General features: G+C 39.0%; 1 protein-coding gene across 1 annotated transcript; it reads left to right on the top strand.

Annotated features, from left to right (window-relative positions):
* Positions 1 to 2,975: 2,975 nt before the first annotated feature.
* On the top strand, positions 2,976 to 56,259 carry LOC125266034 (cytosolic phospholipase A2 zeta-like). Its single transcript, XM_048186521.1, has 13 exons — positions 2,976 to 3,049; positions 3,271 to 3,379; positions 27,572 to 27,714; positions 27,840 to 28,041; positions 34,615 to 34,717; positions 34,797 to 34,937; positions 40,010 to 40,084; positions 40,524 to 40,580; positions 40,680 to 40,805; positions 49,131 to 49,274; positions 53,007 to 53,167; positions 55,855 to 56,020; positions 56,102 to 56,259. Exons 1-13 carry the CDS (start codon positions 3,024 to 3,026, stop codon positions 56,257 to 56,259), a joined length of 1,611 nt encoding a protein of 536 aa, XP_048042478.1. The 5' UTR covers positions 2,976 to 3,023.
* The last annotated feature ends 7,342 nt before the right edge of the window (positions 56,260 to 63,601 follow it).

Raw genomic sequence — 63,601 nt, 5'->3', positions numbered from 1 at the left:
ACACTCTAAAACATCAAGAGTGTGATATAGACGCACCCACTCACACACAACAAGTGCACACACACACTTACATACACACACCCTATAAATCACTGTCTGTAACACAGAGCAAAGTTTTGATAATATGTGAAATCCATTCAATAATTCAGTCATAATGCAGGAAAAGCTCACAGCAGTAAAGGAGTGACACTCTAAAACATCAAGACTGAAATAACTCCCATTCTCACGCACGCACACACACGCACACATTATACCCCTTTGGTACAATATAAAATAATATAAAAATCTTTGTTTTGAATTTTTAAAAAACTGTAGCTTCATCAAAATGGGCTGAAACTTGGTTATTTTTATGTCAATTGCTATGCGAACACAGAAAAAAAATGAGGGCATGATTCGAAAAGTCTAAGTGGTTGTAAAAAAAATAGTTACACTTGGCTCGGTCAAAAATGACCGACCATAGCAAGTGAATGGGAAATCGACAAAAACACAAAAGTTCTGAGAATTTTGTGTACAATCTACAAATCGGCCACAATTCTGAAAAAAAATTACACAACAGTAAAGGGGTGACACTCTAAAACATCAAGAGTGTAATTTAGACACCCACTCACATAGACACACACACACACACACACAATTACATACACACATCTATGAAGCACTGTCTGTAACACAAAGCAAAGTTTTGAGAATATGTGAAATCCATTCAATAATCCAGTCATAATGCAGGAAAAGCTCACAGCAGTGAAGGAGTGACACTATAAAACATCAAGACTGAAATAAACACCCATTCACACACACATTATTCACACACACTTATGAACCGTGCACTTGAAAGTACAGGCTTGTTCCCTCGCATCGTTCTGAGCATTTTTGACAAGAGCTGAGCTCTATGTCAAGAGCATAAAAAGTAAAAAGTAAAAAAATCACGTGGCATTTTTTATGAATTCTAGATCAAAAAATGGGTAACAAAATGCTTCTTTGCGTTCTCTTTCTAACACAATGTTTAGGTTAGTCTGTAATCACAATCCAAAAACTAACACTTCAAATCTTGATAAGAAATAGTCTTTGAGAATGTCTAAATATATATTCATATCCTCAACCTAAAAAAAATAGGTAAATATGTCCAAAAACAAGTAGGGAATTCACAAGCTTATCCATAGAGAGCTGTACAAGTATCTATGGTATTACACAATTTTCTTTTTATACTCTCACCAGATGGCGATAATCTGCCTTCATTTTTTATTTTTTTTAAAGGCCTAGACTCTATTTTAAAGGATAAGTTCACTTTCAAATACATTTTTCCTGATAATTTACTCACCCCCATGTCATCCAAGATGTTCATGTCCTTCTTTCTTCAGTTGAAAAGAAGGTTTTTGATGAAAACATTCCAGGATTATTCTCCTTATAATGGACTTCAATGGACTCCAAACGGTTTAAGGTCAAAATGACAGTTTCAGTGCAGCTTCAAAGGGCTTTAAACGATCCCAGACGAGGAATAAGCTTTATATATAAGCTTTATATGCTTTATATAAACAAATCGCCTTCCAAGTGCTTCTGCCAAAACCGCATTTTCTCACAATGTACTTCCTGCGCCTTCCCTATTCTACTCACAGTGTTTGTTCCATAAGTAGAATTGAAGAATAGGAAAGTGCGGTTTTGTTGGAGGCACTTGGAAGGTGATCATTTGTTTATATAAAGCATATACATTTAAATTTTTTTTTTTTTTTTTTTCCGAAAATTACCAATTGTTTTGCTAGATAAGACCCTTATTCCTCTTCAAACCAAGTTGGTCTGCAGAACACAACTGCCAGACCAGTTCTCACACAATCTTTTTATAGTTTTCCTATAGCTCTCCACCCAGGTGGGATTAATAGGCTAAATCTAAAAAAAAAAAAAAAAAAAAAAAAAAAATGTAAACTATGCATCAATATTGTTTTATCAGTTCTTCCTTTTGTTGGCTGTGATTCCAGTTTGTTTTGAAAAGTGGAACGAGAGACCCTATTAGTGGCCCCCACTCATCTTATAATATTCTTTCACAGGTTCACATATCCATATAATTAAATAAAGTTATGCGTATTTGGCGTGCTGTCCGGGGAGAGGGCTCCGAGCTCGGAATTTTGGCCCGAACCCAGAGTACTCCCCCTGGTGTGGTAAAAGTAGATAGAACTATAAGTGAGGAGATGGGGTGGAGGAGGGATGCTGATTAACTGAATGCTCTCCACCTGTGCTAATTAGGTTAATTATCTGAACTTGCTCCTCCCGAATTTTGTTAATAAAACATAATTTAATCGAAAAACGAGACACACAGCGTAGGCACATTTACCATACTGTATATCTAATGGCAGAGGCTCCAACATATGCAAGCACATTCCATTCTCAGGCCTCTACAGATAATCAGATACATGATTATAATAGGAGAATAAAAAATGCTATATATTATACTTAAATCTTTATATTCTGATTAATAAAAATCTTCCACATTTTACACAGACTACATTGGCTGACCGTCCATTATACAAGATACTTCTCATCACATTCAAAGCCCTCCATGGCTTTGTACTAGTCAGTTTACTGGTATTTGTGCCATTATTTACCACCCAAAAAAAGCATGTCTCAAACCAGACGCTAATGTGTGCTGCTCTTGGTAGATTGTGTTGGTCATTATGGAAATGATCCGGCTGAGTCTGTGTTCTTTAATTTGCGTGTCATCAGTAGATCATGTGCAGAACTTTCCACTCCCATCTACGTTTTTTTGGGATTGCGCTCTTACACTAATTTGCCCTGTTTAGTAAATCTGGCCCTTTTAAGCTGAAACACTTATTTTTAGCTTAACATCACTTTTATTTTTATTTTTATTTTTTTGGCTATTAATCTAGGTTTGTATTCACTTGTACTTGACATGTATGCTATTTGAAAAAAAATCTGATCATGTTAACATTTTAGATGCACTTTTTTTTTTTTTTTTTTTGTATTCAGGACCCTTGGTGATTTTTCAAAGTATTATCAACTCTACTCTTTTATAGATGAGTGCATCCAAACTCCAGGGAAGGTAATCCTGCTCAGATTTCTACAGTTATTGAAGCATTGCACTTCATTATATAGTACTGCTGCATTACTTACACACACCTAAAATCTATAACAAAACTGATCATTCTGAGAATAACTGTTCAAAATAAACATTAGACAAAACTGTATTCAAATCAAGACTGTATGAATTCCAAATATATTAAATAGCAGTATGTGATGATGTTCATGGTCCGTCACCAACAGTGAGGTGAGAATCGAACACTCTCTGAATAAGAATGAGGAGGAGTTTATAGACAGAAGGAGAAACACTGTTCAGCAATGCCTGCAGAACCATGGGATACACTGCAGTCAGGTAAAACATCTTACACTACATATATCTGGCTGGCTATACCTTCTTGAAATAATCTATAAAATGGTTTTGTAGCTGCTGAACATCAAATGTTTGCAAAATCAAACTGTGTGTTTCAGGATCAAGTGCCAAATATTGCATTACTGGGTTCTGGAGGAGGAGAAAGAGCCATGGTGGGTTTGCTGGGATCCCTGGTTCAACTTGAAAAAGCAGGTCTTCTGGAACTTATCCTTTTATCTGAGTGGAGTCTCTGGATCAACCTGGTACGAATCCTGAGAAACAACAAACAAACAAACAAACATACACACACATATACACACACACACACACACACACACACACACACACACACACAGATGGGTTGAATGTAAAAATGAGAGTATATGTTGTTCCTCTGAAGGTGCATGGCCTCCTTATATCAGGAACCAGACTGGTCCATCAAACTGGAGGCTGTGAAAGACAAAATCATCAAGAGACTCAACAGTCCTAAAGTCAGCTGGACAGATGCACTTGCCAAACTGAAGAAATATTACTATGAGAAAGACATCTTCAGCTTGACTGACTTTTTGGCCAGTGATGGTCGTCACAACATTTGTGAAAGAGGTCTGTAAAGGCCTGTACACACCGGGACGAATATTGCACGCGTTTATCGCCAGCGTTTTTCGTGTTCACACCCAAGCGATTTTCACTGGCGATGCACAGAGTGAACGTGCAAATTCACTCCCTGACAGTATGTGGCGCTTGTGCTTAACGGTAGTGCAAATAAACATATTTATGATATTAATAAAGTTAAAGAAGATAAAAATGCAGATATTAAATGGCATATATATGAGAGATGGTAGTCAGAAACGGTAGTGCAAATAAACATATGATATTAGGAAAGTTAAAGAAGATAAAAATGCAGATATTAAATGGCATATATGAGAGATGGTAGGCAGAAACAGTAGTGCAAAATAAACATTTATGAAATAGACATTCTCAACTTTATTTCTTGAATGTAAAAGAAAAAACAGCAAAAATACAGAAATAATACACATCTATTGGTATGGCCAAGAACTGGAAGAGCACCCATAGCGTGCGTCTCAATCAGCTCCCTAGTTCACTAGTCAGGGCACTGATCAGGGAGTCGGCCACATTCATTTAAATGGTATACTGATACACGACCTAGGAAGCTAGGGAGCTGTTTGAGACGCAGGCATAGTTTGTAGTACTTCCTCGTCTACTTACTTTCTCTTCGTCGTCTTGTGTGCTCGGCAAGACTGTTTTGTGCTTGAGCGCCACCAAGTCATGTTTTACTGTAACTTCAGCAGGTCCAGGCATGTGAATAAAAGCACCAATCTCATTGGTCGGCCAGTTTTTAACGTGGCGCGTCAAACCAAAAAAACGAACCCGAGGCGTTTTTTTAAAAATGACGCTTTTACGCCTCGCGTTTTTCCCGTCGGTGTGTACACTCACATTGGCGCCTGTTGTTTAGTCACGAGGCGTTAAACGTCGGCGAAAATCGTGTGCGATATTCGTCCCGGTGTGAACAGGCCTTAACTCTTCATAACACAGCCTCCATGACTTACATGATTTATGAGGTCGTTACATTCAGGTCAAAGTTGTGTTGAATATTTTCAATAGATTGTAATAAAAATATTTAATAGTATGAATATCGTAACATTGTTCAGATTACAATGTACTACAAATCTACCTGCCATCCTATGGTAAAGGAAATATACATGCAAAAAATGAAAATATGGGATTCATAATCTAATTTTAATCTGGAAATAAACAAAGTTTTGTCATTTCAAATAAATATAAACATGTAAAATAACATAAGTAATATAAGATTATACATTTTAGATGCTAGGTCGCTTATCAAAGCAAATGCATTGTAAAAGTAAAACAGTAAAATACTTAAATACTATATTAAGTAATTTTTAAGTAATTACTTTGAGTTCTCCACCACCGCCACCTGTCAAAAGCCTCTGGCCAAGTCAATGGTGGAAATGAAAGACCCTCTAGCCAGGAAGTCGAGAGATTCATCAATCCTCTGGAGTGGAAATTAATCTTTGACTGTGAGCTTATTGAGTGTGCGATAATCAACACAGAACCTTGGCTCTCCTGAATGTTTTGGGACGATTACGACTGGGGCAGCCCAAGGACCAGAAGCGGGTTCAATTATTCCTTCCTTCAACATCTCCTTGATTTGAGATTCAATGAGTTCCTTTTTAGCAGGAGAAGTGCGGTAAGGGGCAAGGTGAACTGGTTTTGCATCACCCGCGACAATCTCATGCTCCACTAGCAAGGTGCGTCCCAAATGTCTGTCAAACAAACCACTGAAGGTCTTGAGCAATTCAGTCAACTTGTTTTTCTGTTTGTTACTTAAGGATGCTTCTTTAACCTTCTCAGAAAGGGCAGAAGAATCGACCACCAGGCACGACAAATCAGGGACAGGCATAGTTAAGTCAGTGCCCTCCAACTCCTCAAGGGGCATCGCTCATCACCGAGCACCACTGACCTGGACAGAACATGGATTGTGACTGAAGACCTTAACATAAAGTCCATTCCCAAGATAAGAGAAGAAGATAGATTATGGACAACAGCAAAGCGATGATAGAAACACTGGCCCATAAAACCCAAAGACAACCAAATGACACCCAGTGGGCAACAGGGTGCTCCATCCGCAAGACATGGCTTTATTCTTATGTCCCCTCAGGAATAGTCTGGATAACCACTGATTGCACCGCAGAAAGAAAAGCACCAGTGTCAAGAGTGGCATCAAAAGCTCGTCCAAAAACATTAACCTTCACTCTGAATGGAGTGTTCCAATAAGACGTGGAAGTAACATCCTCTACATGACACAGTGTAGGTTGATCACTCATGGAAACATCAGGTAAGTGAGGCACATTTATCTTCTGGAGGGAGTATTGCCCCGTTTGAACGTCCTCCCTCCCCTGAAGTTTCCCTTCTGGGCAAAGTCTGAGGCCACTTTTCCTTCCCCAATGGCATGGTTAGAGCCATCCATCCATCCTATGTCTGGCAGGTCTATTGACAGTATTACCAGTCACTCTTGGAAGCTCTGTTGGAGGCGAACGTGGCTTTATTCCTGGACTACAGTTTGGGCATGTACGAGTAGTGAATCCAGGCAAGGAGCATTTAAAGCAGTGAACATCCCTCATGGGCATACTGATAGCCTGTGTCTGAGGCGGACACCCAACACTTGGACCAAGGACTGCATGAAGCTCGTGAGCCCGCAAAAGAAGGTCCATGACTGACGCTATGGGTGTGCCATAAAGAGCGACTCTGTATTTCTCAAGCACATGCTTTCGTATCAAATCTATTTGCTCTTGATTGGGGCGGAGGGGCCGCATATGTGCTTAAGGAGAGTCAAACCATTTTCATTGGCTCCTTTGACAGGAAAGTTGACATGCGGAGCTCGTCAGGCAATTTGTGCAGTCCGTGAGATGCCCCTCAGGATACGTTCTTGATTATCATTAAGTGACTGAAAGACCAGTTCCTTCAGGGAACCATCTGCAGAGAACACGGGTGAGCCCAAGTGATCACGTGATGTGGTGAAGCACAGAAGTAAGCGCTTTTGTTGTGGTATTCTTGGCTATATCCACAGTGAGTGGCTGAGCAAATATGGGTGCAGTAATATATGTTGCATTGACTGGCACTGACCTTGAGGCCTTTGATGGAGCCTGCGCCAAGCTGTAAGGCGTCGAGCTGGCCAAAGGAGCTGGTTGTGGTACGGCACTCTGTTGATCCGCCAAGCGGTCCAGTATGTCATTTTTGTAGGTTAACTTGAGTTCACGATGGCACCGCTGCAGCACTGAAACCTCTGCATGTAAAAGCTGAACTTGAGTCTGTAAGTCTCCAACAGTATGCTGTGATTCCACCTGTTGTGGAATGGATGCTGTGACTGAGGGCCAGTCAGTTAAGTCAAACTGAAAGTCAGGTTGAGTAGCCATTATGTACATAAAACACAGTCACAGTTAATAAATGTGCAAACAATAATTTGAAAAACAGGAAATTTCCACAAATAATGGAAGCAAAAGCAGAACTTAGTAAAATGTTGTTTTTGCACACCCACAGGGGAAAAAAGTTTTTTCAGTAATTCTTTTAAAAGGTTTGCCGATAATTAACATGCACATTCAATTTCACCTGTTAACAGCACCCTGTGATAATGTTTTCCAACAGTATAACACAGCGATGTGACCGACATCAAAAGTATCCGTAAAAACATGTAAACATTAATGATTTGCACACTATAAACATTTTACCCAATCAAGTGTCTTGCAAACAGCGATCTATTCCGTGCGTGCTTGGCTTGAAACGAGCAGATGCACACCACAAAAACGAGGAAGAGAAAAAGTTAAAAAGTAAAAAAAAAAAAAAAAAAAAAAAAAACTCGTTCTTCACTTTTCACGGTTCACGTTAATGTTCCTCATTGACACTCATTGCGTAAAAGTCAGAGTGACGCAAAAGACAATATTTTTCCCGTAATGTCCTGATGTAATATAATACAGTTCAGTACAAAAAGTAATCAAAAGGCAAAAACGGTTAAAAATTCGCGGTTCGCGTATGCAATTGAAGCATTCAATATTCAGACGATCCACGAAAATAGTATAAGCAATCAGACAAAAAAACACTTAAACAGTACTTGAAAATCAGTCACGCATCGACCGCATGGTCCCCATAGCAAGATAGTCAGCCAGGTCCGATTGCTGCAGCGCGATGAAAAAAAATCCAGCAACGAAATCCTCTTCTAAAAAGATAATTTCTTTTCTTCTGATTTCCAAAATCAGACAGCAGAGCAGTCATCTCTCTCGTCACACGAGCATTCTCTATCAACTCTGTGCGTGCGCGCTCACATGAGAACAGCGTCCACACTAAAACGTACGCCATAGAAGAAGTTATCTTAAAGGCACATCAACATTAACATCATGAACAGTATTCAACATAATTTAGGTGGCCATCACAACTTTCGGGTCGCACCATTATGTAGCATATGTACAAGTATCAGACTAGTCAATAAACTTTGGAATTTTCTGAATGCTTTTAGCCTCCTGAACGGTCTACGTAAATCACGGATTGGCACCAGCCTGTCTGGTAAAAGACTGGCATTTGACAATTTTGTGGCCCTGAAAAGAAACTAACCAGAGATCCCCAGCCAGATGTGGATTAAGTGCCAGACCAGCCAAATTCCAACACACACCACAAATACACATACACGCACCCACAAACACACACACAAACATGCATTGAAGACTGTAGGTGTAAAATAGAACTATGCCTAAATATAATCGCTGTTGTATTTCAAATTGCAGTTAGTTTTAATGATGGAATTTGCCTGTAAACTATAACTTCTTGTATATGCTTTTCTTACATGACAAGTTTGGTTTCGTTATAAAGCTCTCATTACGCCTCATTCAACAATGTATGTCACATAACTGTAAAATGCATTGTTCTATTTTTAATGGTACTGTGAAGAAAATACACCCGGCCCGAATCATAAATTATGCAAATTGAGCCACAAGACAAGACAAAGAAAAGTTTTGCCCGCCAACATTGCCACGCATCTATTGGCTGTTTCACCCAAGGAGGCGTGTTGGCTTGGTTTTCCATAAAAGACAACAACACGAAACTTCTCCTTTGTCTCTCGATTGCCTCTGAATTGTCCATCGCCATCTTGTGCACGTCCCCCGGATGTCTCAGGTGACCGCGCTTCCATCACGCGCTCATCTTCTTTCGGGACGACCATCTCCGGCGAAACCAACTTTCAAATAGTCAGTTCAAATCTTCCCGCGGAAACGGAAGAAGCCAACGAACTGCTGCAGCACTGACCGAAACTCAGCCCATAACTAATGCAAGTACCGTTTCTCTATCTTAGATGCGATACATCTAATACGATCTTAATGAAACTGATTTCTTTGCTGGCTCTCGAGGACTGTTTGTAAGTTTTGCTACTTGTCTTCTCTCTTTTCCTGCCTTTACTTTTGCTTTTGTATATATGTATATCCTGTGTATATTTAGATGTATAACCTCTGTATTAGTAGTTTTCATATATTAAACACATTATATTCATGCTCGATTGTGCTCATTCATAAAACCCAAGTCACTTCTTCGTTTCGATCCGGCACCATTTCTTTATGCTTTGATGCTATAATAGGAGTTTATTTTCGTGGCCAGAGAATAACATTCCTTTTATAATAGTCTGTGAGGAAACTAAACAACTATTAAACTAGAACTGATCATATATGTAATTGATTATAATTCATTGTAATCGATTCACAATATGTGTGCATAATTCCCTCTTGGGCCGATATATGTATCATAATTAATCATAAGGCTTTATGATTTATTATATTCATATATTTCACCCATAAATTGATTAAATACCTGTACAACTCGTTACAATTATAATGTCATGGGCTGTCACCGGTCAATATGATATTGCAGAGATTGGAAAAGTGTTTCAGACACCGGTTCACGCGGTGGCGTTCCCCTAATGCTTTGACGCAGTGTGAGTTCCCTTTCGAAAGGGAACTTGACTTTACATGTAACAAGTCCACCATGTTAGAAGAATGGTTGTGGAATAAAACAATGGAGTGCCATCTTATTTATTTTTGAATGTTTCTTTAGTTTCAAACTAAAGAATAGTTTTTAATTATACAGTTGATACACATTATGTGTTAATGGCAAGGAAGTGATATTCTATGGCGTAAATCAAGTGAATGAGTTGAGATACATGTTTCAGTTTCAAGTGTGTGACATTTATTTTGAATTTATTTATTTTTTTAATTACATCTTTAATTTGCTCAATAAACCTGCAAAAGCATGTAAAAGCATGCAGATGATTTACATGACTTCTTCTGAATTATGTACATCAATCATCTGGATAACTGCAGAGAATAACATGTCCCTCAACTGTCAGCATCTGGCACAAGCACTGGTTCCAGGTTTCAGTTGGCAAAGTGTGTGGCTTTTTTCTTTCTTTTCTTTTCTTTTTTTTTTTTTTAAATTAGCATCTATTAGTTATTTTATTAGTATTAGCTTTTATTAGTTCAATAAATCAAGGACATTGATGAATACTTTCTATTTTAACATGATAAGACCAATATTTGGTTAACTACATAATCATTTTGTTTTATATTTTTCCCCCTTGTTTTGTTTTTTAGGACTGGCACTCACAGAGACACAAAATACACATTGACAAAATAATTACAGACTTAGATTGATTTGACATTGATCAAATTCCTTGCTTAGCTTTGTAAACAATCAAGAACTTTTGTGAAATTGATACAACAACGCATGGGCGTCGGAACCATTGTATGTGGGTGGGACACTCACTTTTACCGTCTCTAATTCAGCATTTGTCTAATCCCCCCCAGGTGATGCTACTCCACAAACCACCAACAGAGCATAAAAAATGCAAAAAATAAAAATATTTTTTAAAACATCGCCAAGTAAAACGCTGCGTTTATAAAGAACTGTCTCTTTACGACCACAACAAACGGGACACTTTTCAGACGCGCATTCCGACTTCGCCTCAGCGCCAGGCGCAAGTCAAACGAGCTCGGAAAAGGTAGCTTCAGCTGAACAACAGTGAACTGCGGTCAGATGAGATGTTGTCAGGGTATGTCAGTAAAACTCCAATCAGCCGTTAGGCTATAGCCTACTGTGCTCGAATCGTGAACCCAAGAATTGCTCGCGCAAATGCGCCGGCGCGCGCTGCATATTACTTTATTATAGCTTAACTAAAGCGCTAAAGAAATACGGGCATGCACCATCATTATTCTGTTGTAAATTAAGTAATGAAATTACCAAACATGCGATTAAAGCTGCCTCAAAACTGTGCATGCATGTATGTATTTGTTGACATGGTTTTAAAGCTATTGTTATCCAATTTGTTGGACTTAAAACGTTTTAAAATGCATATATGTACACCAAGGTAATCAAAAAATTTTTTGACAGCGTACGGCCACTTGGTTTTATATTCGCACATTCGGACTTCTGATAAATTCAGACTTTCCAATAAATGTGCAATAAATTAATGTTTGCGAATTTTAAGCAGCGACATGATATTGACAACCAACGATTGTCAACTTACAACATTTTTCACAGTCGATCAAAATAGGCAAGTATTGTTTTAATGGCATATTTACTTGTGAATGTCCACTGAATGTCCAATGTAGTGTGATTAACAAGGCTATTGAATACAGATGTCTGAATGTGCGAATATAAAACCAACTTTACCCAAGACGTACGGCCCTGCTTCTTTTCTATCTAACGAAATCAAAGGTAATCGTGTATTTCTCCAGTTGTGCGCACTTTGGGACTAAACTTTGTATGCACTGTGTGATCAATGTGTGAAAATAAACGGAAGCAAAAACGCGATTGAATGTAAAGGTTTGTGTCTCGTTGTTCTATTCAAAAAAATAACTATATAATAACTAATAACTACCGATCTTGGCATTTTATCTATCTATCTATCTATCTATCTATCTATCTCTCTCTCTCTCTCTCTCTCTCTCTATATATATATATATATATATATGATTGCATAAAAAAAATTTGGAGGGAGGACCCACCCACATTTTTTTTGCTTCCGACGCCCATGCAACAACGTAAAACTGTGATTAAAAACTGGCAAATGTAACCCGTGCGGCTTATGCCCAGCGCGATGTGCGGCCAGCGACACCGGGTATTAAAACTTAGTCTGCGTTGTGTTACGTTGTGTGGATGCAAAGACAGACACGGGACAGCAGGCAGCCGATTCACTGGATCTTTTACTGAATAATAGAGACCAGCCTCAGATTGAGTGGCCCTTATAACACTCTCTTCCATTGAATCACAGTGGGCGGAAGGAACATATATATAGAAAACATACCTGAATAATAGAGACAAAATAAGCAGCCTCAGAATGAGTGGCCCTTATAACACTCTATAAAAGAAATATGATGCACCAACATAAAAGACAGAAATATTCCTCAAAGAATGTAAAATATCAAAAATAATCCCAAGGATAAATAAAATAGTACTTTACACATAAGTTTGGGTTGAAATAAAGATATAAAAGATATAATTAACATAAGGATTAAATAAATTAACAGAATGACAAAAGAAACCTACCTCTGTTCCTTAGGTCATACTGTGACCACGCAACACTTAAAGGAGAAGCGCACCTTTAGATCAGGTATCATAAAACGTACAATAGAACAATTTTGTGTGAATTATAACAATATTTAGTATTATACTTTGTATACCTGTTACACAAACACTAAGTGAAGATACTGAGGCCACCAGGGTAAGAGATGAAGGACAATGACTTATTAAGTGTAGTTGACACATAGACTTTTTAGACCTTTTTAATTTCCATTTTGCCTTCATTTTTCTTTTTAAATAATGGTACAATGTGACATGGATTTTGCAAATGCTAGCAAAATACTCTTTAAAATAGTTTCAGAAGGCGTGTCGCATGTCACGCCACAGGACATGTCAATTTCCCAATTTCCACAATTCCATGCAAGTAAATAATTTGGAGTTACTCACCAGTAAAAAAAAAAAAAAAAAAAAAAAAATCAAGGAATTTACATGCTCAAGTTCTAAGTAAATTACATGGAAGTAATGCCAAACGTTTTTTTTTTATTCATTTATGGGAACCATCTCCACCCCTAATGATGCAGTTTAGCTTCAGAGCCCTATAAAAAGGCATCTTCTGCCTTGTCAAAGAGAAAACGGCTGTTGTGTTGCTGGTGAAGTCTCAGGATTTTACAAGACTATACAAGAATAGTGAGTATACAATTTAAAGCTTTATGTAGCTAATATCTTTTCAGCAATATTGGGGCAATTAAAAGGCTTATTACTGGATTGTGACAGCGGTAGACAGAATTAATCCATGCAGCCCTTTTCAGTAATTAGATTTAATAACAATTAAATAGCCTAACAATGATCTGCACACTAAAAAATGTCCATAATAAATACACGATCAGTATGAGGGTGAAAAAATGTTAAAGGGGAATTTATTTTCAGGATGACAAAGTTTTCACATTTCCAGACATAAACATCTGCACAGTGTTACTATTCTGCAATTTTGAACCAATAATCTGAAAATACATCAGTCAAAGAAGTTTGTTAATGTAGGCTATTTATCTGACTCTATTAAAGACTACTGGCAAGGATGCACTATAAAAACACAAGGACTGCAGTAAATATAAGACAGAACACATTGGGTTCATTTTACCCAGCAAATTGGGTTGTTTATTTAACCCAGCATAATGGGTTGATTCGTTTTTACTATAAATACTAGCTTCTTTTTCTTCTTCTTTTTTTACTTCATACTCAAATTGATGTTTACAGATTAGCTTAAATTCTCTAAACATTTTTAACATACTCCACACAACCACTGGCTTGCATGATAATGCCTTTATTTTTGATCATATTTTACAGTATAGCATATTTTAAGTATAGCATATTTACATTTCAGCTCATTTAACAAATATTAGAAGTAAAAATTAAACACTAGTAATTCAAGTGTAATTGACCAGGCTCTGTTATCCTGTTTCTGCGCTGGATCTCATCCTGGAGTTTGAATCATGTTCAGCTGAGGATCTTCTAACTTCAGACCTCTGCCCTGCGTTTCGCTCATTGCCGAAATATGCTGCGCCCCCGAGTACTTACGAAATGATCAAGCACCCATGCAAAATATTCTTCTTTCATTTTAACCAATAATGCCAAAAACTGGCATTAATTGCAAATAGCCCGCCTTGTCCTTGGAAAAAGAAATTTACATTAACCACTGACTTGGACAAAACAATCCATGGGTTTCAAAGACGTCACTTCCGCTATGCCCGCCGCCATATTTGTGTCCGAGATGGCAACTAACACAGCAGCGCTTCATTGTATGATGGTCATCTTTAGCTTCAGCGCGAGTGCTCAACAACAACACAAAACATTATCTACTATTGTGGCTGTCATATAATAACATTTTAATTGTCTACACTATTGAATTAAAATATTGTGAATTCTAGTTGCATGTTTCGGCGTGTTGTTACAGGAGGAACGCATCCACAACACGAGCTATTCTGACTATGTTAGTTCAAGTTCATGCGCGCATGATTTTGTGCAAATATAAGTTGTAATTTTATGTTTATCTTGTATAAATATATATGAATTACCATATATAGGATGTGTTCCGTTGAGTTAATTTAACCTAAGCGCTTCAGTTTACGGCTGTTCAGTCAGTGCCGTTAGCTCATCAGTAATGTTAATATCAAAATGATATGATTTGAGGAAAAAATCTGTTATTGTTCGTGATCATTATTATTAACCAAACCATGTGGTTATGAAAATAATACGAGAACAATATAAGTGCTAGTTATTAAAATAATGCATTCATTTTTTGAAAACATGAAAGTTTTAATATTACAGTAGTAAACTGTTTTGAGCTGCGCACGCTGAAGCTGAAGAGAATCAAAACCCATAAACTGAAGGTTAATTAACTCAACTGAACACATCCTATATAAGATAATTAAGATATTAACAAAATAAAATATTACAACTATTGCACAAAATCACGCACAGATGAACTTGAAGTAACGTAGTCAGTAACTCCGAAACACAGCAAATAAGCCCAAAGAATTCACAACGTTATATTACAAGTGTATACGATTAAAATATCATGTATAAGAAGACAGTCATATTAATGTTTTGCCTTAATTACTTTTTGAGCCCTATGATCATCAGCTCTGCGGATTATTTACCTTAACGAAACACATCCTTTATGAGATTAATCAGATATTTATACAATAAATTTAAAAATTACGCTAATGCACAAGTGAAGTTTGAACAAGTTGTGTAGCCTATGTTTAACTCCAGTAGACGCGCTCTTCCCACAACAACACGTTGGAACAACAACATAGAGGATTCACAACGTTTTATTACAATAGTGTTCTCGTTATAATGTATGTAAACAGTCCAGCAGTTATTAATGTTGTGCATTGCTGTTTGGCTGCCAGTGGTGTGGTCCCTTTTGATTGAAGCCAACAATTCCGGCGATCTAACTCCTTCGGGATCGAATAAAATTGTAGTTCGGGGTTTCTCTGACGACTGTTAAAACGGCTAATAACACAACATATTCCAGATATATTGTAAACTTGTTGTAAACCTTCTGAGAGCGTTTTGTTGGCCTTCTTCTGCACTTGTAGCTGCTGTCACCATAGACTTAAACAGGGCGCGCAGCTGTGACCGGACACAAATATGGCGGCGATAACATACAGTGACGTCACATGAAACCCATGGATATAATGGAAGCAGGGCTTGACATTAACACCCGCCAACCCGCCAAATGCGGGTAGATTTCAGCTGTGGGGGGTAAGACAGCCACTCCTACTAGCCACTTTGGCGGGTTGAATACAATTTCAGCCTACAGCCAAATGAAAGGTAGCCAAGCTAGTATCACAAAATTACAATTCAGTCTCAGTTCTTTATCGTTTAACTTGCGGTTAGTGAAGGCGGGATATGCGGAATCGCACTGAATGACACACACAACAGAACACAACGCTCATTTCTCCTTGCGCCTGAATACACGCACACACAGATGTCAAAATGCATCGTGTGGAGTATCTCGCGTGAATACAGTCGGCTATGGCTTAAGTGGACGTAAACAGGTGGGTAAAACTGGATATGTGTATGACGTCCATGCATTCAGCAGCCCCCAAATAAACAGCTGTATGTCATTAATGTCAATCAAACATCAAAAAATGTTAAATAAATGTATACATGCTAAATAAACATATCTATCTGAAAAAAGATTTTTTTTAAAAAAAATTAATATTTGTAATTTTGCTTCTTTGTTCTTTTTATATAGCCTAACAAAAATAACTGTACATGCCAGCTGATATACAATGTATAGGCTAGTCTTGATTTGGGTGGTCAATCTGCATTTGTAAGTTTGAAAGGGTTTTAAATCTTGTAAATCAAGTAAAATGACTCAACATCAAGTAATTTAAGCATGCCAAAGTCAACTTTAATCATATAAAATGTAATTGCCCAACAGCAAAATTGTGGCCAGTGAAAATGCTGAGTGGCTAGTAACTTTGGAAAACCACTAGTCACAGTGGCTGAGCAAAAAAGTTAATGTCAAGCCCTGAATGGAAGTCAGACACACAGTTGTCAAAAATAGGGATAACGTGTCTGATGGAAAGTTTTGATGCTAATGCACAAGTTTCCTACGCCCCATGAGGCTTCGCGTCAAAAGTGGGAGTGTCTTCCGGTTCGAAGTAAACAAGCTGGAGTAACGATTTATCGTAGTACGATATATCGCGATGCAAACATGTTACGATTTGCATCGTAGAGTGATGGCGATACTTTTACGATATGACGGCAGTTTAATCTTATTGGTTGAGCTGCGACGTGACTACTCTGCAAGGTGGCAGTGAGAGAAGCGGTTGTCACCGCATATAAATGGTGTGTCTCAATCAGCTCTCTAGTTCAGTAAGTGTTTCGGGCACACTTTGAATCTTGCACGCAGGTTTAAACGTTTCTCATGTCAGTCTCTTGCATGGTCGCGTGAGAAAAGTCGTGGCTTTCTTTCACCGCACTGCACAGCAACAGCTGTGCTCACAGAAAAGCAAAAGACGCGATGCTATGCTTTAAGAAGTTCTGTGGGGCCGTTCACATATTGCGTCTTTTCCGCGTGCAAGTCAGTTATTTTTTCAAATGTAGCCGCGCGGCAGGCGCGCTCATAATGGGATCAACGTCGCGACGTGCATGCAATTCTCAACTTTCAGAATGCCGCAAGCGCACCGCAGGTCGTGTGACAAGAATCAACCGATCAGCTATGGCCTTTCCGTAACAAACATCAAAGCTCAGCCGAACAGCTGATCATAGCTGTACATGGTGGTTTTTATATCTTATCTCCATCAATATATCTCGTAGTAAAACTAATGCAAGGGCTAGAAATCATTTATCCTTTGCAGAAACATCCTGATCCTCTTGGAGAGCTCAGTTCATGGTTGCATAGCAACTACCGACGCCACGGGAGCGCAAGCGCTTTGGAAAGAAGGAGAAGCGGTTCGGCCGCACCTTCCACGCGTTTTTAGACGCAATATGTGAACGGCCCTATTCATATTCTAAGTTCATGTTAAATTTAACATTCTTTTTTTTTTCAGTGACAGACAACCCTATTCAACTGTTAATTTGAATACAGAAGGTTTTTATTAAACCTTGAAATGTGATCTTGTATGTACAACAAGGAAAATTATTTAAATTTGTTCATGTTTTTTGAATAAATTTTGTTTGAATTTCAGTTAGATTTTGTTCAAAATATCATGATACGTATCGTATCGTGAACTCTGTATCGAGATACGTACCGTATCGTGACCTGAGCGTATCGTTACACCCCTACTCTTTACACACTCTTCTTCGACGATTGCACATTGTGCCACCTAGTGGACTCATCCGTCCTGCTTGCGCATGCGCTGTTGCATGTGCACCGTAAGTGCGGTCTCGAAATTTGGGCCGAAGTATACCAGGGGCTTTATACAAGTTAACTGGTGTGTGAAAGATTTGCGTATGCATTAGTCCGGTATCAACAAAGGCACAGGAAAGAGACAGATAAAACATTAAACCAAATAAATACACGATTATTGTCGAAAATTGTTTATTGTATTGTGATATTAACGAACTAATAAATGTACTAAACTGAAATGTTGTCCCTGATTGCCATAATGGCATCTCTCATAAAGGTTAGCAACTTTACGAAGTAAAGACGTAAGCCACTCAAGCATCTTCGCTAATTAGCACATAATATACCATTGGTATGCTACTTCCGCCGCCTCACCGGAAGTTGTACTGACGTTCTTTTTTACAGTAGTGCCCCCGGAAACAGGTGGATAAACATGAATTCAACATATAACATATAGTAATACATTCAAAATGTAAAAATATACAACCTACTCGACTTTATTGCAAAAACATCATTTAGTGATATGACATTTGAACCGAGGCTTCAGAGCTTGTGTTGAGCATAAATGGGCATGCCAGATGAAGCCTCGATTCGAGGCTTGTGTTGGTAATGTAGAAATCAAACGCCACAATCAAAATGAGTAGAGGACTAGACGACCTTTGAAACTAAGCTTTAAAGTCCCCCTGAAATCAAAATTTAAGTTTTTAGTATGAATATGTTAGCCTTAAGGTTATGAATAAGCTGGTGTGTTCCAAAACAATGACAAAATTCGCATTTAGGAGATATAAGCATTCAAATCTTACAGTCTCTCACTTTCACTAAAATAGATCACGGATTTTCATGACATCACATCACACTTCAGTTTCTCGTCAAACCTTCGGTCCAATCAAATGCTCTTTAGAATCTGAAGTCCCGTCTCCTCCTACACTCTTACAGACACTGAAGCCTAAGCTGAAATCGGTCATTTATTCACACTTTTACTAGTCTAGTTTCTACATGGTAAATGGCACATAGTGCACCATATAGAGCAGTGGTTCTCAAACTTTTTAGCGTGGAGTACCCCCTGAAGGGATTACAATCCTTACCCCTCTCTTCCACTTCGACTGCAGTCACACCTTTACCATTAAGGGACAAAATTTGCCCCCTAAATTGATTTTCCAGTGCATATTTTTACATTTATGAATAACTTTATAAAATAAATAATGTTTTAAATAAAAAAATGTTTAATAGAGAAATATGCAATGATGGTAAAACGAAGTGATACTTTTAAATATTAAACTAAAACTGCCAGTAGGTGGCAGCAAGTCACTGTTTTTATCAGTGAGTCATCGAGTCATTCATTCAGTAACGAAGCAAGTGGCTATGAATGAATCATTGAATCACTGACTCTCACGATTCGTTCAAAGCCGCATTTGTGTGTTGTAGTTCAGCTCTGGTTTTCGTTAGAAATATTTTTTCATTGCAGAGTAAATACTGACAGTACTGTGTTTAAAATGTACGTTTTGTTTTTTGACCTGTTGTATAATAATGTCACGTTTGCAGTCAATGGGGGTATTTGGGTACAATTGCATTCTTCCTCGTTATCAACATTAAATAGGCCTACAAGAACTCACACAAGGTATGTTTTTGTATCAAAGAAAGTTTGAGTCTTAAATTGATATAAATCCACTATCTGTGTCTATTTGTTCTTCATGCAAGTGCTAAATCCCCACTTTTACAAAGGTGCATTGTTGAGAATGGCAGTAATTTAGCGCGATTTAAGGCAGCAGATTCTGCACGCAATCTATCATATGCATGCTGCTTGTGTGGATGCAGTCATTTTAGACTGCAAAACATGAGGTAATTTGATTAAATGTAATGGATTTACGGCATTTGCCAGTTAGAAATACATGCTCAGTTTAAATATTATTTTAAGGTATGGTAGAGTTAAATTAACTACTCCGCATTTTGTTCGCGTACCCCCTTTTGTCACCTCACGTACCCCCAGGGGTACGCGTACCCCAGTTTGAGAAACACTGATATAGAGAATAGGGAACGATTCAGACAGTGTAAATATGCTTTCCATTGACACGATTGAAGTCCGTTTTTCGCGTTAGTTTCACATGAACCACCGCAACGCAAGCAGCACAGTCTGCTCTGGCCCAGAGACACTAGAGCGGATCGTAAGCGTGAGTCGGCACAGACCACAAAAGTTATTGGACCCATTTGAATTCTGCACAGAATGATGTATATAAGCGATATAAAGGACATTATGATGAGAAACGGTTAGAGATTAGAAGGAAATTTTACAGAGTCTAAGGTCTCTGGCCAGGCTGTAACATAAACAAAACGCTTTTGCCTATTTAAAAAAAGGGCTGTTCGATATATTGCCCTGTCTTCCTGTTTCAGTTGAAATTGTCAACACATTGAATAATGCACGTTCCAGCGCTCTTCAGTGGGCCTTTAAATAAACATTATGTTATATTGTTATGTCAGTAGGTGGTGACTGACTGTTAAAATGTAATTCATTTATTAATTTCAAATTAATGTTTTACATTATGAATTCTTTAGATTATATAGCCTACTAAAAATGTAATAGACTCATCTATAACATTTAGACATTTATAAAGACTAATTTTTAATATTAAATAAAACATTTTGTCAGAACCTCAAGTAAATTAGCCCTACATTTTATTTTGTTTGAATGTGTGTTTTGCTTTCCGAATGGTGGGAGAACAGTGATCTCTATTCTAAAAAATTATCCAATAAGTATATATCCTTATAATATCCTTAATTAATATAGTATAATATCCTTAATTCAATAAGCATCTGTTTAGGCTACAATAACTTAACTAAAAAAAAAAAAAAAAAAAAAAAAATCAATTAAATAATAAAAATAACTAGAGAGCTGACTAAAGTAAGTTTGAAAATACTATCTGTGTGCTTTGCCAGCTGTTTCATGCATCCCCACAGTTGCTTCTCAGATGTCTTCAAATGTCGGAGACAGGACAAAGATCTGTCACATGATCTCTTACATATAGAGAAGAGTTTGTACAAGCCAATAAATGCATCTCTACATGGTCCAAAAAGTAAATAAGTGTTAATGCGGAGAAGTGTGGAAGTATTAGCGCGCTTAGGTCGGCTACTGCAGGCGAGAGTGCGATCTCTTGCATTCTTTTTCCTGTGGAAACTTAAAACACTTCGTCATTTCTGGTCATATACGAGTTATAAATGATTCGAAATGTTATTTATTTGTGTACAATCACAATAACACCAAAACACTGTGCTTTTGTAAAATAGAGAACTACGTGAAGCGCGTGCTCCAGGTCACGGAGACGGAGACGGCAGAAAGCACATATCCTGTTTGTTTTCACAATGAACCGGCTACGTGCCTTACAGACAAAAGAAATAAATCTATAGAAAGCTTGAAATGTCTACTTTAGCCCTCTGGTGCTCTTCGGTCACTTTTGACCGAAAACTTTTCAGTTTTGAAATGTTAAAAATCGCAACTTCATCGGAATGGTACGAAACTTTGTGACTTTTATGGCATTTGGAATGTGAACACACACACAAAAAAAAAACCGATCATAGGAAATAAATCGAATTCGAATGATTCGAAAAGTCTAAGTGGTTGTAAAAAAAAATAGTTACACTTGTGTTCTTCGGTCAAAAATGACCGACCATAGGAAATGAATGGGAAATCGACAAAAACACAAAAGTTCAGAGAATTTTGGTGTGTACAATCTACAAATCGGCCACAATTCTGAAAAAAATTACACAACAGTAAAGGGGTGACACTCTAAAAATAATTACTAGTGTCTTCAGAAAACACAAGCAATATACACTGAATATATTATTTTACAGGTAATAGTACCTTTGGCTTATTGCAAATACTAAACATTACACACTTTGCAGTCAATAACAATACACTTTGTTATTACTTATACTTTGTATAATATAGTCAACATTTGAAGCGGATCAAAACCTTTAATCAAAGTTGTCCTAAAACCTTCTTCTTAGGACAACTTTGCTGAACTTCTTTGATCCACTTCAAATGTTGACTACTGTACTTTGAATTACATAATCTCACACAATACAGTTGTGCTACTATTTAAATACAGTTTAACACATTTTCCCAAAGTTGAATGCATTTGTTTTCAAGGCCACTAAATTAAATAAAATGTAAGAACATCACTAATGAAGAGACATATTTCATTGACAAATCCAATGTTTTTTATTTAAACTTAACATAGATTCAGCAAAACTTACCATGTTTTTCATAAAAGAAAAAAAAATATTGGACCAATGGTTGACTCTATACCCAAATACAAATTACACATTATATTCCATTTTCTGATGAGCTTCTCATTGTGTCTGATGGCACAATGATGACCGCAGAGACTCGTGAAGAACAGCATCTGTTGACAGAATATACCAAAGATATAAGACAGCATGTTCAACTCTTTATTCACGTTTACAATAGTCTGTCTAAATCCTACATTGAACCAATACTATTATTTGAACAGTAAATGAGGATTAGCAGCAGGGAACTGTATCAGTATGGCATGTCGATATTGTTTTCAGTACATTATAGTCAAGCATACAACACTTTCTGAATTAATATTGTACAGAATACGAGCCGATTTGACCAATCATATAAATGTTTTGGTGCTGCATACAAACATGTGCCATAAACCACCACACAAAAACTCAAAAAGGAGATATCAAGCCGAAATATCGCTCTCCGTTTGTTAAAGAAAATAAAATAAAGTTTGTTAACTGGTAGACTCCAATTTACCTCCAGCAGGACCTTTCTCCAGTTCTTTCAGGATCGCGTAGGCCATTAGATTAGCCGGTTGTCTTCGCCATCACGGTCAGTCTGTGATGTCACTTGATTGAACTGGTCAGAATCCCCAAGATTGAGCGATGTATTGCGCTTTCAGTGTTTTATTAAATAAATTACACATTGCGACATTATACTTCACCTGAGTGACTGAGCGAGGGGATTCAGACAAGGACCGTCAGCAGCTCTGATTGGCTGAAGGCAGTGAGCAACAAAATCTGATTGGTCACAGACCAAGTTGAAGAAACATTTGAATTCCGATAAGTTTAACCACTCGACATATTTTTTAGCATGTAACGTTACTTGTGCTGCTGGTGTGTTGTTTAATATAGATTTGTGTGTACGATTGTAAAATGATTCTGCCAGTGTAAACTTAATAAGCATTTACACATATTTGGAAATTGTATAGACTACACTGCATATATTAAATGTGCTTGTAATGCATTCATACTGAAATAAATAGCACAAGTAATATAATGAATTCCAAGGATGAAGAAGTAAACTTAAAAAATATACTCAAATTTAACATTAGATACACTACAGCTTCAGGATATTAAATAATGTATTTTTAAATATACTTTCAGTGCATTGTTACAATGATCATTTTCAGTACACAGTTAAAATATACCTCAAATATATTTTTATAAAGTGCAAATAAATACACTTTAAAAAAATAAACTAAACTTACACTTCAAGTATATATATGTACTATATATGTATATAGTATAAATATGATACTAATATACTTTTTATATATTTAATGATAGTACATTTTTTGTTAGTATATTTGCAATGTACTATAGAAAAAGGGAATATATTTAAAATACAATAAAGTATACTTTTTTCACTAGGGTATTCATATTCTCAACCTAAAAAAATTAGGTAAATATGTCCAAAAACAACTAGGGAATTCACAAGCTTATCCATAGAGAGCTGTAAAAGTATCTATGGTATTACACAATTTTCTTTTTATACTCTCACCAGATGGCGATAATCTGCCTTCAAAAAAATTTATTTTAAAGGCCTAGACTCTATTTTAAAGGATTAGTTCACTTTCAAATTTTTCAAACATTTTTCCTGATAATTTACTCATCCCCATGTCATCCAAGATGTTCATGTCCTTCTTTCTTCAGTCGAAAAGAAATTAAGGTTTTTGATGAAAACATTCCAGGATTATTCTCCATATAGTGGACTTCAATGGCCTCCAAACGGTTGAAGGTCAAAATGACAGTTTCAGTGCAGCTTCAAAGGGCTTTAAACGATACCAGATGAGGAATAAGGGTCTTATCTAGTGAAACGATCAGTCATTTCCGAAAAAAATGTATATGTATATGCTTTATATAAACAAATCGCCTTCCAAGTGCTTCTGCCAAAACCGCACTTTTGTATTCTTCAAAAAGCTTACACTGTACTTTCTGCGCCTTCCCTATTCTCACAGAAAAAATGTGTTTGTTCCATAAGTAGAATAGGGAAAGTGTAGGACATACAGCGTAAGCTTTTTGAAGAATACGAAAGTGCGGTTTTGGCGGAAGCACTTGGAAGGCGATCATTTGTTTATATAAAGCATATACATTTTTTTTTTCCTAAAATTACTGATTGTTTCACTAGATAAGACCCTTATTCCTCGTCAAACCAAGTTGGTCTGCAGAACACAATTGCCAGACCAGTTCTCACACAATCTTTTTATAGTTTTCCTATAGCTCTCCACCCAGGTGGGATCAATAGGCTAAATATTAAAAAATTTTTTTAACTCTGCACCAATATTGTTTTATCAGTTCTTCCATTTGTTGGCTGTGATTCCAGTCTGTTTTGAAAATTGGAACGAAAGACCCCAACCTATTTATATTAGAGGCCCCCACTCATCCTATAATATTCTTTAATCGAAAAACGAGACACACAGCGTAGGCACATTTACCATATATCTAATGGCAGAGGCTCCAACATATGCAAGCACATTCCATTCTCAGGCCTCTACATATAATCAGATACATGATTATAATAGGAGAATAAAAAATGCTATATATTATACGTAAATCTTTATATTCTGATTAATAAAAATCTTCCACATTTTACACAGACTACATTGGCTGCCCGTCCATTATTCAAGATACTTCTCATCACATTCAAAGCCCTCCATGGCTTTGTGCTACTCAGTTTACTGGTATTTGTGCCATTATTTACCACCCAAAAAAAGCATGTCTTAAACCAGACACTAATGTGTGCTGCTCTTGGTAGATTGTGTTGGTCATTATGGAAATGATCCGGCTGAGTCTGTGTTCTTTAATTTGCGTGTCATCAGTAGATCATGTGCAGAACGTTCCACTCCCATCTACGTTTTTTTGGGATTGCGCTCTTACACTAATTTGCCCTGTTTAGTAAATCTGGCCCTTTTAAGCTAAAACAATTATATTTAGCTTAAAGGATTAGTTAACTTTTAAATAAACTTTTGCTGATAATTTACTCACCCCCATGTCATCCAAGATGTCCATGTCTTTCTTTCTTAAGTCGAAAAGAAACTAAGGTTTTTGATGTAAACATTCTAGGATTTTTCTCCATATCATTCATTTCAATGGGCACCAAACGGTTGAAGGTCCAAATGGCAGCTTCAGTGCAGCTTCAAAGGGCTTTAAACGACACCAGACGATACCAGACGATGAATAAGGGTCTTATCTAGCGAAACGATCGGTCATTTAAAAAAAACATTAAAAAGTTTAAGTTTTATAACAGCACAAATGCTGGCTTTCCTCTTTTCTCCGATGCGCGTTCGTAACGTCACGTAATACGCAATTACGTTGAAAAGGTCACGGTTGACGTAGGCTTAGCAACCACAGTTTCATTCGCTCAGGATTGTGTATAGGAAATCTGAAAAGTCACAAATTTCTGTCCTGACGAAAATGTTCTTTTAGGCTTTCTAATATTAAAACACCCAGGATACGCACACCTTTCAAGCGTGAGTTTAAAATATTCTAACTGACCGCCAGAGTGAGTTTTTTTTAAGGCGACCCTTATTTTAGAACGTTTGCCCTTATTGTTTCCATGGCGACGCGTGCGTGTCACGAGCGCTGAAAGTAGCCACAATAACACTGTATGAGATATGGATCACTATTATGTTTTTCCTTTTTTATTTAAAATATTCGCAAACTTGCTTACATGTCTTCAACTATATGATATTCCGATTCTCAAATATGTGTGAGTGAGTGTGTTTTGTCGTTTAAAAACCTTTATAAATGATCTTTATCTTGATCTATAATGCGAGATGGGCGCCGCCATCTTAGTTTGCACTGCAGTTCAGAGTTCTGTCAGTCTGATTTACAGCAGGTGAATAAATCAGTTTCTCCTGAAATATATGCAAGTAAGTGGCTGGTGAACTGGAAGAATATGAGAGTAAACTTTATAGTTACCTATACCCATTATGTGTGTCTGATATGAATAAATGTCGGCAAATTATATTTGAATTCACTGTTTATTGATGCTTCCACTGACGTCTGACATCAGTGTGTATTTTATAAACTCCAAATGTATTGTTTAATGGTGCTTATGCGTATTTAAATGTCTGAAACCTTAAAAGAAACATTATGTGGCTGAACTGCATAGCTGTGATGACAAGAGAGCGCGCGTCCGTCTCGCAGCCAGAGCGCGAAAGCACAGTTTGAATCTAGCAGTTATGTGACGTCGCTGAACATTCTAAATCCCATATGTGGAACCGTACGCCCAGGGGCACAGAAATAAACATCCCATATGTGGGAACGTACCGCTCAAAGGGTTAAACAATAAACTGACACAAAGACATTTGAATATGTGTATACGATCCTCCTTCCGCACATTTGTAATGTAAACACTGACTCGATACTTCCGTCTACGTCAACCGTGACCTTTTCAACGTAAGTGCGTATTACGTGACGTCACGAATGCGCATCGGAGAAAAGAGCAAGGCCAGCATTTGTGCTTATAAAACTTAAACTTTTTTTTTTTGTTAATGACCAATCGTTTCGTTAGATAAGACCCTTATTCATCGTCTGGTATCGTGTAGTGTCGTTTAAAGCCCTTTGAAGCTGCACTGAAACTGCCATTTGGACCTTCAACCGTTTGGTGCCCATTGAAATGAATGATATGGAGAAAAATCCTAGAATGTTTACATCAAAAACCTTCATTTCTTTTCGACTGAAGAAAGAAAGACATGGACATCTTGGATGACATAGGGGTGAGTAAATTATCAGCAAAAGTTTATTTAAAAGTGGAGTAATCCTTTAACGTCACTTTTATTTATTTATTTATTTTTTTGGCTATTAGTCTAGGTTTGTATTCACTTGTACTTGACATGTATGCTATTTGAAAAAAATCTGATCATGTTAATATTTTAGATGCACATTATTATTATTTTTTTTTGTGGTATTCAGGACCCTTGGTGATTTTTAAAAGTAATATCAACTCTACTCTTTTATAGATGAGTGCATCCAAACTCCAGGGAAGGTAATCCTGCTCAGATTCCTACAATTACTGAAGCATTGCACTTCATTACATAGTACTGCTGCATTACTTACACACACCTAAAATCTATAACAAAACTGATCATTCTGAGAATAACTGTTCAAAATAAACATTAGACAAAACTGTATTCAAATCAAGAATATTTGAAATCCAAATATATTAAATAGCAGTATGTGATGATGTTCATGGTCCGTCACCAACAGTGAGGTGAGAATCGAACACTCTCTGAATAAGAATGAGGAGGAGTTTAGAATCAGAAGGAGAAACACTGTTCAGCAATGCCTGCAGAATCATGGGATACACTGCAGTCAGGTAAAACATCTTACACTACATATATCTGGCTGGCTATACCTTCTTGAAATAATCTATAAAATGGTTTTGTAGCAGCGGAATATCAAATGTTTGCAAAATCAAACTGTGTGTGTTTCAGGATCAAGTGCCAAATATTGCATTACTGGGTTCAGGAGGAGGAGAAAGAGCCATGGTGGGTTTGCTGGGATCCCTGGTTCAACTTGAAAAAGCAGGTCTTCTGGAACTTATCCTTTATCTGAGTGGAGTCTCTGGATCAACCTGGTACGAATCCTGAGAAACTACAAACAAACAAACACACACACACACACACACACACACACACACACACACACACACACAGAGATGGGTTGAATGTAAAAATGAGAGCATATGTTGTTCCTCTGAAGGTGCATGGCCTCCTTATATCAGGAACCAGACTGGTCCACCAAACTGGAGGCTGTGAAAGACAAAATCATCAAGAGACTCAGCGGCCCTAAAGTCAGCTGGACAGATGCATTTGCCAAACTGAAGAAATATTACTATGAGAAAGACATCTTCAGCTTGACTGACTTCTGGGCAGCGATGGTCGTCACGACATTTGTGAAAGAGGTCTGTAACTCTTCATAACACAGCCTCCATGACTTACATGATTTATGAGGTGGTCACATTCAGGTCAAAGTTGTGTTGAATATTTTCAATAGATGGTAATAAAAATATTTAATAGTATGAATATTGTAACATTGTTCAGATTACAATGTACTACAAATCTACCTGCCAATATTTGCATATGCCAGCTCACGTTCAAGGCATTACACAAAGGCAGCCAGTATTAATGTCTGGATCTGTGCACAGCTGAATCATCAGACTAGGTAAGCAAGCAAGAAGAACAGCGAAAAATGGCAGATGGAGCGATAATAACTGACATGATCCATGATAACATGATATTTTTAGTGATATTTGTAAATTGTCTTTCTAAATGTTTCATTAGCATGTGGCTAATGTACTGTTAAATGTGGTTAAAGTTACCATTGTTTCTTACTGTATTCACGGAGACAAGAGCCGTCGCTATTTTCATTATTAAACACTTGCAGTCTGTATAATTCATAAACACAACTTCATTCTTTATAAATCTCTCCAACAGTGTAGCATTAGCCGTTAGCCACGGAGCACTATCAAACTCATTCAGAATCAAATGTAAACATCCAAATCCGATGTATGCATGCAGCATGCATGACAAACACTTTGTAAAGGTCCATTTTGAGGGTTATATTGTTACGTACAGAGACACGGAGACAGATGTAAAAGCAAACCAGGTGAGTTTATTGCACAATAAGCAGAGCACTGGGTGATAGCAAGCAGATATGTGGTTCTTGAGAGATGAATGGAATGTAATACTGTCCTTTTCAAACTTGCGGATGCTGGAGTAGAGATGCACTGGAGGAAGACGGTGGAGACACTCACACACACAGGCAGGTAGGCACACGAGGAGAACAGGAGACGAAGGAGATGAAGGAGATCGCTGGAGCAGGTAAGTATGTCGTTGGGAGTCCTTAAGGTAAGCATACATGTGCTGTAGTGCAAACGAGACCGGACAGTGAGTGTGTGTGAGTGTGGTGGCTTTATAGTGGTGGTGATGATGTTGCTGATGATCTTCAGGTGGCGGTGATTAGTATGCTGGTGATTGAGTGCGTGGGTAAGGGAGTGAGGTGGAACCTGGCGTGTCTGTGACAGTACCCCCCCTCCCACGGCCCGCTCCTGAGGGCCGCGGACCCCGACATCGTGGTGGTCTTCCTCTGGGGCGTGGAGCAGGTCTGTCTGGGTGGTTGGTGTGGAAGGTCTGTAACAGAATAGGATCAAGGATATCATTCTTGGGGACCCATGAGCGTTCTTCGGGGCCATAGCCTTCCCAGTCGACGAGGTATTCGAGTCGACCACCACGGCGCCGGGAGTCCAGGATCTCTCGAACCACGTAAGCAGTGCCGTCCTCCAGAATGAGTGGAAGGGGGGGCTCGGCGGCTGTCACGTCAGGTTCTGTGGAGGGAACAACAGAAGGGTGGTGAGGTTTCAGCAGTGATACATGAAATGTGGGGTGAATCCTACTGTACTGTGGAGGGAGTTGGAGTCGGTAGGTGACGGGGTTGATCTGCCGAAGGATGGTGAACGGGCCAATGAAGCGGGGACTCAGCTTCTTGCAGGGCAGACGCATCCTGATGTCCCTGGTGGACAGCCAGACCTTCTGCCCCGGTTGGTATACTGGAGCGTCGGAGCGCCGAAGGTCGGCTGCCATCTTGCGTCTGCGCAGGGCTCTCTGCAGTTGGTGGTGAGCTGAGTCCCAAACCCTCTCGCTCTCCCGGAACCAGTAGTCGACTGCAGGGACGTTGGAGGGTTCCCCATCCCAGGGGAACAGTGGGGGTTGGTAGCCGAGTACGCACTGGAAGGGTGTTAGTCCAGTTGTGGCTTGGCGGAGGGAGTTCTGTGCGTACTCGGCCCAACCCAGGTACTGGTTCCAGGAATTCTGGTGGCCGTGACAGAAGGTACGCAGGAAGCGGCCTATCTCCTGAATCTTCCGTTCCGTCTGCCCGTTCGACTGAGGGTGGTACCCAGATGACAGGCTGACGGTCACACCCAGGAGGGAGAAGAAGGCCTTCCAAACGTGAGAGACGAATTGGGGTCCTCTGTCGGAAACTATGTCTTCAGGAATTCCGTAATATCGAAACACATGGTCAAACATCAACTCAGCAGTGGCCATGGCGGTAGGTAGACCCTCCAGGGGTATCAGACGGCAGGACTTTGAGAAGCGGTCTACCACCACCAGGATGCATGTGTGACCGTCAGACTCAGGGAGGTCGGTAACGAAGTCCACTCCCAGGTGTGACCAGGGTCTCTCAGGAACGGGCAGAGGAAGAAGCTTGCCGGTGGGAAGATGGCGTGGACTTTTAGAGATGGCGCACTCCCTGCAGCCCTGCACGTACCTCCTGACATCGTTGGCCATGTTGGGCCACCAGAAGCGTTGTTTGAGCAACGAGAGGGTATCATTGGCCCCCGGGTGGCCAGTGCCAAGTGAAGAGTGGGTATTGTGCAGGAGTGGAGTGCGACGTGCCCGTGTGATGTATTGCAAGCCTTGGGGGCAACCCGGCGGAGTGCGTGTGGAGGCATTGGAGGAGGGCATGGTTTCCTCGGACCACTGGATCGGGTTTACGAAGATGGACTCCGGTAGAATAGTTTCAGGAACTTCAGGCTTTTCTTCAGGGGAGTAGAGACGAGACAAGGCGTCAGCCTTGGTATTCTTAGAACCAGGGCGATAAGAGATTGAGAAGTTGAACCTTGAGAAGAACATGGCCCAGCGAGCTTGACGAGGGTTGAGCCTCTTGGCAGCCTTCAGATATTCTAGGTTCTTATGATCAGTGAGAACTTGAAAGGGATGAGTAGCCCCCTCCAACCAATGCCTCCACTCCTCAAGGGCAAGTTTGACGGCCAGGAGTTCGCGGTCACCGATGTCATAATTGACCTCCGCCGGGTTGAGCTTGCGGGAGAAGAAGGCGCATGGATGGAGTCTACTTGGTGTCCCCTGCTGCTGTGAAAGAACCGCTTCCACTCCGGTGGTGGAGGCGTCCACTTCCACGACGAATGGGAGATCTGGGTTAGGGTGGACGAGGAGGGGAGCGGTTGTGAAGGCTCTTTTAAGGGTCTCGAAGGCGTTGGTGGCTTGTTGGGACCAGGACAGAGACTTGGGCTGATGACGGAGTAGGTTGGTGAGTGGACAGACGATGGTACTGTAATTCTTGATAAATCGGCGGTAGAAGTTGGAGAAACCTAGGAAGCGTTGGAGTTCTTTGATTGTTGATGGAATGGGCCAGGACTGAATAGCGGAGACCTTCCCCTCGTCCATCCGGATGCCACTGTGATCAATTATGTATCCCAGGAAATGGGACAGAGGGCTGGTGGAAGGAGCACTTTTCAGCTTTTAGGAAGAGATGGAATTGCCGTAAGCGTTGGAGGACCTCCGCAACGTGGTGGCGATGTTCGGCCAAGCTCCGGGAGTAGATGAGGATGTCATCAATATATACCAGCACGAACTTGTGGAGAAACTCCCGGAGCACCTCGTGTATGAAATCCTGGAATACGGAGGGGGCGTTGACCAGGCCATACGGCATGACGAGATACTCGTAGTGTCCGGTGGGCGTGACAAAGGCGGTCTTCCACTCGTCCCCCTCACGTATCCGGATGAGGTTGTACGCGCTGCGGAGGTCCAACTTAGTGAACACAGTGGCACCGCGGAGATGTTCCAGGGCCGCTGGGACGAGGGGAAGTGGGTGGCGGAACTTGATGGTAATCTTGTTGAGGGCACGGTAATCAATGCAGGGCCTCAAGCCTCCGTCCTTTTTAGCCACAAAAAAGAAGCTTGAAGCAGCAGGGGAAGTAGACGGGCGGATGTAACCTTGTTCGAGTGCCTCTTTGATGTATTCCTCCATGGCCTTCTCCTCCGGTAGTGATAGGGGGTAGATGCGTCCCCTGGGCACTGGCTCACCCGGTAGCAGATCGATGGCACAGTCCCATGGCCGGTGTGGAGGAAGCTTGGAGGCGCGTTGCGGGCAAAAGACGTCACTGAAGGGGGCGTAGTCCGGAGGAACATCCACAGAGCGCTTCTCTACAGGGCTTTCGATGGACGTGGCATTGATGGCGAGAGACTTGGAGAGTGGAGACTTCGGAACAGGAAGCGCTGGGAAACAGTCTGGGAAGCAGTGGTCGCCCCACTTCAGGACTTCGCCCGTGCGCCAAGAGATGGTGGGATTGTGTTGTTCCAGCCACGGGCGCCCTAGAACCACGTCAGCGGTGGATTCCTCCAGAACCAGCAGATGTATCTTCTCCGTATGCAAGATGCCGACACAGAGTTGAAGAGGTCCCACACAATGACGGATGTTCCTACGGCTCAGGGGTTTGCCCGTGATGGAGTGGATTTGATAGCTAGTCGGAGACGGGGAGATCTTGAGCTTGAGTTGACGACAGAGGGTTCCTGAGATGAAATTTCCTGCTGACCCTGAGTCGAGGAGCGCCACCACTGGAATAGAGGCATTAGCAGCAGTAAGAATTACTATAGTAGTGAGTGGTTTCATTTTCTGAATGGAGGGGAAAATTGCACTCACCACGGGCCGAGGAGGACGAGATGGGCATGTGGAGATAACATGCCCCATAGATCCACAATATAAACACAGGTTCAGGGTCAGCCTTCTTTGTCTTTCCTTAGGTGTGAGACGTGAATGGTCTATTTGCATGGGTTCGGTGGCTGGTTCTGGAGGGCTGACGGGCTCGGACCGACGGAGGAGGTTGATGGTGGATGACTGGCCCTGGTGCTCTAAGAGACACGACTGCATACGAGAACCCACGCGGATGGCGAGTTGGATGAAGCGTTCTAGTCCCATCGAGTCCTCGTATGCAGCGAGATGCAGCCGCACATTGGGTTCCAACCCCTGACGGAAAGTAGTGATGAGGGCTTGTTCATTCCATCCGCTGGTGGCAGCTAGCGTTCGGAACTGCAAGGCATAATCGTTAACAGATAGATTTCTTTGTTTCAGATTATAGAGTTTCTCACCAGTCGAAGAGTCCGCCAGAGGTTTCCCGAAAACCTCACGGAAGTGAGAGACGAACGCCGTGTATGACTTGACAACAGGGCCCTTCTGTGTCCACAGGGAGTCTGCCCATTGCAGGGCCTTACCTTGCAGTTGCGAAATGATAAACGCTATTTTCGCTGTGTCGGTAGTGTAGAGCTGCGGCTGCATCTCCAGGACCAGTTCGCATTGGAGAAGGAATCCGCTGCATTCCTCCGCCGATCCACTGTAGGGCGCCGGCTTGGCCATGGGACTGGCGGTGAATGCTGGGGAAGAAGCGGTGATGGTGGGTGCGGAAGCAGCCGCGTTGATGGGTGACGGTGAGGATGGCTGTGGTGTGAGTGCTCGGCGCAGCGCGTCCACGAGCTCCTGAAATGGATCGTTGGTGCTCATGCTGTGAAGTTGTTATGGTCCGGTCTTCTGTTACGTACAGAGACACGGAGACAGATGTAAAAGCAAACCAGGTGAGTTTATTGCACAATAAGCAGAGCACTGGGTGATAGCAAGCAGATATGTGGTTCTTGAGAGATGAATGGAATGTAATACTGTCCTTTTCAAACTTGCGGATGCTGGAGTAGAGATGCACTGGAGGAAGACAGTGGAGACACTCACACACACAGGCAGGTAGGCACACGAGGAGAACAGGAGACGAAGGAGATGAAGGAGATCGCTGGAGCAGGTAAGTATGTCGTTGGGAGTCCTTAAGGTAAGCATACATGTGCTGTAGTGCAAACGAGACCGGACAGTGAGTGTGTGTGAGTGTGGTGGCTTTATAGTGGTGGTGATGATGTTGCTGATGATCTTCAGGTGGCGGTGATTAGTATGCTGGTGATTGAGTGCGTGGGTAAGGGAGTGAGGTGGAACCTGGCGTGTCTGTGACATATATTAGCTGTGTGAACTTTGTTTATGCAATGATAGAGTCTCGGGAGGGGGCGGAGAGCGCAAGATTTAAAGGGGCCGCGCGCTGAATCGGTGCATTTCTAATTATGCCTCAAAATAAGCAGTTAAAAAATTAATTAAAAAAAATCTATGGGGTATTTTGAGCTGAAACTTCACAGATACATTCAGGGGACACCTTAGACTTATATTACATCTTGTAAAAAAAAGTTCGATGGCACCTTTAAGTAATTACAAGAAAAATTTCCCCCTTACTGCTTTAATATTTATATGACACTACTTAGCAAAATTTACTCAACATGTTCTCAGTAAAAAGCTTTTTATAAACTAGTACCATTTTGTTTTAGACAGAACCTCCAATATCCTGTTATGAACTCAAGGACCTTCAGTATTTCACGTGTCTCAAAGTGTCTTTTTTTTATGATGAGGTCACTGGAGGAACTGTTGACAGTCTTTAGAGTTCTTGCAGGAACATATAGACATTTTATAAGAGATGTTCCCGAATGAGAATTTTTTATTTTCCTTTTTACAGTGAGAGCCTTTACTTTAAATACTTTTCTTAATAAAGATAACTTGTTGAGTAAGTTTTATCGTTTGAAATTATTTGTGATTGAAGAAATTGTTCTAATTGCCCCTTGTCTCCTCTACAATAACATACAAGAAATGCATTCTCTTTTAGATCGATGAACACACACTCACAGAGCAGTGGAACCAGCAGAGTAAAGACCCACTTCCCATCTACACAGTGATCGACAAGAAAAGCAAACAGATAAAGGAAGCAGGTCTGTTTTTGTGTGAAAGAAGAGACAGACAGTTAATGTGCTTGTGTCAGCTGTTATATGGACGTGTTTCTGTCTGCAGACCCCTGGTTCGAGTTCACTCCACATGAAGCAGGTTATTCCCTCATTGGAGCATTTTTGAGAGTCTTCAACTTTGGCAGTCAGCTTGAAAACGGCTCTATGATAAAAAAGCAGCCTGAAATTGACATGCTGTACCTGCAAGGTAACAAATTAATAGATCAATAGATTTTGTGGTGAATTGATCCAGTGATCAGGTCTATAGGAGTTATTCATTTCCAAGTTGAAACTGAAATGTAAACAATAAAATTATGACCAGAAATGTTCAAAAATATTACTGCACTCCACAGGTCAAAGTTTTGAACTAATTTTTATATGCAATATGATAGTTCAATAGTATATAACAATTAGTTCAAACTTTGACCTGTGGAGGGCAGTAATACGCTTAGCATTGTCTACACTGCTGGAATTCAAATAGAGAAGAAGAAGAGAGCTAGTTCAAGATGAGCATTTCTGGTTAAAATGTATAAAATTTAATTTTTTTTTTTTTTTTTAGAAAATGAGTGATTGTTTCTCTAGATAAGACCCTTATTTGTCGTCTGGGATCGTGTAGAACAATTTGAAGCTGCAGTGAAACTAATTTTGACCTGTTTGGTGCCCATTGAAGTCCACTATATGGAAAAAAAAATCCTGGAATGCTTTAATCAAAAACTTTAATTTCTTTTCGACTGAAGAAAGAAAGACATGACCATCTTGGATGACATAGGGGTGAGAAAATTATCAGGAAAAGTTTATTTAAAAGTGGACTAATCCTTTAAAAACATCAGCCAATCATTTACGCGATCATCGCGTAAACGATTGGCCCTCTGGCTTGTCAATCACTGCCATGACGTTCCTTGTGAGAGACGTGCGCGCTCCAGTAACTTTCCACAGGCGCCACATGCAATGTTTTTGTTAGGAGTAACAACTGCAGATTATGAGTTACCTGCAGTGAGTCCGACATAATGAATCCACTAACACGACACAGCGAATGCCGGTGATAAACAAATACTCGTGTTCCAGTATTCGTGCACGTTTTGGGAGGCGTTCCCTCGAAATGAGCTGTGAAGGAGGGGGGTTGTTCTTACGCACACGCTCATTTCAAAAACTCACTAACAGTCTTTGGTTTCTCAGTCGTCGAAAACATTCTGTGTAGCACCTTTAAGCACAGAGTACATCTTTACTGCAAACATACATAATAATAAAAATAATAATAAAACAAACCATGAATCTTAAAGTCACTCCTCCAACTCCTCAGCTTAAGTCGTATTGGCCAGTGAGACACTGAAATTATGAGGCATTTCAGCTACAGGAGTTTCTGTCCAAAAGTGTTAGGATGTGCAGCTGAGCAGCTCCAAAAAGAGTTAAGAAAGCATTTAAAGACAAAAAATACCAAGTTTTCTTAATATATAGTATATAATTTACAAAAATGGATAGTTACATAATTTAATTGAGTCACAATTTAATTGAAAAAATTTTACCAGAGCAAGGAAATAAACTCATTGTTTTTGGCCATAAGTGATCACTTTCCAGACAGCAACATCTGGATTCCATACAGACCAGATCTTGGCCGACACTATGTTGCTATCTGGGTTTGAGGAGCAAAGCTTGCAAGCAAACAATTATTTTAAAAAAATAATATCTGTGTAATAACCATATTCAGAATGAGTCAGATCTGTAACATGTCCAAACGAGAAGTGACATAGAGGACTGGAAGGCATTTCAGATGTTTTAAAGGGGACAGGTGGAGCTGTAACAGGAAAAGAAATAACAGAATCGATTAAAAAACAACTGGCCACTGACCGTTTTCATGTATGTTAGCATGCCTTCTGATAACAAGAGTTAGCTAACATTACGATTCAATACCGATCTAAAGAGAAATAAAAGCTCCAAGCCGACTAACGAGTACACAACATAGTCAGTAAAAAATTAATTAATTAGTAGAACAGTCTGACCACTCTGAGTGACTTAACTTTGTGAAGTTTTTGAGGTACGATACCGACTGTTGCGGTCTCGTCTTGTAAAACTCCAGAAAAAACACGCATTTTGTTTTGCGACTGCTGTTCCCACACACTGAATCCCAGGCCCGAACTGGATCTGTATTAGAGCAATGAAACGTATGTGACAGTAATGGATTTGCCGGTTTGTAAACAAATCTGGCTCGGAGTCACCTGCTGCCTGGGTTAGACATTCATTGCAACAGCACATTGAGTATTTGGAGAGGAGTTTAGCATGTCCAATATATTATTAGGGGGAATAAATAAAAACATTTGGTAATTTAGCTAGTTTAGTAATTGCACAAAATTGAACTCAAAACGGGGCCATGTTGCCCCACTACTGGGGAAAACTAACATCCTACCTACTGCAAGAAGCCACCAGCCACATTATCCCAGTCATTGTTATAGCATATTTAAAATACATGTATGCTTTNNNNTTTTTTTTTTAATGTGTGTAATTAATGTAAAATAGTAAATCAAATGTTCTATGTAAATGTATTTTGACAAAATAGTTAAATAGTCAAATAATGGCAGACCAATTCAATAACAGAATAGCCTCTTACACCAAAGATCAAAATCAAATTAATATTTATTACCTGTTGCGGGGTGGCGCCAGGCCTCAGGCAGGCATTTCTTTGAACATAAAAATTTAACATAAAAGAGTTAAAAATAGGTGACTAAAGCAGAAGTGGTGTTCTTGTTGTGAGGGCTCAGAGATGAAAGGTCCAGTAAAGCACAACTTTTCATTTTCCATCGGTCTTAGTACACAATGTAACTACAGAAGAGTCAAGTTTTAAATAGGAAAATATCGAAACTCTTTGGTCATTTTTGAGCGAGATGCTAACGGTCTAATCAGATTCAACGAACTATGCTAAGCTATGCTAAAAGTGGTACCGTCAGACCCGGAGATCGGCTGAATGGATTTGAAAACGGTAAAACTCAATTGCTTAACTCTAGGGGAGTTGGAAAATGAGACTATTTTCAAAAAAAGTGGAGTGTTCCTTTAAAGAAGAGGAATTTAATTCTTTGTAAATGTCCATAGTTCTGATTGCTTTGCGGTTTGAGAGTCCTTGTAATGTTTCAAAATAAATGTTCATGGACAGCCTTGAAATGGGTGATATTGGGTATCCTTTGAGATCATTTACATTTGTGTATATGAAATTTACCAAGTAATATTATAAGATTTAACATAAACACATGACTCTTATCTATACCTTTTTTGTCATAATAAAAAATAACATCTCTTATCTCTATATTAATTTTGATTCCACTTAACATATTAAATAAATATTCCACATCGATCCAAAAGAATTTAACATACATACATTCAAAGAAAAGATGTAAAATAGTTTCGGTATCCATTTTACCGAATACACAAGATTCAGAAAGATCATTTTTATATCTTTTTAGGAAATGGTTTGTTGGATAAATGTTATGTATTATTTTAAAGTATATTTCATTAACTTTATTATTGATACAGTATTTATTGTTATAAGTCCAAAACAATCTCCAATTAATATTTTCAAGAATGGTCATTCCAGAAGTATTTATGTCGAAAGTGTTGCAGGACAATGAATCAAATGTCTGAAAAATTGTATTATTACATTTACTATCTTTAATATCAACACCGTTTAACAAGACCTCTTTTTTAAACGTTGATTGCTCGTGAGATTCACTGATGCCTTGCAGAAGTCTCAAAAAACCTGCTGGCATTGCATCAAATACGATGCTATATTCTCGTGGAGTTATTGGAATACAGAATGTCTGTAAAAATTCAGTATTCAATTCAATTCAGTATTGCATCTTAACGCTGACACCTGTCAAACAAGAAGATGCAGCGCACAGCTATTCTGAGCAGGAGAGTGAGATGCTCTGTCCACACCCGAAAAAAGTAAAGTAAGCTTGACAATATGGGAGTTTTTCGGCTCCTTAGACAGCCCAATCCGCAGGACTTTCCTAGCTACAGTCATTGCGAAGGGTGGCAACACCACCAACCTTGTCCATCACCCTGCAGATTACGCCATTTAACAGAGAGTACGTTGCATTATTTTATTAGTCATGGAATGGGAAATGTTATATTAACCTGTTAACAGCGATTTTCTGTGTTCATATATTTAAATAAAGGGTGATTATTTTAATAAGTAGTCTGTCGCGTTTTCTTTACTCGTCTTATTCAGCGTGATGTAGCTATGCATGCAGTTATATGCCTTCAAAATACACGTACTGAGGGTCACTGTGGTGGACGGTAGGGAAACACACTGAGGTCAGACACACATTACACACATTCACCTGCTGTCTCTCAGGCTGTGGCACATCCATGTATCTTGCAGCTAGTGCTGCTGTCTCTCTCTCTCTCTCTCTCTTTTCAGTGCATTCATTGTTATAATATTCACAAGGTGAGACGTCTCCATTAAAGGATATGCTCCTCGCACTTCGTTCTGGATAAGAACCGGTTCTCGGTTCCCAAGTTGCCACTTCCCTCCGTTCTGGTCCACTGGGCTGAAAAAAAGAGCCTCAGCAGATTCTTTTTGCAGTGCAGTGTATGGACAGTGCAGTGTATGGACAGTTAATACTTCAAAATACTAACACTAATGTACCTGTTAGTGTTTGCTGATAGTAACACTGAATAAAACAAAATCACATTTTATCATTTTAAAACATATTTATGTAAAATTAAGTACATATAGAAAACAACTATTACAAAAACAATTATTGAAAAACATGAAATTCACAGCAATATCACTGCTACATCAAATATATATATATATATATATATATATATATATATATATATATATATATTTCATATATATTCATCTATATTTCCCCTCACCATCAGAAAAACTCAAAGAATCATGAACATAAGTGGCAGGTTTATTATGGAAAAAAATATACATGTTAAAAAATGAAAATTAGCAGAATCAATTAATTGTGAACAACTTACTGCCATTGTTTAAATAATATGTAATATGAAATAATATAATGTAAGCCATAAAAAAGTAACTAATTTGATTACAAGTATTTTAAAAAAGTATTTTTGGAATCTGATTACGTAATCCAGATTACATGTAATCCGTTACTACCCAGCTCTGTACATATATATATATATAGAGAGAGAGAGAGAGAGAGAGAGAGAGAAATGCAAGTTTATACATATACACAGTATATTATTTATTTTTTTAAAAATGTTTTTACATTTATTTTAAACTTCCTGTTTGTTCATATCATGTGTTTTCTGCAGGTCTGTGTGGCAGCGCTTTAGCTGATGGAGAAGAGATTGTGAAAGTCATTAAATTCATCTGGCAACATATAAAAGGTAGAGCTGCATTTGTTCTAAAATTTCACTTCTGCCTAAAACTGTTAGTCAATTCATCAAGGGCACTGAACACTACATGACATGTCCCTACCAATATCAAGTCACTACTTAGCCCTAGCAATAATTTTGTTCTAACAATTAAAATATATTTATTTGCAGCCACTGTTGTTGTAATTTTTGCTGCATCTGAAATCGGTCTTACCTTTGACATTACATGAGAAGTCAAAGTAGGCCTACGTTAGAAAACGGCATGCTCTCTTTTAAGGACATGCATTTAATGCATGAATTGAGAACATAAGGTTCGTTTAACTTAATGTCGTTAAACAATGTACGAAGCAAACTGTTAGCTGAAATATCCACAAAAGTAAAAACAACACTGAAATAAGAGGGAGGGAGGGGGTGCAATTCATTGTCATATGAACTGTTTTTTTCTCTTCAGGTTTCTTTAAGAATTTGTTTCCTACCATAAAAAAAATACTTGAGGAAACAGGGAAAGGTAATGTTGCTTTTATTTATTGACTACATGTAGTAAAATATTTGATAAAAACATTTTTCATTGTGTTCATGTTTGTTCAATGTGTGTTTTCTTGAAAAGATCCAGACTCTCCACCTGCAGACAAGTTTTGCCAGGTGCTCTTGGACCTTGTGGACATGAATCTCTATGTTTTGGATGGCAAAGATCCTTCTGCTTTTGATGAATCCATCAGAACAATGCTGAAAGGTAAACCTTTTATTATAGTGTGCTTGAAATTATGTATTTCTTGGGGTTCCATTTTTAAAAATCTATTTATGAAGAGACACAAACAAACATTGAACATTTCCACTGTTATTGCCCAACAAATATATTTAATATTGATGCCAGTGAAAATGAGGCTGTTAGGGACAGACGTACAAAACATTTCAGTGGTTACACTGTCAGATTGTCACAGTGCATGTTTTCTTGAGAATTGACACAAAGTCCACTACAGTACAACCCATTGACTGGACAGTGTGTATTAGGGGGACAACGGTTCAAATTGCTCACGGTTCAGTTCGTATCACGGTTTTAGGGTCACAGTTTCGGGTACGGTTCGGTATGTGCTATGTTCAGGGAAATTAGGACTACTGTCAAATAAAAATAAAGAAAATAAGAACAAATAATCAAACTACAAGCAACATTACAAATAAATACAATAGAGCAAATATTCAAATAAAATAAACAGTGCTTTGCAGGTTTTTCGGGTATCTAACAGTAGTTTTAAGGTACAGAAAATGGATAAAGTAATCAAATATAAAATAACACTGCATATTATCTTCACTGTTTAAATTAAATAAAGATTAATCATTATTGAAGTTACAGCTATTCAGTCAAGAGCAGTGAGTGATTTCTTTGTCATTTGTTGTTTAATTTAACATTAAAAACACAGGCAGCAGGAATAGTTCCCTTTCGAAAGGGAACTTGCTCTGCGTTTAACCCTATGGGGAACCGTCACTTGTGACAGGTGTCCGAATACCAAAGAATCACACCACTCCAATCCTATTGGCCGGCGACAGCCTATGACTCATAGGGCGTGTCTTAACCGAACCAGTAAAAAAAAAAAACTTTGCACTCAATGGATAGACCTAAAACCATCAGAGCAACGCAGTAAGTGACGTATGTTGAACTTGTACTTAAACTTTTGCCGAATCCCGTTGGAAGGACGGCAAACACATCTTTCCCATCGACAAATGCCTTGATTGCGGTTCTTTGTTCGTCTTTTAAAATTAATGCGCTGTCGATTTCTTTTATTACAGACGTGATAGCGGAATCTAAACATCTTACTTCTCCAGCTGCAGCCATCGTTGGTGAAAACCAATTCAACCCAGCGCTCTTTGATGCGGGGGGTGGTTACGTAACCGCAGATAGCCTGTCCATCATCGATTAAAGCCCGCCCTGGCAATTTGATTGGCTCGGCCTTCTGGGAGCCGAGCAAATTACATTACATGGATCGAGTCCAGACCGAACTTCCCGTCCAAAAAATGTTGTGGGCGGGGTTCGGGCTGGCACCCAGGCTGCTGAGGAAGCACTGTTCTGTATGCCATTGTTTTCAACACCGGTAATAATTACTCTTTAATGCCTTGCAAAATTCAGGAGAATGTGTTCATCCCTGCAGGTTTGTGACACATGATTTATACGTTTCTGGCGTTTTTTCTGTTGGAGAGGAGCACGCATAGATGGTGCTTAGGGCGCCGTCTGTGTTTGTGTCTATTGTTCACTGTGAGCCTCTCTCTGTTGGGACGCTCCGTTCTCGTTTGGCACTCTTCCCGAGGGGAGAGGTGTCTGCATCTGTGCCTGGTGATTCTAGCCCCGTGTGTGCCGGCAATATGGCGGCTGCAGTCATAGGGCTCGCAGGTGAGCTCGCTAAATTGTATTCTCTCTCGGCTTCCCCAGGGCTGACGAGGATGAGTGGCTGGATGACGGTGACGTCCGTGTTTGACGTCATCATGTCTGATAGCGAGCGCTCCTCTGGCTGCTGGGTATGTGGAGCTGCTGTGTTTTTGGGACGCACTTTTCGGCGGGCTGCAGCTGCCGTGAGAGCACATTAAGAAAGGGGCCATGCGCGGATGGCTCGACAAACGGTTCCTTTCTTCCATGAATGTCACAGCTCCCGTAGACTTTTCATTCCTTCCTGATCTCTGCGTTTGAAAGCATGGAAAACCCCTAGCCATTCAGATTTGGATCTGAGCCAGACAGACGGGAGGAGGAAGAAGCGAGAGTGAGATGGGTGATAGATCCCCCAGCTATTTAAAGGGCAGTTTATGTCATATATATATTGTATAGTATTTATAGCATATACAGGGTTGACATTAACACCCGCCAACCCGGTAGATTTCAGCTGTGGCGGGTAAGACAGCCACTCCCACTAGCCACTTTGGCGGGTTGAATATAATTTCAGCCTACAGCCAAATGAAAGGTAGCCAAGCTCTTCGTTCACAAAATTACAATTCAATCACAATTCTCTATCGATTAACTTGCAGTGAAGGCGGATAGGCGGAATTGCGCTGAATGACACAACAGAAGCGCTCTCTCGCGTGCGCACTCAGTTTTCCTTGCGCCTGAATAGTCAAATATCCGACACACGGATGTCAAAATGCCCATCGTGTGGAGTATCTTGCGTGGATATAGTCGGTTATGACTTAAGTGGACGTAAACAGGTGGGTAAAAAATGAATATTTGTCAGTATATTACGTACATGCATTCAGCAGCCCCCAAATAAATACCTGTCTGTCATTAATGTTATTTAACATCTTTTGTGATTAAATGTATACATGTTAAATAAACCTATGTATCTGAAAAAAGATTTTTTAAATTACTATTTGTAATTTGCTTTGTTCTTTTTAAAGAATAACTGTACATACAGCTGATATACAATGTAGTCTTGATTTTGGTGGTCAATCTTTATTTGAAAGTTTAAAAGGGTTTGAAATCTTGTAAATCAATAAAATGACTCAAAATCAAGCAATTTAAGCATGCCAAAGTCAACTTTAATCATATAAAATGTAACTTTCCCAACAGCAAAATTGTGGCCTATGACGTGGAAAACCATCAGTGGCTGGTCAAAAAGTTAATTCAAGCCCTGCATGCTCAGATACTTCTTATGGTCAGATATGGCTGGGCCCATATATATATAGCGAGAGAATATTTTAGGCTTAAAAGAACCCTAGATTCTCTCCTTTTTATGTAAAAGGGATATAGGCTCTTCGGTCTTTTAGCCGCAGGAAGATGAGATGGGTCTATATTTTACGTTTTTAAAATAAGACCTTGTTTTCCTGTATAGTTTTCTGAGCATATAGTTTATCAGGAGGCTGGCCCATCTCGAGCTGAGGCTCTGAGACAGGGCCAGAGGTCCAGTATGGCCGCTCAGGCACCTCCTCTATTCAGAGCAGCGCAGAGATGGCTAGACTCGAGGAGGAAGATGCAGGTTTGAGGAGGTGATCGATCACATACACCAATAGCGTCTGCGATCAATTCCCTCTCGTTGCAGGGGCAACTTTGCATTTGCCCTCGCCCCTTCTTCCTCCGCCTCCTGAGTTTGAGTTTCTCTACTTGCTCAGATGCTTCTTTTACAGTTAGGCTGACGGCTGGGCCTTTGATAATATTTTTTCTAAAGGCCGCCCTCTGGCTTGATAGTGAAAGTGCTTTTTTATGTTTATAAAAAGTGTAGACCTTGTTTTTCCTGTATAGCTTTCCTGAGCATGTAGTCAGTAAAGTTTGAAGGGGTTTGTTGGGCAAAATAACTGTAGCATTAGGTTGGCTAGTTTTCAAAACATGCAGGCCGCTATTTTGTAGCCTACTATGTTAGAGTAGCTTCTCAGCTAATACTTTAGTTTGGTTTGAGTTAGCACTCGTCACTTCAGTTGTTTGTGTGCAGGTCGGCTTTATCGGCCGCCTGACACTGTTTGCTTGCAGTGCTTCATTTTCTCCTCATATTTGAGGGATTCAAATGTAGACCAAGCTTTGCTTGGCCCAGTAGGCCTTAGCTAGCGGCTAGGGTAGAGCTAGGTTTAGGTGTTTGTTTGTTACATCACCCTTGTTATTACTATCCCTGTGAGGTTGTATAGTTCCTAGTTCTGGCCTCCTCCTGAGGGAGTTGCGGGCCGTATATGCCCATTTCCCCTTTGATGTGAAAATGTAGGTGCTATGGCTGAGGTTAACAGCTAAGGTTATAGGCTGTTATTAGCCTTCCTGGTGCTGTTTTTCCCAGGTGGTAGGCCCTTATCTTCGAGAAGATGAGTTATGCAGTGCTGCTAGGCCCCACTTTTTAGAACTTTTGTCATGCTTATAATGTCTTCACATGAGCCCCTTGAATTATATTCAAGTTTGAGATTACAATGGTAAATCTTTTAGCTTTCGTTCTCTAGGGTTCATTACAGATCTCAGATCTGTTTCGTGAAACATTTATCCTGTTTGGATGGCATGTATTACAAAGCATTTGCGTTTGCTTTGAGGTTCTAAGCTTTAGCCCTACATACATATGTGAGCTTACTCTAGTGCTGCCACAGGTTAACGCCTGTTTCTGTGATAGCAGGCTGTGATTAGCCTCTATCTATGAACGTGGTGTTTTGTTGTACTCCCCGGATAGGGTTTGTGTTTCACTGAGTGCATCACCTGTTGGATTGCACACTCAGGTTGAGTGTAGAGAGTCTTATTCTGGTAGAATAGTATGATCTCTGTTAGCTCCCAGTCGATCATGACCACAGCAGCTGTTTTGCATTTGCTGTTAGATTGTTGGCTCTTTATTGTAGCCTCTTTCTTAATACAGCTTGTTTTTCAGGCAATGTTGGTTTACGATCATGAGTTTGCTCACGTATTTTAGCACTGCCTCAGGCTTATGCTCACGTTGTTTGAAGTGGTAGGCCTTCCTTAGACCGTGATAGCATATTTATGTGTACTGGGTACATTGCCTGTTGGAATGTGTAGGCTTAAGCTCAGGTTGTGTAGCTAGTTACCCACAGTTATCGTGTAGGGTCTAGAGCTGGTCCCCTTTGAGCTTGGGCCCTGTTATGACCACGGGCTGGTGCCACGTGGTTCTAAAAGTAGTAGGCTCTGCTAGGCCTCCTTTTTATTTTCATGGTGGCCCATCTGGGTTGGTTATATTTAGACTCTTCCATGGTTGAGTCTTGCTTTCTGACTCACACCGCCATTGGCCACGACCGCTTCTGTTAGAGTAGGCCCTAGGTCAGGCCTCTCATAGAGTTCTGTGGCGCAGTGTGTACTCATTTTATTTAAGTCTTCAAGTACTTGGCCTACTGGCTGGTTTTGGTCATGTAGCTACCACTGGCTGATGCCATGTGTTCATGGAGGTGGAAGCTTGCATTTTGGCACAGTTTTTGTGTTGGCTTCTATGTGACTCATCATCATGGATGGGTCGCGATTGCCACTAGCTGACGCCACGTGTTTACAAGTTGTAGGCCTTTTCAGGCCTCCTATGTATCATGCTGGAGCTTGGCTTTGTACTCCTCTTGCTTAGAGAGTAAAAGGTGCTTTTACTGAGTACATTTTCTGAGTGGCTTGCCTCTCAAGGTGAGGTCTTGCATTAAACCAACTGTTCGTTTGGGTTTATGCATTTTCTTCCTTGAGCATGGTCTCCTTTAGCTCTAGTTGAGCTAAGTAGTTACCTTGTTTTTTACTCAGTTCTATTTTGCTCCTAGAACTTTAGTGGCTAGCTGACAATGTGTGTGACAGGTACTCCTCTTGCTTAAAGAGTAAAAGGTTCTTTACCGAGTACACTGCTCATTGGATTGTGTTGGACGGACTGTTTCGTGGGCACTCACGGTACTTAATTACTTGGTTGGTCATGCTTCCAGCATGCTATGTTTCAGGTGCATGGCCTTACGGGCCACCCTGGAATACCACCATATGTGTTAAGTTTCTGTGGAATGTTTAGTTAATTTGTAAGAACTTTAGTTATGTTGTAGGCCCTTTTTCCAGCATCCATGACTATGTGCCTACAGTATGGTCTGTCTGTTAGGTTGAGCTTCGTAGTCCCCTTTGGGTTGACTGTGTAATTGTGCTTAACTCCCTAAGCTGGTCGTTGGTTGTAGACTTCCATGAAATATCCCGTTGAGACTGGCCCTTAGGCTGGTTTGTGCTCCCCTTACCAGGGTTTTTCTAGCGCACAGCCTCCTCAGTGCTTTTATCAGACACTGAGTAGATCCTAGGATGAGCGGATTGTACTCCCCTCAATACCGGGATGCCCGTCTCTGCATGTGGGTTTGAGTTGCTCACTGCTTTATCGCAGTCGCTCTTACTTGCTCTCTTCTCTGAAGAATGCGCTTTGGAGATTCTGTGTATCAGCCAGGGCTGGCCCAGACTATGTTTGACTTTCGCTAGATTAGCCTCCTTGGTGGCGCTGAGGGTGATTTTTCCCCTCTAGTGACTGGCCGGGGTTCCTTTCGGTTTCCTGGCCACATTCCCTTTAAGGGACCACTTTCCATGGAATGCTGGTCCCAGATGCCTTGAGTAGCCTTGGAAGGCTTTCTGTGGAAGGCCTCTTTTAGGCTCAGCTTGGGCTGTTGGCCATAGGGAATGCTGTCACTGACAGCCTTGCGTGACCCCAGGGGGAGTTGCTCCCGGCTTTTCTCTGGAACTGTCTAGTCATTTGGCATGCACTCTCCTTTAGCATGGCTGCGTGGGTATATTGTTCCCCATAGCAGTAAACGCAGAGCGAGTTCCCTTTCGAAAGGGAATGTCTCAGGTTACGTATATAACCATGGTTCCCTGAGAACAGGGAATGAGACTCTGTGTTTCCATGCCATGCTTCGGGCTGCCTGCTGAACAGTCCCTCAAGATGAGTAGGTGTCGACTGCTTCCTCAGGCGCTCCCTTTATACTCCCGGGTTCGTGCTATGATGACGTCATAGGTCGCCGGCCAATAGGATTGGAGTGGTGTGATTCTTTGGCATTCGGACACCTGTCACGAGTGACGGTTCCCCATAGCGGTAAATGCAGAGTCTCGTTCCCTGTTCTCAGGGAATCATGGTTACATACGTAACCTGAGACTTTTTTTTTTTCCCTTTAAGACATGCACGATCCAGTATATACTGTTACACATGCGTTCTCGACTATTAGACGTTCACTTAAAGGTGCTAAAGAGGATGTTTTGTTTTATACATTTTTGCAATATTACTTGAAACTGTCTTTACTAACTGATAAAAGACTATTTATTAGGTGTACTGAAAGGAATAATATTAATATACATCATCTGTGCTCGAGGTAGGGCCTTAAAAACATCAGCCAATCATTTACGCGATCATCGCGTAAACGATTGGCCCTCTGGCTTGTCAATCACTGCCATGACGTTCCTTGTGAAAGACGTGCGCGGATTGGCCCTCTGGCTTGTCAATCACTGCCGTAACGTTCCTTGTGAGAGACGAGCGCGGCTGCGCTCTCCAGTAACTTTCCACACTCCACAGGTGCTGCATGCAATGTTTTTGTCAGGAGACAGGAATAACAACTGAAGATTATGAGTTACCTGCGGTGAGTCTGACATAATGAATCCAAAAAACACGACACAGTGAATGCCGGTGGTAAAGACTCGTGTTTCAATACTCGTGCACGAGTTTTGGGAGGCGTTCCTTTGAAATGAGCTGTGAAGGAGGGGGTTGTTCTTACGCATGCGCTCATTTCAAAAACTCAGTAACAGTCTTTGGATTCTCAGTCGACGAAAAAATCCTCTCTATCACCTTTAAGACATAACAGACTATATTTGCTAGGATACTCGCCAAGACGGGCATGTTGACATCATTTTTGTATGAATTTGTACGCTGAAGCGCAAGACTTGAAAGAGACTTGAAGACTTGGGCGCTGTCTGAAATAAGCATAATTTTCTCACAGCGCGCGCAAGTTCTCTTTCGCGTCTTGATCTTGAATGTTTAAATTGGCAAGGCGTAAGAGTTTAGTTTAAATAATAGCAACGTGTGCTGTTCAGGTCTCACCTGCGCTCGCGCGCCATCAACACCGGGTGATGACGGCTTAAATGACTGGACATTAGAGCATTCGGCACTCGAAGTGAACAAAGTTTACAAAGAGTGACTGTTTTGTCCACGCTTTTGATTATCGTTGTTGTAACGTTTTCTGCATCCATCGACTGAAACATACATTATCTGAACTCTGTCTGTCTGTTTTCCACGTTGCTATTTTAAACAAACCATATTAACCAATAGATGCATCGTCATTCAGGATGGACCGCGGTGCAAGTGCGTGCCGAACCGTAATTGGAGAACGGTACGGTTCGATTTTTTTTTACCAAGAGCTGTTGCACCCCTAGTATGTATGTCTCTCACAGTCTTATATTCCCATAAAATTAAATATGCCATCTACTGTGCATAGTTATCACATTATATGGGGTAAATTGCTACTTTACCCCATGTTTATTGACACTGATTTAAGAAGAATACCTTTTATTTTTTGAAATATGAAATACTATTTCGATTAAAATTAATTTTTTGTAAATTATGTTTGTTACACAAACTGGAATTATATGTTGTCAGATAAGAAGAACTCAGTAATGTTCTATTTTACACAGATCTCGCTGAAGGCAAAGGTCAGCTGATTTTTCCAGTGGGCAAACTGGATCTTGGTGATAAAGAAGCTGCAAAACTGTATATGGAGCGTTACACCATGGATGTTTCCAAATATTTGAGTCTTTGGTTCAAATTCTGGCCATTTGGTAGGTTGAACTGATATATAGAATACAGTGTACTTCACTTTTAATTTTTAAGCCAGATTAATGCATGAAGCACTTTACTCAACCAAACATTTTCATATTTTAAACAGCCATAACTGAGCTTCCAGTTTGAACCAGTGTGATTTCATTCCTAATGTCCAAACTTTCTCATACTAGAACTCTAGAAAGGGATAATTTATCTTGAGAACAAATTTTTAGTGAAATATGAGGAGAAAAACTGCATTTGTTCTCTTTTAGTAAACATTTTTGTTTTCCTTGTCATGTTATTAGATTGAGAATGGCTACTTGTTAATTTCATTGCATCATTGCATGTCAGGGATTTTCCTGGGTCAGAAATAGTCTTCAGTGGTGGTGGACGGACACGATCATCCACACACACACACACACACACACACACACACACACACACACACAGTACAAAGTACCCTAACCTTGTGAACTGCGAGCCAAGTACTGACAATAAATACAAAATAAATGCAAAAAAAAAAAAAAAAAACTTCAAAATCCTATTTATTCATTAAATACAAAATAATCACTGTCAGGACAGATCATAGTATCAAAGAACAAAGTAACACATCACACATTAAAGGGTTCGTTCACCCAAAAATCAAATTTCTGTCATTAATTACTCACCCTCATCTCGTTCCACACCTGTAAGACCTTTGTTCATCTTTAGAACTCAAATGAAGATATTTTTGATGAAATCAGAGAATATCTGATCCACACATAGGCAGCAACATCATTGCACCTTTTTACGTCCAGAAAGGTAGTTGAAAACATGGTTAAAATAGTCAATATGACTGCAGTGGGTCAACCTTAATGTTATGAAGCAACGAGAATACTTTTTGTGCACAAAAACAAAACAAAAATAATTATTTTATTCAACAATTTGAGTCATTGTCATTCATAGTGAACTCAGTGCAGGCTTCCTTGTTTATGTCCGAACGCTGACTCAGGGTGTACTCACACTAGGCACTCTGAACCGTGCCCGAGTGCGTTTGACCCCCAAAGCCTGGTTCGCTTGACAAATGTGATCGCTTCATTCCGTGCCCAGTTTAGCCGTCCCTGGCCCTCTTGGAAGAGGTGGAGCCAGAGCACGGTTTGGTTGGGCTCAAGCGAAGTTCACATGCAGTGTGAGCGCTAACTGTGCCTGAGCACGGCACAGCTAATACTTTGTGTGCTCCCAAGAATCAATTAGTCTAGTCTGTTTTCAGTTGATGAATGAGCAGAATATGTAGCGCCTCCCATCCAATAAATCACAATAATCTTTGTGCTTTGTTACTTTTGATATGAAGCAAAGTCTCAGATTTCAAATGACGTCCATCTTATTATGAGATTCAATAAATAATTACCGTTTTGGTGCTGTTTAATGTGACGTGACAGATTGCTTTAGCTTTAGAAGCGGCAGCACGAGCGCATGTGGACATCCTCTCCACCGCTTTAATATCAGTTCCAGCGCGAAATAAAAACGAATAAACATCTGAAGGTATGTTAAAAGATACAAGTACAACTTACCAAAATCCATATCATGTCTCGTGTAATCGCTTAATCAGTGTTTCAACCTCAGAAATATGTCAATAAAACAGCTTGTAAACAATGTCACATAATGTCACATTGCAGAAAAACATATTCAGTGACCATAAACTCATTAGTCAACTAGAAAATGAACTCTAGAAAGCAGCATTCTGATAAATATAGCTATGCACTGTTACGTATTCATTATAATGTTCTTCAATAATTAATGCATGTTTGAATAAATCAGTTATGACAGCCGCAATTTAAATGTTTATATTTTCAAAAAAATGAATGTAATTCTAAACTTTTTTATAATAAAAACATCATTGAGTGTAATTTAAGTCTTTGTATATAAATAAGTTAATTTAACCTTCAATATTATTATAGTAGTACCAACTGACTCACATGTGTAGTTTACAGCATTAATTGAGATTTTTTTTCCTCTAGAAAATTTGCCATGTACTGTAACTGAAATACTTCATTCAGAATAATCAATATCAAATCGAAATTGTAATCGAATCGCAAGTATGTGAATAATAATCGAATCGAATTGTGAAAATTGTGTCAATACCCAGCCCTAGATCAGATACCCTCAAATTTCATCAAAAATATCTTAATTTGAGTTCTGAAGATGAACGAAGGTCTTACAGGTGTGGAACAACATGAGGGTGAGTAATTAAAGATAGCATTTTCATTTTTGGGTGAACTAAACCTTTAAATAGAAAAAGTTTGTTATAATGTATTAAATCTATTACATTGCATTTACACTCCAGGACTTGATGCACAGATCATATGACATGCAGTATCAGATTGTTTGCAATTGTCAGTAATTGTCATCCATTGCTATGGTCATCACTGTCAATCGCATTCAATCACGCATATAAATACGGTTGTCAATCCAGAAATTTTGCAATGTGTAGTTAGCAGCATGAGAAATATATATTAGCTATATACAAAAAACAAACAAGATTGCTGCCATTATAATCACTCAAGCTGTCAATTACAATGCAAGGTACACAAAGCTGCACTCTTGTGAAAACTCCCTTTATTATCAACAAAGCTGTCTATTCTGTGCAATAAAGCTCTTATTGACATCGTGTTTATACTTTGTTGTTTATAATGAAAGGATTCGCGAGCACACAGAACTCGCTCTGAACAAACACTCCACCGTTTTGAGCGGTGAGTGGATTCTGACTAACTTAAACACATCTGATTGGCTGTTGCATTTACTCGCTCAAGAGATATGTCTGTGATTGGCAACAAAGCTTAACGCTGCTAATATACTTTGTAAATAGAAACTGTAAGAAAAAAAGGTGAGGACGTTGAAGATCTCAAAGATGAAGTTTATTGCATCATAGCAGTGACAAAATACATGAAGCTCCTTGGGTTCACCGGCGTCAGAATGAACCCCGAACATCCAAATTTCAAACCTTTTATCCTTTTACAGTTTACCACTCCTAGTGTAAATTAAGTTGCTCATCTTGTAAAAGCTGTGGTCTGTATTTTAATGAAGTTGAAACCCTTCATTGTCTGAGATGGTTCTTGGTGTCCCAGACCCATTCCCATTCTACAATTGATGACCATTTGCTCAGGATGTGATCTACCCAAATGGTGCAGAAACAATATAACTGTTGACTTGTTTCTTCTCTATGATTTTTAAGCCATTTTAGGGATGAGCTCATTCTAAAATATACTTTGGAGTGGAATCCAGGTTGAGGAAGACTAATTTCTTACAAAACCTTTGATGTTCTTCACAGAACGCTTACACAAACACTCACTTGGGCATCAGTAAAGGAATCATCAGACTTGGTTCATTTTGCTAGTTCTTTAGAAAATCAGCTATGTAGTTCTTTAAAGCTATGACAAAAACAAAACACTCATCTGAAGAACCTATAATGAAACTTTTTGAATCTTCAAAGAGACTTATAGTCAAGAACCCTATATGGGCAAAGGCTGTCCTAAGAACCATTTAGGAAACCCAAGAACCACTGAAGAAACTTTAATTTGAAGAATGTGTTTGTTGTACAGATATTTGCTTGAGCATTATTACATGCATGGCTGAGTGGATTTGGGGCAGGAAATATAACTTTCTCCACAACATGACAGGTGAGCAGAGACTTGCTGATAACTGGCAATTCAGTGTGAATAATAAACGTGACTCAATGTGACTCATTTCACACTGATCTCTCACTCAAATAGTGTCAGATGAAGCAGTGCCTGCTCCTCTACTGGAAAGTGAGACGAGAGACTTTGAAGACGCTGGACTGCTGCTCAACTCACCCTACTTCTCAGTGCTGAGAAAAGAGAGAAACATTGACCTCATCATTTCCCTGGATTTCAGTGGTGGTGATCCTTTCATGGTATTAAATATAATTCTATAATTTAATAATACACACATACACTCTTAAAAAAAAAGGTGCCAGGAAGAACCAAAAAGGGGGTTTCACTGCGATGCCATAGAAGAACCTTTTTTGGTTCCCTAAAGAACCGTTTTGTGAAAGGTTCTTTAAAGAACCATTTTTTCTTGGTGCCATAAAGAACCTTTTCTGGTACTACAAAGAACTCTTTTTAAAGGTTCTACAAAGAACCACTGATGAAAAGGTTCTTTATGGCCCCATTTCTTCTAGATCAATACCCTCACATTTATCATACTATAAATGTTCTTTAATAGTTCATATAATAGTTCATAAAATAATTTCAAACATTAGAAGTAAATCCAATAATAACAACACTTGACAAAATACAGTATATGATTAAAAAATTTATTGCTTTTACATTATACATCATTGCAGTATACATCATACCTTGATACGGTGTTTGTGCGTTTAATAGGGGTGTGCACAAGTACTGGAGTATTAAGACTTGACACTGTCTGAGACTCGATCACTGCAATCATCTTTTTAATGTATGATCGTCAACGTCAAGTCTGAGTACTCAATGGTCACAGTGAATTTAAAAATATATATATATATATACACTATAGTGTGTAATACAGTGAATACAACGTGTTAAAGGATTAGTTCACTTTCAAATTAAAATTTCCTGATAATTTACTAACCTCCATGTCATCCAAGATGTTCATGTCCTTCTCTCTTCAGTCGAAAAGAAATTAAGGTTTTAGATGAAAACATTCCAGGATTTTTCTCCATATATAGTGGACTTCAATGGCCTCCAAATGGTTGAAGGTCAAAATTACAGTTTCATTGCAGCTTCAAAGCATTCTACGGGATCCCAGACAAGAAATAAGGGTCTTATCTAGAGAAACCATCGCTCATTTTAAAAAAAAAAATGTTTTTATACATTTTAACCTTAAATGCTCATCTTGAACTAGCTCTCTTCTTCTTCTCTATTAGAATTCTGGGGTATTACTGCCCTCCTCAGGTCAAAGTTTGAACTAAATTGTCATATACAATATGCTAGTGCAAGTATATAACAATTAGTTCAAACTTTGACCTGTGGAGGGCAGTAATACACTTAGCAGTGTCTATACTACTGGAATTCTAATAGAGAAGAAGAAGAGAGCTAGTTCAAGATGAGCATTTATGGCTAAAATGCATACAATTTTAATTTTTTCTTAAGAAAATAAGTGATGGTTTCACTAGATAAGACCCTTATTTCTCGTCTGGGATCGTGTAGAAAGCTTTGAAGCTGCAATGACACTGTAATTTTGGAGGCCACTGAAGTCCACTATATGGAGAAAAATCCTGCAATGTTTTCATCAAAAACCTTAATTTCTTTTCAACTGAAGAGAGAAGGTCATGGAGATCTTGGATGACATGGGGTGAGTAAATTATCAGGAAATTTTAATTTGAAAGTGAACTAATCTAATGTCAGTACCCCTCTCATCCACTACTATCCTGTGGAAACCACCACTGGTGGTTTAAACACTTCCCGTTTTCACAGTCCTTCTGATAAATGATTGGGGCTGGGTAGGATCCTGTAACAAAAAAAAAAAGAAAGAAAAAGAAAATGTAATTAGTTTCTCAATTTTCATAGTTTTAGCACAAGTATAATGATGTGACATGACAAAAAAAGAAAAGAAAAAAACTGAACAGCAGTAAGAAGAGAAACAAAATCAATGCAAGTCAAAGTGCAATCTTGCAAATTCATCCATCCATTCACTCTCCAAACCACTTTTTGTCACGGAGTCGCAGCCATCTCAGACCACAATCAGCAGCGCACGCCCGTTATAAACACGTCACGCAGCACTTAAATAAGCTTCTTGAATTAAAACACTACATAAACAATTTAAAATGTCATTAAATTATATTGCATTATATTACATTATTATTCAATCGCGAATTTGAAACTCATTTTGTAGTTCTACGAACTATTCATTTAGGCAAGGCAAACCCTTTACAAAGGGTTTAAAACAAATTTTAAAACATTACTGCAGAATTTTTTTACTAAACTTTGCTTTTTGTTAAATAATAAATTAATGAACTACGCCTTCAAACTATATTTTCAAAGATTTTCAGTGAGCCTTTATATTGCATTATTTATAGTTTTTCACTTTCCTGAATAATAATAATAATAATAATAATGATAGCCTATATATATATATATATTACACACACACACACACACACACACACAACATGAGACTGTTGAGTGTGAAGAACCATAGTCTAAAGAACCTTTCTGTACTACAAAGAACCTTTTGTGCAATGGAAAGGTTCTTTGGATAGTAAAGGTTCTTCATGGAACCATATACCCTGCCAAAGAACCATTTAAGAACCTTTATTTTTAAGAGTGTACTCTCATATAAGGTAATTTAAAGGAATAATTCCCTTAGAAATGGAAATTCAGTCATAATTTACTAACCCTTGTGTTGTTCCAAACCCTTCACAAAATCTTGCTAAAACCATTTAAATATGTTTAAAAATTAACCGTCTTAACACTGTATAGAGAAAGAAAATCTAATACATGGAGAGAGCTCTTCAGAAGCAAGTTTTCAGCTGACACATTAGTACATTTCCATTTTTAATAAAAGTTGCAATGCTTTTAAAGGTTATGCTGCTATGCTTAATAGTGATTTTCACTACAGACAGTGAGGGAAGCTGATGACATGTGCAAGGAACAAAACATCCCTTTCCCTGAAGTCATCATACCCCCTGGGGACTTGGAGAAACCGAAAGACTTCTATGTGTTCAAAGGCCAAAATGTTCCAACTGTGATCCACATCCCTCTCTTTAATGTGGTCAACTGTGAAGGCAAGTTAAAATCTTACAATGTCCTGAATAAAACTGAAATATCAACTGTGTTCTGATTTAAATGTGTTATTGTTTCTTCAGGCAAAATTAAGGAGTGGAGGAGCAAATATAAGACTTTTCAAGGTCCTTACAGTGCTGAGATGATCACTGATCTTATGGAGGTCGCTGGAAAAAACATCACAAACAATACAGCAAAAGTGGTGGAAGAGATTCGTGAGATCATTGAGAAAAAAGCTTAACACTGCGTCAATTAATACACAACTAATGACAATCTAAATACAGACTAAACTGATCTGCATATAGTTGATTTAACAATAAATGGTGTTTCGTTTCTTTTTCTATCTCTTAACATTGATCAGCATTATTATCTTTTCTGCAAAATGTGATTTGTGTGCCATTATAAGAGCATCAGAGATTGATCAAGTTTGTGCTTCATTTCTGTTTAATGTTAAATATGTTTCTGCATGTTTCAATCTGTTTCTTCATGACTGACCTTCATTAAGCAATAAATATCTGATCATTAATAATCAAATTAGCAATATCAGACTGGATTGCATATATGATAACAGTAATTGCAGATGAAAAATATAGCCTATGTATTTAACAAATATTGCACTCTTTCCTGTTTCTGTTCCAATTAATTAATAAAGGGCTCTTGATAAATAAGGTTTTGTCCTGGTCATTTGATATATATATAGCAAACACCGCAAATGCTCATTATTACAAAACTGATAGTTGTGTTCCTGGATGCGATTGGTCAATCCAGAGCTCTAGTCATTATTATTTTATTTTATTTTTCTAGGATTTTGGACACATTTGAAATGGACGGATACTGACTGCACTGAATACATTCACATTTAATCATTTAGCACAGTGATTTTCAACCTGTGGGCATTGGAGCGCCATCTGGTGGGACTTGTAGGCAGTGGTAGACTACCCCCAAATTAATTTTTATTTATCTAATTATCTAATTGTTCTTATGAATTTACATAATCAAAAACACTAAATTCAAGTCAATGCATTATCTAAAAACTAATTTATATAAATATTGCAACACCAATCACATCACATTGAACATTTGTTCAATCAGATGCACATTACATTACTGTAATATGGATCGTTTTCTGAAAAGAAAAGCAGATGTGGGAGACAGACCTGTGCAAGCAAAATTCTAAATAAATAGATTGATTCACAAATAAATGTAAAGATATTCACAAAAAATAATCTTATCCACAAATGATTAGAATGAGATCCACAAATGTTGGGAGTTCCACAAAAATTAATTGAAATCATAAATAAATAAAATGAGATTTGCCAATAAAAAACATATTCACAAATATGTTTTTATGTCACAAGCACAACTCATTCATTTGTGAATCACCTCCTGTGCATTTGTGGATTCTGAAACTATTCTGGCTTCATGACTGCAGACAAAACCACGAATAGGTCGACTCCACCCACCGACTACTCAAGCCAATCAAATACCGGCCACGTTGCACTGACCAATCGCAGCACACTCTCGCTACAACCAATCACGTTTTGCTTTACAGTCGGGGGTGGTCTCATCCAGAAAGGAAGTAGAGGGTTCTTAAACAATAGTACAGTAAAAAGAATGTATAAAATGTATATTTCGTTAGTTCGTTAAACCATTAGACTGTGTGTCAAGCCAAACTATTATATTATATGTGCCATTTAAAGGAAAACACTTTTTTTGAAAATAGGCTCATTTTCCAACTCCCTTAAAGTTAAACAGTTGAGTCTTACCGTTTTCGAATCCGGGTCTGGCGATACCACTTTTAGCATAGCTTAGCATAGTTCATTAAATCTGATTAGACCGTTAGCATCTCGCTCAAAAATGACCAAAGAGTTTCAATATTTTTCCTATTTCAAACTTGACTCCTCTGTAGTTACATTGTGTACTAAGACCAATGGAAAATGAAAAGTTGCGATTTTCTAGGCCGATATGGCTAGGAACTATACTCTCATTCCGGGGTAACAATCAAGGAAATTTGCTGCCGTACCATGGGTGCAGCAGGCGCAATGATCACCTAAACTTTTTCTGGGTCAGTCTGAACACCATTCTCTGTGGCAATGTGTTCCAACAACTTAACAGATCTCCTGAGGAACTTCTTTGGCGCTAGCTTTAAGTTGTGTTTAGACAGGCGTGAGAAAACCAGCTCTAGACGGTCAAGAGCTACCTGCTCACTTAGAGCAAAAACCATCAGATCGTCCAAGTAGCAGAGAAGGCTAGTGACATTTTCATCACCGAAAATGGATATCATCATCCAGTGTTGCTGGACTGTTGGTCAAACCCTGAGGTAGACGATTGTACTCATGGAGGCTGAAAGGAGAGGAAAAAGCAGTGAACTTTATGCTCTTCCAACAAGGGAACATTATAAAAGCCAGAAGTCAAGTCCATGGTCAAAAAGAAAACGTTGCCTCCCAAAGCTGCGAGTGCATCCGCTTGATGTGGGAGTGGGTGGGTGGGCGTCCTTTACTGTCTTCGCATTCAGCCATCTAAAATCTGTAAAAATACGAAGGTCCTGGAGTCCGAACTTTTCCAGAATGTTTGCCCTCTCATTACTGGTCTGCACATGACTCGCTGGACTCACAGCATACCGAACATTACTCTTCAGGGACTCAGGAGTAGACAACTCTTCAACAGCTACACAAGTGAAAACATCCACGATTTTTGTGTTTTTCTTAAGAACATTTGCTTTGTCTGTAGAGTTCATTATTTTGAACGGCACCCATCAATTGCCCCACATGCAGTAGGTTTGATGACTTTCCCTATGAGCACATTCCTTGGACAGCATTTACAGAGGGTCGGCTCAACAATGACTGTGCTCCCCACAGAAACGGCTGTTGACTCAGGAAGCTGAACCCATGTGGTTCTAGAGTTATTTTTAGAGATCGACCAATATATCGATTTATAGATATTTTCCCCGATATTTAAGCATTTCATCCAAACTCCAGGAAAGGTAATCCTGCTCAGATTGCTACACAGAACTGCTGCATTACTTACACAATTTAAAGGGGTCATGAACTGCATTGGTTTATTGTTTTATAATGTTTCATGGGGTGCCCTTGTAATGTTAGTATGCTTTTTACATCCAAAATTGTCATAATTTATAAATAAAAGGCATTTTTCCTACCCTAATTTTATCCCTCTGATTTGAACTCTCTGTTTTAAGGGGCGTGTCTGCTGTGAGACTTCAGTGTAAACACCCACTGCTGTGATTGGCTAACATCTTTGCATATTAAATAACTTATTACTCTCTTTTAGCATGTTTTTACTATTACAACTCTCAGTGTTAACTAATCGTGAAAAGTGTTGCATTATATTTAGATCGTGGCATGAAAGGTTGCAGAGATGAACACTGTGTGGCCGATCACATATGTTGAGTGCATGAAAGCAGTGATCTCGTCATTGCAACTCAATTTCTGTACATTAACAAATGCTTTCATCTTCACTAACAGTGCAAACGCGATATAACTAAGAGATGTGTTGAATAAAACGGGAGTTTTGCGCGTCAGTCACTGATAAACTCGCGCTGTTTGATTGACAGCTTCAGCTCGCACTGCTCCAATGATTGCAAAAGGAGCTTTCTTTGATCGCTTTCTTTATATAATTTAATCACCGTTAAATAACAGATTATTTTAATCCTACTAAAAGAAACAACGCAAGTTGAGCGTTTAGTCACGGATTTGATTTACTGACACACAAAGAACATCTGACTATACATGAATCATTAATATCAGATCAGGCATTAGAATCAACACAGTTACTTACATATTGCGTTACTGTTGAGTCCAGACACTGCACAATATTTTGTAATCCTCAACGGCATGTTTATTGCTTGGTAGCTCGAACCGGTTTATCACCACATAGGCCTATGTTACTTAGGCTACCTATTCTATTGCATGTCATGCGCGATGGTGGGCAGGGCTAAACAGGCAGGGATGAAGTAGGCGTTGATATTCTTCTGTGGAGGCGGTGCTTGCTGCCCTTTGACGTCATGCATAACCTGATATTGCTGAGTTCAACATGTTCCTGAGTCAACATTTTTGTTGATCCTGGAACAACATTCAAATCAACCAATCAGATTTGAGGGACAAGTTTACAGATTATGTCAAGTTTAGGTTTAAAATCATGAATTGGTGCTTCTACATCAGTGTTGTTCATCTATCATTTCCCTCTGATTTTTGGGATAATGCTGCATTCACGTCACCTTGTATTTACAGATATCTTGAAATGACAACACGTGATGTTATATTCGGAGCTGTTCACGTCCTTTTGGTCCTTGGACTGGGAATTATGCGTTTCCATGGCACCACAATCAACACCTAAATTAATCTACAGCGGTCAGGTGGTATAGTGGCCACATGGTACATCTGGGAGCTTTCAGAAAACTCCCAGCTTACAAGATGTAACTACGATCTCTACGACGACGTGAATGCTTTTTACAAGCTAGAATCTCGTAACTACAGGAATTACAAGGCCGCGTGAACACACCTTAACTTATGGGTAGGGTTAGGTTTAGGGGTAGGAATAGGGTTAAAACTAAATTTTCAGACTAGAGTGTTGTTCCAGGAACAACAAAATATGTTGACCCAGGAACACATCTAACTCAACAACATCAGGGCGTGCTTGACGTCATAGATCCACACTTTGTAAATCCTGTCATTTGCTGGGTCTGGTGTTAATTAAAGCTTTTATTGGACTAACAAGGATGTTTTTGTGATATGGTGATTAAGTTCTCAAAGTTAATATATTGTTAATAGTATTTTTCTAATATTATAAAATTGTATTTAATTCATTATATGTGTTTTTTTGAGAAGTAAAGTGTGTTTTGTGCATTTCCTAAATTAATTATTTTCATTTGGCACACCTGCGTCATGACGTCATCGCACGATAGTTTGGTGCGCACCTGTGATGTGCTTCATTCGTTGCAAATGAAGAGACGAGAAGCCATCACAGCAGACTATATCTTCTTTCATTTTACTTCTTTCCAGGTAACTACGAAGTAAACTGCACAAAACACACTTTCAGTTTCAGCATAAACACTGTCTAAAGTAAAACGAGCAAGTTGTATGTGTTCTAAGCTGTTATTTTGTACTTTACAAAAACTTGTCGTGAGTTCAGTGTGGTTGAGCACATGATTAGCATGTGCTCCGCGATTAGCGCGAAAGCCCGCCTATATTATAATGTTTAAAATAGAAATATAATTCGATATATATATATATATATATATATATATATATATATATATATATATATATATATATATATATATATTATTGTTTTAGCGTTATGAGATATCTTCATTTTGCATACATGGTTGTTTAATTCATGGTTATTTGCGTTACATTTGACAATATATGTGACGAGTGAATTTCATATTAAATATAATGCATCAGAATGAACTGGGAATATTGTTCATCTTCTAAATGTATTTATTTTGACATAAATTTCATGTTATTATTTAGATAAAGGTTAAAGGTTAAATACTAGTGATGTCAAATATATATATATATATATATATATAGAGAGAGAGAGAGAGAGAGAGAGAGAGATTTAATATACAGATATGTTTATTATATATATACAATATATAAATGTGTTTGATGCTTACTTGTATATTCTAGGAATCTTAATCTTGTAAAAGAATAAGACATTTGAGTCACTTGGTGGATTCTGATGATGAAAAATATTGTTGTTCATGTTTATACCCAGTCATTGCTGTACAAATGTACAAGTCATACATGTGTTGACCACTGTAATGTGACAAACTTTTGTTATATGCATTATTGATTCATTCGTTGCAAATGAAGAGACGAGAAGCCATCACACCAGACTCTATCTTCTTTCATTTTACTTCTTTCCAGGAGTGTTCTTAAAGTATGATGATGACCTCTAATATGTCAAAAGCTCAAGGAAACAAAATGGAGCAGTCTGAGAATAACTGTCCAAAATGAACATTAGACTAAGTTGTATTCAAATCAAGAATATATGAAATCCAAATATATTGAATAGCAGTATGTGATGATATTCATGGTCGGTCTGTGTGAATGTTGCAACAGTGCGGTGAGAATCAAACACTCTCTGAATAAGAATGAGGTGGAGTTTAGAGTCAGAAGGAGAAACACTGTTCAACAATGCCTGCAGAACCATGAGATACACTGCAGTCAGGTAAAACATCTTATACTTCATATACCTGTCTACCTGGCAATATCTTCTTGAAATAACCTGGAAAATGGTTTTTCATCAGGATGATGTGCCATACATTGCATTACTGGGTTCTGGAGGAGGACAAAGAGCCATGGTGGGTTTCAGGGCCGGATTGGGACTCATTTTCAGCCCTGGAGATTCATGCCTTAGACCGGCCCACTTTAATTCACGACTGACTATATTAAAATAATGTAATTAAAACCTCAGTATATAAGTCTGCAATAGTGCACTGTTCTCTACAACCTTGTAAATAATTGTATTTTTCAAAAATATCTTCAAATACCCATGATAGTACAAATGATAGTACAAAAAAATGCTAAAATTTGATATAGAGTTATTTTTATAGTTATAATAATGATTTTATAATGTGAACCATTGATTAATTCTCTAGCCATCTAGTGGCTGTAGTTAAAAAATCATGTTATTTTAATTTTAATTTAATTAAGTGTTTGCTTTCCAGTAGATGGCAGTAATCGTCCACTAAACCCAGGCACATTTTTCATGTCTATCATTGAATGAAATTTAGAAATGTAGATCTTTATTAAAGTGGATTTAACATAAAATTTTGCTATTTTATATAAATGTATATACTTAAATTATTACAAATTGAGGCAAATAAATAACACAAAATACCATAAATCCTACAAAATTGCCATGACAACACCGGCCCTCGCGGCCAAATAAACTGACCGGCCCACCGGGAATTCTCCCAGTGCTCCCGATTAGCCAATCCGGGCCTGGTGGGTTTGCTGGGATCCCTGGTTCAGCACCATAAAGTGGGACTTCTGGACTCCATCCTTTATCTGAGTGGAATCTCTGGATCAATCAACCTGGTACAAACCCTGAGAAAACAAACACAGGCACACACACAGATGGGGTGAATGTAAAAAATGAGAGCAGTATGTTGTAGTATGGGTAGGTTTAAGGGTGGGTTAAGGTGTAAGGAAAGGGTCAACAGTGTAATTATAGATGTAATTACATAAATTTAATTACAAAAAGTAATGTTAGTACATGGCAGTTAAGGACACTTAATATAAAATGGGACCATACTTATAAAGCACATATTAATTAATGTTGACAGTCTTTAGAGTTCTTGCAGAAACATAGAGTATCTCATAGAAGTGAGCCATTAATGTCTAAACCACTGGCCACAAAAGTGAGTACACCCTTCAGTGAAAATGTCCAAATTGCACCCAAAGTGTCAATATTTTGTGTGGCCACCATTATTTTCCAGCTCTGCCTGAACCCTCTTGGGCTTGGAGTTCACTAGAGCTTCACAGGTTTCCACTGGAGTCCTCTTCCACTCCTCCATGACAACATCACAGAGACCTTGCGCTCCTCCACCTTCT

Source organism: Megalobrama amblycephala, linkage group LG4 (genome assembly GCF_018812025.1).
Source record: "Megalobrama amblycephala isolate DHTTF-2021 linkage group LG4, ASM1881202v1, whole genome shotgun sequence".
Taxonomy (NCBI): domain Eukaryota; kingdom Metazoa; phylum Chordata; class Actinopteri; order Cypriniformes; family Xenocyprididae; genus Megalobrama; species Megalobrama amblycephala.
This window is presented reverse-complemented; position numbering and strand designations above follow the sequence as displayed.

Bases quoted from the DNA above. Each gene is read 5' to 3' on its own strand.
- LOC125266034 (XM_048186521.1), top strand. From the start codon at position 3,024: ATGAGTGCATCCAAACTCCAGGGAAG. The intron at 3,050-3,270 runs GTAATCCTGCTC...CGTCACCAACAG, and splicing joins GCATCCAAACTCCAGGGAAG to TGAGGTGAGAATCGAACACT. The intron at 40,581-40,679 runs GTAATGTTGCTT...TTTCTTGAAAAG, and splicing joins ACTTGAGGAAACAGGGAAAG to ATCCAGACTCTCCACCTGCA.